At 35.5% G+C, this 72089-nt stretch overlaps 3 protein-coding genes across 3 annotated transcripts in view; all 3 read right to left on the bottom strand.

Annotated features, from left to right (window-relative positions):
• The window catches only part of LOC144432888 (short transient receptor potential channel 4-like), a 12328-nt gene extending 6784 nt beyond the window's left edge, over nt 1-5544 (bottom strand). Inside the window, exons 1-7 of the mRNA XM_078121223.1 lie at nt 5376-5544; nt 4620-4729; nt 4381-4488; nt 3420-3599; nt 2807-3040; nt 2142-2329; nt 1147-1358 (exon numbers count right to left, since the gene is read on the bottom strand). Coding sequence (XP_077977349.1) covers nt 1147-1358; nt 2142-2329; nt 2807-3040; nt 3420-3599; nt 4381-4488; nt 4620-4729; nt 5376-5544 — 1201 coding nt within the window. The remainder of the gene's footprint in view (nt 1-1146; nt 1359-2141; nt 2330-2806; nt 3041-3419; nt 3600-4380; nt 4489-4619; nt 4730-5375) is intronic.
• A 16432-nt stretch (nt 5545-21976) lies between these two features.
• LOC144432793 (short transient receptor potential channel 4-like) lies at nt 21977-32859 on the bottom strand. The gene is made up of 14 exons (XM_078121111.1): nt 32691-32859; nt 32170-32279; nt 31651-31758; nt 30812-30991; nt 29752-29982; nt 29428-29615; nt 28209-28417; nt 27874-28013; nt 26907-27589; nt 26362-26557; nt 25535-25714; nt 23747-23785; nt 23225-23376; nt 21977-22580 (listed from the first exon to the last, which is right to left on the bottom strand). Exons 1-14 carry the CDS (start codon nt 32857-32859, stop codon nt 21977-21979), a joined length of 3189 nt encoding a protein of 1062 aa, XP_077977237.1.
• A 4410-nt stretch (nt 32860-37269) lies between these two features.
• Nucleotides 37270-49480, bottom strand: LOC144432701 (short transient receptor potential channel 4-like). The gene is made up of 14 exons (XM_078121003.1): nt 49312-49480; nt 48532-48641; nt 48291-48398; nt 46474-46653; nt 45634-45864; nt 45126-45313; nt 43231-43427; nt 42862-43001; nt 41659-42314; nt 40440-40635; nt 39921-40100; nt 39381-39419; nt 38587-38711; nt 37270-37816 (listed from the first exon to the last, which is right to left on the bottom strand). The coding sequence occupies exons 1-14, from the start codon at nt 49478-49480 to the stop codon at nt 37270-37272; spliced, it is 3066 nt and encodes a 1021-aa protein (XP_077977129.1).
• Nucleotides 49481-72089: the final 22609 nt, after the last annotated feature.

Raw genomic sequence — 72089 nt, 5'->3', positions numbered from 1 at the left:
TCTGTAGGCCTAATGATTTTCTGACTTAATATTAGTACAATTAGACCGAAAAGGGAAAATTCAAGGTCAAATATAACAAGTCTTAAAAGACACAGGCCCTCAAACACTTCACTTATATGTGATAGAATGGTCTCACTATTTAAAAGAAATTGTTACTGCCGCAACAAATAAATACTCATAACTACAAAGGGTCTATGATATACAAGAAATGGCTGGACTTAATACATAATTTTGATACAAGCTCGTATGTGGGTATATGGAGTAAGGCACTTGAATGAAATATATTGTTTATAGGTTATGCAGTAATATATTGATATGTTACTACAAATATGGTCACCATTAGGGAAAAAGTGTTGACAGCACCAAAAGCAATGCTTGCGAACCTTTCTTTTCTATGGTATTACCTGTAAATAGGATATGCTGTGAAACCAAGTTATGTGCATATGTTCACAAATTTATGACATGTCACTTTTGTGCTGGCTTGAATGAAATCGTATTATTGTATTTCAGAGAAATGACCTATTGCGCACGGACGCACGCACAGACGATGTACAAGATGTATGTCCCTAGTTGTGTATCACCAATTGATACAATTTGTAGGAAATTGATCATGCTAGCTCTCCACACATACAAGATATTGGCGATGCATACAGTATATGGATATTGAAATGACATTATTATGTATACGTAGCTGTACACATACTATCATTGTACAATAAATCCAGTCAACTTGATATTTGGAATCGCACCTTAAAATCAACGCCCCCAAGCATGATCACGATTTCAAACTGTCCCAGTACTACATGTACTACTTGTGGGTTACAAGAGTTGCACTACTCCTTGTCATTGTTAATACACAATTTTGCATTTTTCATAGTTATGATATGTTTTGCTATTAAAAAATAATGTTGAAAAGGATCACGAATCACACTTTTATCAAGCGATGATACAACATCATTGCTATCACTCTAAATCTATTTAGTTGTAAAATTGTGTTCCAATTGTAACATTTGATAATAGCTGCGTCACTGTGTGTTATATGTTGATAACGTGTATGAAGCATGGCCCTGCAATATACAGATATACTACATAACATCATGCACAAATTGTTTATCATTAAATGCAATACAGCTTTGGCAGTTTTACCTAAAATCCAGACCATTATTACGAATTCGAATCCAGATGGAAGAGGTCCACGCTGCTGACTGTGCATTTTGGTAACCATCAAGTTGTATAGTTGAGTGTTATTTGTTTCTACTTGATGCTCGTGGTCACCCGTTACAAAGTCAGATGAAGACAAGAAAAGCATCAACACAAAGAACATATAAGATGACGTATGCAACAGGAACTTGACATATCTGTAATATACAATGGATTTTAAATTCATAAGAATACTCGTTGCATATGAATCTAGTCAGTAGTTTGATTAATCGAATTGTATCTTTGTTTATATGGGATGATAATACATTCATATAGTGAGATATACACATTTATTGTGTCGATATTTGTGGTATATAATAGACAAATACAATGTCATTAGCTTCACACAAAGATAATCTTTGTTAAAAACGTTAGTTAAATTTAGCCAATGTAAATTGTTATCAAGGAGAGTTATCAAAAATTCATTTGTATGATCAAAATCAATTTATGGAACCATAAAATTACCTACCCAATGATTGGGACTAGGTTATGCATACAACCCGCGAAAACACATCGGTGCGTTTGCTTAAGATGTCTTGTGGTAAGGAGGAATGAGACAAGGTTCATGCAAAGACATACAATGTAATTACTGTGAGTAACTCATCAACGTATAATCACCAGAGCACAGATCACACGACTCTGTTTCTGATTGAACACTACACGTTATAACATTGAGTACGACTTTTACTATTACAAAACAAACTGATAACAGCATTGTCTATAAGAAAGGCACCGATGTTGCTTTTGTATCATTTATATTGTTGTTTTTTACCCAATTTTGTCTTTAGTTGAAGCATTTCGTTGGCTCACTTCCGTCATGCCAAGCATTTCGTTGGCTCGCTTCATTCAGGCAAACGCAATGGTTTTTTTTTCACGGGCTGTATCAGTTCGACACGTGTAAGTTGCTTGTTTTTATTTTGCACATTTACACAACTACTTACGGTATTCTCATGAAGCGTCCAAACTTTCCATATGGAAAGATGATATACATTAGTGAAAGAACTGGGAAGAACACAACTATTAGCATTGATATCACAAAATTCCGCAGTGCGCTCGAATCACGCCAATTGGGAAGTCCATGGTACCAACGTACTATCAACTCTTGCTGACAGTAAGGGTGAGTGACGAACTGAGAAAAAATAGGGGAAAGAAACATTCAATTTTCTCAACATGGTAATATAATTATGGAATTTATCTACTAGCAAAGGATAAAAGTGAATTTATACTACGCTTTAAGAATACATCATAATCACAGACAATCTGACTTGTCTATGATAAATTACTTACACCAAACTATATGAACTTTGAAGCTTGCATTCCTGAGGTATTGCCCATTTACCTAAAATCATTAGTTATGTAAATTATCTCAACTGCACGTGTTAATCTGCATACACTGCATTCGTATATGTGTTATCTGCATACATTTGAATACTCCATGATGACGGGCAAGCTAATTCGGCAATTATGCGTAGAGATTTTCAAACTGTATAAATAACTTTTTGCAATTCTAGTTACAAGCTTAGGTATGAGAGAATAAACGGAATATACTGTAAGTGTTGTAAACAGGCTACCATCAATATGGCCACTACTGCATGCGTTGACTTACCTTTTGTTGTTCTGTCTTGACAGCAAACAATACCTTCGATGGTAAATCTTGTTGACGCCGAGTTTTTTTAGTACTGCCTTTTGATTCGTGATTCAGTATGGTTCTCAACTCATCTGTATCGAGGGTCTGTCCCAGCAGGTCGGCACCAAATTGTTCACATTGATCGGCCAGTTCAAGGTATTCTTGTCGGAACTCGTACTCTGACGAACTCAACTCTCTTAATTCAGCAGAGAGCTGCAAATTACGAAGGGTGATAATAGTTTGAGTGATATGAATTTCATTGGTACATTGATTGCACATTGTTACAAGTTAATCACACTGTCAAATATTCAGATTAAATGTTTGTGGGCACTAACGTCATCTTACCAGACGATGTTTACCATGCTAAAGTATATCCCAATACAAGCATTATTGTGTCTGCCATTTTCCTTTTAGGTGATTATGAACAACACACCATTCATGTGTGTATGTATGTATGTATGTATGTATGTATGTATGTATGTATGTATGTATGTATGTATGTATGTATGTGTGTAGTATGACCCTGTAAATTAAAGCAGAGCTATGAAATCTGCGTATACATCCTGACTGTGACAAGTGGAGCATAACTCACCTCAAAAGCCCTTCCGATCGGGTCTGAATTATCTTTTTTCTCGAGTTCGATAAACGAAATGTATGCCTCACTGGCAAGTGCCTTGTAAATATTCAAGGTACCAACAGAACGTTGAACGGTGTGTTTTTCTGTCTGTAAATCTGAAAGCTCGATAGGAGGTGCACCTTTGGCATCAAGCATCTGTCGTACAAATGTACATTAAAAGACTCGAGTCAAATTGATGAGCAAACAGCAAAATACGACATTGTACTGAAAAGTTGCCGACTGATCGCTGCAGATAATTTTAAGACTGAAGATAAATACATAATATACAATCCTTAATTGGCAAATAAATATTTACCAATTCATATAACATTTAAAGCTTGCTATGCCTAATTACCAAAACATCATTAATTATGCAAATTATTCATCAAGACAGTCATATTAAATAGCTTCGTAGGACTCATCCACCTAGTTATTATCAATATTTATACATAATTTGTGACATTTAAAGGTATTGCATAATTAATTGAAATTGATGATTATGCAAATGAGTAATTGGAGTTTAATACTGCATACACCATCAAACAATATCAAACGTGTGCGCTTCATTATCATCAATAGCATCCACTATTAAAATAGTACCCAGTTATTGAAATAGTTATTTATGCAAATACGTCATTAATATGGATGATAACCAAAACCTATTATGTTCTAGCCCTAACCATAACGAAAAGGTTTACCAAATTTCGAAAAGGTTTACCAAATGTCGTTTGACGTCTTTTGAGAAAAAAATGACACAGATAGACACAACCAGACATCTCTAAAATATAACCTTCCCTTTCGGAAGGTAAAATGTACTTGTTACTGATATTATGTAATGAATAATACTTTGTTTCCCATAATACATTATTCAAGATGGTCGATTTGGCAAGTATCACAATGGGGGGAAAAGTGAATACTATGTACAAAGACGTCATACCTTGATGATTTCATAGTCATTTTGATGTGCTGCAAGTATAATTGGTGTTATGTCTGGATGAAAGTCACCACATTCGACATTGGCATGGCAGTTAATTATGTCTTCTTCCTACAGTAAATCAAATAAAAAACATCTTTTAAAAGTAGTATACCTGATATATCATATTAACGAAAAAGTTATAAAACTTTGCACAGAATAAATACAACAAATTAGATAAATATGGAACCCTTTCTTCTTACCCCACAGTTATTCAGCAAAAGTTCCACTGCTTTAGTGAACTTTGTGTCGACAGCATACAACAAAGTGTCTCCGATGTGAACGTTTAGACGTAACAAAATTTTAATTATGTCTGAAAGAGACAAATATACACCTTTCATACTTTGTGATATTGGATTCATGACTATATTGACCTCCTGCATTCAAGATACACCTTTCACTTATATATATACATGTGTGTGTGTGTGTGTGTGTGTGTGTGTGTGTGTGTGTGTGTGTGTGTGTGTGTTTGTGTTTGTGTATGTGTTGGTTTGTGTGTGTGTGTTTGTGTATGTGTTTGTGTATGTGTTTGTGTGTGTGTGTGTGTGTGTGTGTGTGTGTGTGTGTGTGTGTGTGTGTGTTAGGTATACTCTATTTATACTTTACTGCCATCCGGACACACAACACATTAGAAATTCACTTTCCAGGCACTCAAAACCAATGGCTGCAAAGATTTGTCAACAGCTAAATGTGATTAGATAGTGGATTAATTGGTTTACGCTCTCTTAACTAGGAGATATTACGATCTCATACAGTAGATAAATTGATAAAGTCCAAAGTGATAAATTTAATACATCTTGATGTATGTCTATAAATTCATAAAATGTTCAAAAACACAAAGCGCCCAGTATGCAATATTGCAATAATATATCTTGTACTGTTGTACAAAATGTAAAGGCATACAACTATATTTAAAGGGTCACATGACTAATAGTATCAAATACACATATCTTGCATACCTAATCGTCCATTTTCAACTGCTAACTGTAGAGCACTCCTTCCTTTCGTGTCCTTAACATTGATATCAAACTGTGAGGTATCTGTCACTGCTTTTTCTATTTCATGAATATCACCCTTTTCTGCAGCTGATAAGTACAGCTTTTCTAGCTCTAATTTCGTCGTTTCCATTCTCCGATCTGTTTCAGTACTATAAAAACAATGACATAAAGAAAAATACGTTAATGTATTAATTTAAATAGGAATTATTACTGCCTGAAGTAGAGAGGGTCTTAAAAGAAACTTTCAACATACGTCACATTCTTTTCACTAAGATGTCTGAATGACCGTATCCTATATCCCAAGCGATATACGATAACGTTTCAGTAGTTACCAATCAATTGGCGACGGCCGGCTGCACTACTGGATATAGATTTCTGTGATTTTGTCTCTTGTAAAAGCAAACAAGTGGGACGCTTAGATTTGTTATTGCGTCTGTGTCTCCTTAAGTATTGTAACCTCGTTAAAATTGTACATCAATGTATATCATCTTGATGATGTTTGAATAAGGTAGAAAACAAATACCTCAATTAGCGACATATAAGATATAGATTGGGGGTACTAATTACGTTACACAATGTATTAACAACAGTCTTTCAACAGTATGGAAAGCATCAACAACAATTTTCTATGTAGTAATTCCAACATTCTACGAGTACAAGAATTCTAGTCATTTGCCAAACAAATTACCAAGTCAAATTTGCAATTACTTTCCGTTTTATTTAATTGGCTTTCCGTTACTTTAATGCGTCAAATATAATCTTCATCACTTGTCCATAAAGAAATTATCACATTTATATATGAACATGGCGAGGGTTGATTTAACAGTTTAGACCAAGATAAGGTCGACTGCTGTTCAGATCAATTGGTGCAACGACTATTCCTCTGCTCTTTATGTATTTCATATTAATTACACATCGTCCTTGGTATACATATGGAAATCATAAATGTAATAGTTTTGATGACAAACACATTGTTCATGCACTGTAATCAGAGGTAGAAGACGGAGGTCACCATAACAACAGATACAAATTCCAGGTGCCCAGTCCTAACGCTGAACTTCGTTAAAAGAGAGGACACCCAATGAAATGCTCGAGTAAAATACGTTTTAGAAATATGTGACCAACAGATGTTTAAATTAGTTCAGCAAAGTAAACGTACAGGTGCCTGCATCAACATTGCCATATTGAACAGCTTAATAAAATATACAAGTGTAATACATCACATTCCATAATAAAACTATAAAAACAATTGGGGATGGGGAAAATCAATGAGACTTCTTTATCACTAATTTGGAAGATTCTTTCAAGACACTCAGATACCAGAAATCGTGTATATTATGTATGTGATCGCAATTAGTGAAATCCCCCATTGCATATGGAGGGCTGGTCGCGTTACAATTGAACCCTGAAAAAAACGATATCGCATTACGGTTTAATATCACCCATTGCATGCAGTATATACGTAGCGCATATAGCAGCACTAACATGATTGGATTTCAAATGTGCCGACGATATCAATGTCAAAGACATGCGCCTCTCTTTGATAAAATCAATTAAAATAATAAAGTATATAAACAGGATATAATTGCATATCAACATTTGAAACGAGATCTCAATCAATTAAACTTACAAGGTTAGACAAGTGCAGGATCCATACGCTGTTTGGGCAACCTTTGAATTGACACTCGGCTTCCACGACTTTCAACGTCAGGTCAGTGACATCAATTCAAAACAACGAAATAAGCAGAGTAACTAAAACAAACACAGCGTCTATATGTGGGCCTTCATTGTCTCAAACGATATGAACGAATTGAGAGTCATCTCTAAAACTTGCAGCATGCAGACAATATAAAACGGCGATGGTGAATAACATATGCATTTAGCCACATGGAGCCAAGGAACTGTGTTACAAACAAACAAACAAACAAACAAACAAACAAACAAACAAACAAAAAACAAACAAACAAACAAGCAAGCAAGCAAGCAAAAAACAAACAAACAAACAAACAAACAAACAAACAAACAAACAAATAAATAAACAAATGAACAAAGAAACAGATATGCATGGGTAATAATATACTATTTCTCTCTCTATATACACTTATCCATACAAACAATACGTTTGTTTGTTTATTTATTTATTTGTTGTTTCTTTGTTTCTTTGTTTGCTTATTTATCCCTTTGTTTATTTATTTAATTATTTGCTTGTATTTTTACCCATGCATCTTTATTTATTCGTCTATTTATTTATTTGTTTGTTTGCTTGTGAGACGATTTAGCGTGGTCATTCTCACATAGAAGACAAGAGTGATTGAAAAAAAAACTAGCCTCTGTTATTTAACACACGCGCGCGCTCACACACACACACACACACATACATACATACATACATACATACATACATACATACATACATACATACATACATACATACATACATACATACATACATACATACATACATACATGCACACACACACACACACACACACACAAACAAATACACACGTGCACATTTTGTAAACACTTTGACAGATCCTGGGACCTAGAAACTATCATGAAATTATTAGTGACGTTTTATCAACATATCTGACGATCTTCATTGTGAAAACTTGAGCAGTTTATAACTTGACGCAAACAGTATTAAATATTAATAGGGCCACAACTGCGGTGGTTTTGTGAAGGACGGACTCGTAAAATTCAAACAGCTGCAACTTGTTATCGGATAGTGCGAATCGTAAGCTCTGGTACAAATCCAGGGAAGCAACTGCACGTTTATAGACAGAACGGAATGGTCAGGGCTCACTTTGCAATCAGGGCAGCAGATACATGTTATAGTCACTAGACGTAAAGGACAAACTGTAACAATTCATTAGTTATGCAAATTAGTTGGATATATGCAAAACACGTATGTGTCACAATGCCATAACTATAGAGTCTTCTATGTCAGATAATAATCTGAGCTACCATGTTATATCCCTTACTAGTAGTAGTAAATTTAATGTACCTTTTTATAATGACCAGTTTTTCTAAAATTCAAAGGTCTTGAAATCTCTTCACACTTTTTCTCAAGATAATATCTACTTTACAAATATCATTAATTATGCAAATTAAATATAAAAGGAAACACATTGATAGGATTTTGCCTATTTTATTAATTGTACATATTCCTCGTTAGATTTACAAGCTATTATCAACATGCTTTGTTACAGCACCAGTATATGTACCAAAGTATATGAAATATTGAGGTGCAAATATATTTTCATTTATTATGCAAATTACTCATTATGTTTAAAAGCTATAACAAAACACGCGCACTCTTGTACGAAATACATACACTGTATAATACGAAATTTGAAGCAAGCGATTTTAAGACAGACAGACAGACAGACAGACAGACAGACAGACAGACAGACAGACAGACAGACAGAGAGACAGTCAGACAGACAAACTTACAAACACATATATCACCATACTATAAGCAGCTTCCCTTCTACATGTAATAGGTACAAAGAGAAAATTACAAACTGATGTACAGCTGTTAAACTGTTTGAAATATTCTGTATAGTGCACTGGAAACTACTGAAGTGTCTTTAGAATTGGTACCATGTGTTTATATATCTTGTATTCATGAGTATTATATTTGCATATTGCAACCGTAATTAAGAAGAATAGATAATAACTATGCCAGTGCATCTAGTTAGGTTATAAACAACCGCCAAAGATCCAGGTTGATATCTACATGTATATTAGCGTGTGGTAGAATGACCACGCCTCAAGTAATACACAGTTGTTTATCTTTCGAACTTGGAAATGCGGATTAAGTATTTCAGACAAAGACGAGGTTGCACAAATTATTCTGTTACTGCTTTTATCTAACTTTAAAGAAAAAAAGATAGCATGCCTCTCAATGCACTAAATCATAAACTTTTGAAGCAAATTGCATATAAGTACGTGTAAGTGATCTATTAATGTGGCACATACAAAACCTAAGATGATCATAATAACAGTATATTCAAACAGACGTAGGTAGTAAACTAACGTAGAAATAAAGTTTAAGCAACGTATATACAAGATAGATATAAACTAGAATACGTACGACTTTTCCTAGCGGCTCTGGCTCTCGCCATTGACAACAGTATCAATCAAATTTAAAAAGTAAGACGTGTTTGCAATTTTGAAGAAGAAAAGAAAGAAGAAAAACCACATGTGCTGACGCTCTGATGATTGGTTTCGTGAACGTACTTTGAATCAGGCAATAAATTGGGAGTTTAACGACAGACTTCTCTTGACGATAATAATTAGACAATCCGCGCAGCTGAATCATTCGTGTACAGCTGACGAGATTTTGTCACAACTTGATGAAACAAAGGGGATGCCAATATATCTTGTTAGTCGAGCAAATTATGCTGCTTACCAGTCTAATACTCCAGCTTGTTGTGATGCGAAAAATCTTGACAACTTTCGATATGTCCGATTTAGGTGCAAGTCTTCCTTTAAAACGCTGGGAAAAAACAAAATATTCACTAAGAAGAAGTGAAGTTGTAGATAGTCAAGAAGGCAGTGTCCTTGTGAAAGCTGCAGAAGCTGGCTGCATTCCAGATATAGCAAAATAGTTGTGTGTCAAGTTTCAAGACTTGAATGTACATGCGTGCAAGACAAGGCCGAGTCGCAGATGCTGATTGGTCCGCGTGATAGGGAGCCATCAGTAATTACGGGGGGGGGGTGTAAGGGGTCATATTTTCCAAATCGGTATATTTAAGAAATGGAAATTAGAGGAGTGCCACGTTTTACACTGACTCATTCTTATCTAATTTATTTGCATTATTTTGTAATTTCGGCATGATCTGAACGCTGCCACCAGTTACCGGTACTGCTATCACATCCCACCACTCACCATGATAAAGTAATTTCATAACATATCAGTGAATTGCATACAATTTATTATTGTTTGAGAGGGATGATCTCAAAGTAGTGAAGGGTGAACAGCGTAGCAATATATTTGGGATAATGAGGTGGAGTGGAGATGTTGAACTCTGTCCTGAGGTTGTCAGTATTGTGCTCAGCTAGGCTTTGGTAGTTCTAGCCTTAAGCTTAACCAATGACATTCAAGCGCAGACATTGATTTAACACAAACTAACTGTTATGATAATAGCGGGAAACAACAAATCCCTTTAAAACCATCAATGCGGTGGGATCTTCCTACAGAAAGATTACTTTTTCTAGTGGGATTCAAACCCACGACCTCTTGGCTACTAAACCTGGAGCTCTAAAAACTACGCCACAGGGACGCAATGTTAAAAATGTTTTTCACTGAAATATTTGAACAGGGGCAGGGCCATATCATAAAGAAAGGAAATCGGGGAGGGTCGCTTTTTAGCACAACGGACTAGTGGGATCGTCACATTTTATGTGACCATAGACCGGGCTAAATCCCCCCCCCCTTTAATTACTGAAGGCTCCCTTACAGGGCATGATGGCCAGGGTAGCTGGTGATACAGAAGTAGGGCAATACGACATTCATTAATTATAACATCACCGAATTACTCTCAGACTGGTTATGTAATCCCATAACGATACATAAGTGTCAGTGAAGCAAGTGTTGTTTAAGTACGTCAGGAAATTCAGAATTAAAAAAAATCCTATACATAGAAATAATGATCAGGTTACAAGTCAGTTTCAATACTTTTCTTGCAGTGATCACATTTTGAATCTTCTTTTGATATACATGCTCAGTTTTCTTCAGCTAAGAAGAAGTGTCATAATCATGTTCAAAGATTTAGATTACATATGCGAAATTGATACACATACGGTCAAATGTATTATCTCCCAATAGCAAATAGCAGCACACTCATCGTGCTGGGATAACATGGGTCAAAGGTGTACAATGTATGTAATTTACGAAATTTGGTAAGACAGTCATTTTGACTGTGTTTAATGTCATGTACAAAAAGCCGTAGGCAGTAACAGTTAGGGGTGTATTTTTACCGTCGTCTTATAAACATGACTACAGTGAAACAGAAGACACGAACACACACACACACACACACACACACACACACACAAATATATATATATATATATATATATATATATATATAGAAACAAACAAACAAACAAACAAACCTAACTCAACACTCCTGGTAAAACATTACTTAAAAACACATTGCGTTTGTTATAATGCAGAGAGTCATTGAGACTTTAAATTTACAGCAATAGCTAACGACAGTATCACATTTTACAATAGTTATCTGCATGCTAAACATATGTCGAGTTCCTACCATAGTTAACATTTATATTGCTGGTATATATCTATGCATGCAGAAGATAGTTGTTAGTAGTGACCTTTGTTAACATTAAAACCTAGCTCTGTCATCTCCAAAGTCCATCAATGTCATCTGCTTCATGTTCGTGACAATTCGGAGAGAAAGAGGATGTCTTCATAAAATGTCTTGACATATGTTGTATATAACTTTATACTGCGTTCCTAGATCCTGTATACTGTGTATTAATGGGAAGGAAAGCGACTCGTTTTGCGCAAATATGAAGTCAATATATCTCCGATAAGATAAATGTACTCCTTTCGTAGGTACGTTATGCAAACCTATTACATGGATGATGATGACGACGATATGATTTTAGGGATTGTTTAATAGCCTAGTATCAGAATTTACCAGTACATCCTTACCAAAGTAGATGTTTGTTTTGCGATTATACCAACTTCAATGCAATCGTAGACTAGGTTTAAATAGTGCCTGAACAGATCACGTTTAACTCACAGTTGTTTACAGTGACTTACACCTGTTACACCTTACTTTTTGCAAGATTAGGACTTGCACTACATACCCATATCTAGACGCTCCCGGGGGAATCTGGTCGAATTTACGGTTACACAGTTTGATAGAAAGCAGTATGTTATCAGAAATATTTATCTGAACACAATTTCATCGGCTATAAAATATTAATTTATTATTTTGATATTTTCATGTCACATATTTACGCTGTGTAAATCAATAGTAAAGTACTTGAATTAATATACTTCAAGTTCACAAAATTATTCATATGCAACCACTGTCTTCCTGCTTTCTTAATTAAACATACTACGCAATCAGCGCGATTGCACTTACATGCATACCTCATGACATTACCGTTACTAGGTTTATAAAAAAGACTATAAGATAGAATATGACTATTTCAACTATCTATGCCATCATTAGTTTTTGTTAAACAGGACAATTTGACCTTTATTTTGATATAGGCCACATGTTGTTTGATGGACCTATAAAAGTAGGCCAAAGTTGAATTCGCATTTCACGCTGTATTTTAAGCTGTTAGAATGTTTTCATGCTGTGAGCGCCGAATGGCCATTCCCTGTGGGGTTAAATGTAATAACATTGGTATTTTATATCGTCTCATCTGTTCAAATACCTGAGGCTTAAGTTGCCAGCCTCAGCGAAGGGAAAGAACAAAAATGCATCATCAAGTGTGGCTATTATGTTTAAATCAACATTGCGCAAACTTAGATATTGATAATACATGACAGCATATTTGGACCCTGTCATCTAGTACTGCATGATGTTTCTAGTCCCTGTATTCGACCTATACTGAACGTGTTGTTCAGGCTGCCCAACAAATAATTAATTTCCCATTATCGGAGGTGTAGAAATAACGATGTATGTATGTATGTATGTATGTATGTATGTATGTATGTATGTATGTATGTATGTATGTATGTATGTATCAGAAGCAGTCTGAATGCACTATATTCACTATATGAAATTTGAATTTGCATTACAACATTGCCTATTTATCGAAACATGAACAATTTTGTCAATTGATCATTAAGGTTATAAGCTACATCAACAAACTTTATAGAACACGTGTACTTTATTATCATCAAATGCTCACCAAATGATATGAAATTTGAAGTTTGCACACTAATGATATCGCCTAGTTATCAAAATTCATTATTTATGCAAATTGCTAATTACAAGTAAAAATACATCAGCAAAGCAACCCAAACATGTGCACTTTGTTATTGTCAATACGTGTACAAAATGAACTGAAATTTGAAGCTTGTATTCGTAAGATATAGTCTGATTGCCCAAAAATATTACTTATGCAAATGACTCGCTAAAGTAATTACTAAATCAACAAACTTTATTAAGATTTGTTATCATCAATGTATGTCCCAAAGTATAGGTAAGTTGAAGGTGACATTCCTAAGATATATGATATAGCTGTATTACTAAACATTATTAATTTTTAAGTCATCCAGACTATTTCAGGACGTCAGCGACCATGGCTTTCCACTTCTGTCAGCTTTTTTTGTAGCCACCGGTATCTGTTAAACTTGAATGCGTGTCCACCTACTCAGGCTGAGCATGTATCTCATAGCCGGATAATATCACTTTAAAATGTTCTTGCGGGAAGCAAACATCTCACATCTGGTGTACTACTTAGCGGGCTAGCTGCACTGGGGTGATGAGCGGACAGTATATGCTGTCCACATGGAACCCAGTATATTTTAAGTGGAACAGCTTTAACTAGAGAGTGAAAAATGTAACCGCCACCCTCCACAAAAGAAATGAAATAAAATGAAAGAAATAAACAAATGTAAACAACAAATCTAATTATATTTTCGAGACAAAAAGTTATTGACTTGAAAACCTACACTCTGCACAGATGGTTTTCTGTTCCATCAACTAATACTCATTGCTAATTGGAGACGTATATTTTTTTTAGCACAACTGAACTGGCAAAGGTTCCATAGTGCTACAGGCATGGTGCGGTGTCTGTCTATCTGTCTATCTATCTATGTGTGTGTGTGTGTGTGTGTGTGTGTGTGTGTGTGTGTGTGTGTGTGTGTGTGTGTGTGTGTGTGTGTGTGTGTGTGGATGACACTTGAACACCACCAGAACGATTACCTTGGTATTCAGTGGGGACATTACTGTTGGTGTCTAGTGGGGAATTGTTAAAAGCAAAGTTACCACATCAAAGGTGTGTAATTTGGGTCAAAAAGTTCGTTTTTGGTCAAAAAAATTAAACTCAAAAACTACTGGGGCACATGTGTCTACCAAAAAGACCACACCCATAGCAACAGTGAAATGGTGATGTATATTGTAAAAATAAAAACGTGGATGGTAAGGCAAGTGGTTAAACTTTCAAAACATTGACGTAATTGACCCAGCAACAAAGATACTGCCCATACCAACAGTACAATTATGGTGTAGATATAAAAATCCTTTTTTTAAATATAGTCAGAACTTTGGGAAGCCTTTTGAGTTGAGTTTTGTTGGGACCATCTAGTTTTCATTTGTATTCTTTTAAATAAAACTTAAAGAATACAGTTGTGCTACAACGCCATTGGCACCAGTTTATTAAAAAACGCCACACATGGTGAGCTTGTATAGTCACTATATGACCTCGAAAATGATTTACACCGCCATTAGCTTCAATTATGTTGGTTCTTGATACATCGAATAAGTCACGATTCAACTGAAATAAATCCTAACTAATTCATTTCACCCGTATAAAAGTAACTTCATTTAACATTATTCACAATGAATTAGTTTGACAAAGAAACATTGTCAGAACACATTTAGAAGTCACTTCAGTACGTTGTTGTTGTTGTTGTTGTTGTTGTTGTTGTTGTTATTATTATTATTATTATTATTATTATTATTTTTGATGTTGTTGGTTTTGTTGTTGTTGTTGTTGTTGTTGTTGTTGTCGTCGTCGTATACGAGCTAGTGAAAATTAAGAATAACTTGTAAATAATTTCGAGACTATGATTTCATCGTTGACAGGAAATAGTGAGATCTCACTTTTGTCCATATTTTTGTTCGGCTACAATGCAGTAAGAGAGCTCAATCTTGAATAGACATAGTTTAATGGACACTGGTAAGAATTATGACCATGAACAGCATATGCAAATACGTTTAAGATATTTTCCGTCGTCGCCATATATTAATATACAGAACTATAAATATTACATTTTGTAAACACGTGTTTTTGACAACAAGCTGGCACTAACTCACCGTGAAGGAATCAAATGATGGCGTTTACAAAGTGCTTTGGCAAACACCTGAAATAAATGAGCGATACCGATTCAAAACTGATAGATGTGCAATTTCATTTTTCCCTCAAATTATGGAAATCACATAAGTAAATTTTTTTTCAACGAAGTGTTTTATGTTAATACTGATTTGTGCAATTACGATATCAAAGTGGTCAATTAATTCTGTTAGCAATTGTCAGGAACTGAATACACGACTGAGATTGTCGACAAACATCGTACAATATCGTATAATTTACAACTTGAAGAATTGAAGGATGGTCTTTAATAGGGGTCAATAGAGGTTGATATAGACCAGTAACTCCAGCACATGTCTTTTCAATCATTCTACTTGTTTATTGAGTCGATCGATAACTTGTTTGTTTTGGTATAATATCGAAATGAGCACGACTCTGTTTTTTCGTGATCTGAGACATTGAAATTGTCCTAACTTTTCAATATGGTATAAACACTTCAAGTTAGTGTAAACAGGCTAGTATAGTGTGCATTTTCTTATATATGGATTGTATGCTCCCCGGGGAGTTTGAGGAAGACTAAAGGGCCGTTGTGCCGTTCTGATCCGAGCCAGGGGTAATAATTAATTGTAAAGCGCTTTGAGCACGGTGTGGGAAAGCGCTATATAAGAACCGAACATTATTATTATTATACCAATTGATGAATTCCAAAAGAGATTATCAATACGATAACTATCATGTATGATTATTCACTCGTTTTTTTTAGGTGATTTCAAATTAGGCTCTTACTTCTACGTATACTCTATCCACACCATAGCTCGTGTAATGAGTACTTACCTGAGAATTCCGCTGTTAAAATTCCCTATCGGGAAACACCAGGCTAACACCAGGCTTGATAGTCTTCTGGCGTTTATATGACATCTACATGTAGTCTGGGTAATGGAGAGTAAATTATGACGTTGTACACGTGTTTGTGATACGACCTCTGGCATGGCATGCAAGGACTCGTACACACTTGGAGTGTGTGTGTAAAGAATTGTAAGGACTGAGATAAAACGCAAGGCGTGTGATAAATCTGGTGCTTGAATTATCAGTTGGAATCTTATTTAGTTTATTTCGTGGAATACGTTGTCGCTCATAATTTAACCATACCCAACAGACACTGTCTGAGACAGTGAGTGATGCCAACATGCATGTACAAAGACTAATTCACATAAACCTTACATAACAATTAATGTGACACGAAGTGTACATAACGAACAATACACTCTCAATCTATGTTGTGGCTAACCTTGGAATATTTCAGTGCCCATATCAGTATGTCTAGGTAAAATCCTATAAGTTAAGGGGTATTAAGGTATTAGTACTATCAGTCGCAAAATAAACTGCCACATCCTATATGTAATTCTTCTTCATCACATCTGCTGAGTAGCACGGGCTGGAAGTAGTCACTTTTAAGATCATTGCAACGTGAGCAATCTGGATACTCCCCTCCCCTGTGCTTTCACTATCAGATGAATCATCTCCCAGTTCACACAAAATAACACCCTCCAACCCGATTAGTCTAACAACCTTTACAAATGAAACCTTCTTCGGAGTAAGATGATTGTGACATCATGAAAATTTTCATTCTGACATGCGACAGTGCGGCGTTAAAAAAAATAGACCAATATATAATAATGTATTTTTCTTTTTTTTTCTTTCTTTTTTTTTCTTTTCTTTTTTTTTCTAAAAACGCACTACACTACATATGTGCTTTTTCCAATGTTAAACATGTACATGGATAAAATGACAATAACAATTAAAACAATGATAACAAATGAAAAAATGGAACACAATGGCAGACGCTGACTATGATAAAATAAGTAAATATCAGAACTTGGGACACGAAACAGATGATAATTGTCATGACCAAGGTCCTGTTGCTAATTGTGGTGGTGGTGATGGTGATGATGATGATGATGATAATGATGACGATGGTGATGATATGAAGTACCATGATGGTGATGATTCTGTGAAATGGGAGATGACAATGGGAATATGAACATTCAAGTGAATGACAGCTGACGGAAGTATGAGGGGAAAGCATAGAGGACATAAATTTAAATTGATTTTCACACAACAGTTTAGTTGTAACACCATAAAGATATTTCTTTTAAATTATAAATTGTCATTTCTTGAATATGTGATTTTCCGTTTGATTGCCTATCAAGATATCACTGCATATATATCAGTGACTCGCCCCTAAATACATGCGCAAAAACGCTGACCCGTCCTAAACCCTTTCGCGAAAAGCAGGGACCCATTCCGTCAAAACACCGCCAACACCTTCTGTAATTTCTGTCCTTTCTCTTGTTTATGACTTATTCGAGGTTGCATACAAAGTACCTTATAGATTGCTTTGTCTGTTGACTTTGTTGATTGATTTCACAAAAAGAGAACTTGAAACATGCAGTTGAAGTTACTGTATCTGTACTGGATTTCAAATTCAAAACCTTGTTAAGCATTAGCAGCAGGCAGGTGATTCAGATATGATTGATAATTTCACCTATCGATAAACTCTGCTAGATATAAAACTCAGGCCGTGGGTAGAACCATGCATGTTTGAAATACAATGTACCTCACAATCACACTCGCCTATGTGTGATGTGTCATAATTTGATGATGTTGTTGCACCATTTTTATCTTATAAGCACGACTTTGTTTAACGTACATCTACACGTGCTATTTCATTCACAGTTAAAATTCGATATGGTGAAAGCGGTTAGATGTCTATTTACAAAGGACACTAAACGATGGAAATAGAGGTAAATAAAGACATATATGATTGGACAGTATATAATACCGACAGTAAATTTAACTGTTGTTAGGTTAGACCCGCAACATGCCAACGAACAAAGTTGGAACTCAGATGCAATTATGTGATCAAACCGATCTCATTTTATTTATATATGCCAGCAGTTGACATTATGATAAATGTCTCCAAATACTTAATAATAAATAGACATATTACATGTAACATCCCATCTATACCCAAAGATTCTACATGACTACGATCGAATAGATAACAATTTTGAACGTTTACTACTAAAGTGAATACATTGTTATGAAAATCGATGGTCTTGTCATGCCACAGTACAATGTTTTACCTGCGACTATAGAACTCGCTCTGATTTTCTTTCTTCAAAAGTATCTCCTCGAAGTTTAGATAAATAGATACCGGTGTACATGTACTCTCAGGGTGTTTTAAAAATATTTCTCCGGATAGTGGACTTGCAAAAGGTGGGTTTTTGAATACCCATTTTCATTGGTTCAGATATCAATGGTATTTTGTACGAAGAGATAGTCATTTGAATTCATAAATTTTCCAACACACTTGCTTGAAAGAGAATATTCACACCTATTATGACTCCATCAAGGAGATTGATTTTTTCTGAATGAGTATAACAAAATAAATTTACATCATTGGTTATTTTTGTACAAAGTTACTACCCAAACTGGTAATAGCTCCTTGACGTTGAAAAGGTGTTTTATTCAAAGCACGTGTTTATTTTGAAATTGGCAATTTGTTTGATCATTAAGTGTTCCTTTACTACATAATATTCAAATGTAATTTTTAAGCTTACAATGTTTATACATATGGCTTATAGAAGAAGTTATAAAATAGAAAACACCGAAGCATACAAATCTGATAGGTGTGTGGGTACAATATTTTACAATTGCATGTCTTGCTGTTTCTGGTAAGGCTGGTAACTTCCACTGTAATCAGCAAAACACCTTTGATATCACAGGCGTGTGAGTCTGTTTCTAGGCCTCTTTGGTGGCCTTATGGTCCACACAGTGCAATAATATATTTTGCGTTAAAACATTGTCAAAACTTCGACAATCATAAGCAGGTGTGAATATTGTGACAAAGAGTATGGTTTTAGCTCCAACAATATATGTACCTCGATGACTTGTCATGTGCCGACACGTGTTATTCCCTGATGATGTAACGCTGTAATTTCCCATGTTAGCTTGCATTGAAGATTATAGTGCTTTTGACCTTACAACCACTCGTAATACCTACCAATGATACACATGACACCCTCATTACTGAGCCGTTCTGTGTTCCATCTAGAGTAAGCCAGACAGACAGTGAGATACCTGATACACGATACATTTGTGTACCGGTAAAACGGAGCCGTCAATAATTACCGGTGGTGGGCGCAACCTAGCTGAGCAGAGTTTCTCGCGTAAAAACGTACCCCCCCCCCCCCGATTCCGCATTCGAAAATGTGGCCTTTCCTCAATGTCAATTTCTCTAAAACATAACCCTCTGCCCGAGAAAAAAAAAACATTTAAAAAATCCAAAAAACATGGGTTAAAAGGCCGAAAGCATGATGAAAATGAGCACGAGTGTCATAATGAATGGTAACAACCCTATCTCACTGCTGCCCCCATTTTGATAACTTGAATGGCGTTGGTTGTTCCCCAGCACTCCATTGATGAATTAGTGTGTTTGGATCTAATTGGCAGAGCTGAAGGTCAGAATTCCCTAATAATAGACACAAACATTGCTTGGCCATTGACCGAGGTCAACATCTTCACTCCATTACAGCATCCCAAATATTTTATTCTTACCACGCTGTTTTCCTTTCACTCATGTAAGATCCATTCCTCTCTTCACACCACGACTAACAATCAACTCACTGCATGGCTAACGTTATCAGCACCGATTTGGCTGATATGTGATATTGTACGGGGGGGGGGGCTGGGTGGTGGGATGTGTTAGCACTACGTGGGATGTGGTAGCAGTGGGATCACACAATCGCAAAATAATGCAATGTATCAAAAATATTGCGCCAATAGCGTTGTAGCACAACTGAACAGTTTTTAAAAAAAAAGTTTACCCACATGCTGATCCATGCTAGGTATAGATGTTCATTTCCTGAATGACTTATCCAGTTGCCAATCCAACCCTATTGTTATCTTTGCAATATACGTGATGTCTGTTGCTAGGTATATTTGCATACATTTTAAAAATGTTTATTCGTCTGTCTATTAATCCCTGTTATTTTTGCAATATACGAGACAATTTGGCTGTTGTTATGGGCGTACATTATTGAATGTTTATTCACTTGTCTATAATCACTGGTGCTATCTATCTTTGCAATATATGTGATCATTTGGATTTTGCCATGGGCGTGGTATTGTTGCTAGGCATATTTGCATACACTTTTTGAATGTTTATTCACTTGTCTAAGAATCCCTGTTGTTATCTTTGTGAAATGCACCACATTTTGGCTGCTGCTATGGGCGTGGTCATGGTTGCTAGGGTTATTGAATACATTTTTTAGAATGTTTACTCATTTGCTTACTAGATGATGTTGTTATTTGACCAAAATATACTGCCATTTGGTTGTTGCTAAGAGTCATGGTTGCTTGCAACTGGGCCAATTGTGTCAAAATGTTTTGAAGAAAATCTGCGGAAAATAGAAATATCAGTCTCATTCAATGATCAAGTACTTTATGAGATATAAGATTTTCACAAAAATTCACATTTTCACACCTAATTTGCATATCACTGATGGGATCATTATATACTACATATGTTTTCATCTATATACCATTATATGCATCCCCATTAAATTTCAGCCCAATCAACTCAGTAGTTTTGGAATTAAAGATTTTTGACCAAAAATTTAGCCATAATTTGCATATTAATGATTGAATCATCATGTCATGAACAAATCTTCATTTGCACACCCCTAAGAACGTTCCAACCAAATGCCAGACCAATCTGCCCAGTAGTTTTGAGTTTAAATTTTTGGCAGTTTGCCCCAAATCCTATAATGCGATCATTTTGCTTCGAACAATTTCCCAACTAGACACCAAAATTAATGTCCCCACCAATTACCAAGGCAATCGGTCTGGCGTTTCTTGAATTTAAGTCGTCCCCCCCACTCTCTCACACACACACACACACACACACACACACACACACACACACACACATACACACACATAGACAGACAGACAAACACCGCCCTATGCCTATATCACTACTGAACTTTATCAGTTCAGTTGTGTTAATAATACGTGACCCTCTCTTAATTCCATTTACCCCCGAAAGCAATTGTTCTCCCGACACTTCCCTTCTGCAATGACTGAAGGCTCTCTTACTTACTTAACATTCTCTACAAAATCTATAGGCGAAGTTGTCACCCATACTTCTTTCTCTGTGCATAAAATTGTGCATACATAATGTTTCAATAACCACTGAACAGACCAGTCCTAGTCAGGTTCGAAGCAATTCCCACTAGCGATCCAATATATATATATATATATATATATATATATATATATATATATATATATATATATATATATATATATATATATATATATATATATATATATATATATATATATATACAAGCACATTGTAATGAAGGAAACCGAGCCAAATTGACCTAATAATTACATAGGATTTGAATCAGATCGTGGGCAGCTACAGCTCTCTCACACGTCCATCAATGTTCTCCAGATTAATCTTTATGTTCTTCATCTTGTTGCTGTCCTTGGGGCTTTGTGATCTGAGACACTTTCAAAGACTCCACTTCCCTCACAAGGTTAGCAGCCTGCAAACCGAGACTGTCAACTTTCGCAGACAGTTCCTGCATATTCTCCATTATCTCCAACTTACTTGTTTCATTTTCTAACATCTGGCTCTGCACATTGGATATTATATCTAAAAGGTTTAGGAGCATAGCGTTTTCACGCTCGCTTCTAGTTTCAGACTGACTCTGTATTTCCCTGAACATTTCTGCGCTGTCTTCTTTATTTTTAGCGATGTCTTGTTTTAGCTCATTTAAGATGTCACTCATCACACCCTTCGTTCGTTCCTCCTGTTCCGAGTGTTGTTGTTGCATACCAACAATTCGTTGTTCGAGATTTTCCAGCATAACGTGGCCCCGTTCTGTACTTCCTTTCAATTCGTGTCGTGTAACACCAAGTTCTTCGTGGTCAGCATTTCTGTTTTGCTTCACATCGGATTTCAGTAGTAGGATATTTTCCGATAGATCATCACTCTTACCATCGAAGTAATTAACTGCTCCCTTCATACGCTGGTCGATACCATAGATTTCATACCTAGAAGTGATAAATGACTAGTAGTACTTTCATATGTATATGTGTATAAGCTTGAGTTGAACACTGAGTTAATTATCAATCGGATCTATATAGCAAGCCGAGTAGGCCAGAAAGAAAATTTAAATTACAATTTCATTTTCCAAAATTTTTATTTAGACTAATTCTTTACAACAACGATTGTCCATTATCTTTTAGTTGTGAGGTTAGGTATAATGACATTTTCTCAATTAACAAAAAACGTGTTTTTAAAATATCTGATGATAATTCTGAAGAATCTGATGTTAAAATACAAAAATGCGACCGATACTCATACACTACACGTAGTAGACCATACCTATATACAATCGAATTACGCTGTTTGTCTGTCACGGTAAGGAGTGTGAAGTTACTAACTTCTTGTAAGAATTACAAGCTAGCATAAGTACAATAATTAGAAACTTTTAACGCAATATTTCCTTTAAAAATGCATGCACAAGAGTTGACACTCTTTACCAAAGTGCTGATGATACGCAAGCCGAAGGCGAGGGCATCAGCAAAATTTTGGCAAAAAGCCGGCAGCCGGACCGACGCGCAAATGCCAGCCCGACCGCAGAATAGTTGCGCATCGGCTCGAAATAACCCCAGTTGGCAATAGTTCACATTACCTGATTAACGACATGTCCTGTTTTATTGTCATCAGCTCTTCCTTAAAGGCGCCACCTTCTCCAGATTCACGGGCGATGCTTGCTTTCTCGGCAAGGTATCGGAGAACTAATTGTTTGCAAACATCCTGGAAAGTTAAAGAAAAAAAAACGCTCTAGGTCAACTCAAAAAACAATTGACGACCGTCTTAAATATTGCACGATTACTTTTTTAAATTCAACAATGTACATTCATTACCAACAACACTTATTGATTACCTGACAAATCCACATTCCTTAAGAACGTCTGATTAAAGCTTTACAAAACCATATGATATTCAATCATGTACGAGACACAGAGGGCGTAGCGTGTCCAATTTTGGACATAAAGCTTACATTAAGTTTTTTTACTGAGTTTGCTGCTCTACTCAATGACACTATTTTGGGGTTGACACGTGTGTTACAGCTGTATTCAAGAAAATCTTAGGATATATATGAATATGCATACACATACATGTGTGCCCATAATTGAAAATACACACATACCGTGTAATTGTCTTCAACTATCGACTGCTTGCGTGGTGCCTGTAATAATTAAGGAATCAAATTTCAACGCAACGGTAATATCAACCGTGTGTACATTTATAGTAAAGTATCGTTGTACCAATTAAAATATCTGTGATTGCAATCTCAAAATCAAATGTCAAAGGTAAAGGGAAGTTCAACTAAACTTAACTAATTACATTATATTAAACAATTTGAGTCAATAAACTGAATATAAATTTCACCAAATAAATTTTTATGGGATGTTCGTGTTGGACGCTGAGCTATAAAGGGAACTCATACAAATGTACCAAGGGCCTATGGCCACAGCGTCATCAACAGACCTATTAGCACCATTTTCAAATTAAAATAAAGTAGTGAGTGGCGTCGGTGAGAGAAATTAATCTTTCTAACACTTTCATCACTAATGTTTAGGCTAAGGGTATGTTGTCGTTAAGACATAACAGTGACACTTTACTTTTCTTTAATACTAGTACGTTTGTATAATGGTGGATGTTTTGAAACAAGCAGGAACTTAAATTGCATGAAAACCTAAATTTATTACAATTAGGCCTCAGACCCCCCCCCCCAACCCCTCCAACTAAATTGGCCAAAGTTGAAAATTGATAGGTAGCTTTAACCTCACAATAAATTTCAAATCCGTATGTAGTAGTACGTTGTATGTAGTGCAGCTATGAATATAAAGCCAGTATGTAGTGAGTACAAAACAGTTCTTTTGCTGACACTTTTATTTTAGTGCCATGCATTTACTATAGCGAAATTGTTCCCTTTCTTCTCAATTTGACATTTGTAAAGAAATATTTGTATTTAGGGGTACACAACCCCCATCAGAAGTAAAATCGATTTTGTACGATGAGAACTAAACTGGCTGAAACCCCCAAAGTAAAATATTGTTTTATCCTACATTGAACTATTGACCTCGCCCCTTACCCAGCACAGTTTTTGAATGTAGAGGTAAACCATTAGCATGGTCCCCCCCCCCGAAATGGTCACATATGGAAATAACCGAGTGGGTTATTTCCATATGTGACCATTGGGGGGGGGGGGGGGCAGTGTTTGGTTGTTCGTTGGTTTGTTGTCGTTTACTCAATGTATGTATCTACTCATTTGTCAGGTTATTGTGTTTGTTTGTTTACTTGTTATTTGGTTATTTGTTTTTGTTTTTGTTTGTTTGTTTGTTTGTTTGTTTTGTTTTGTTTATATTTGTAAACAGAACTAAATGAGCCTGAGCACCCAGTGGTGTGGGTGGCTTAGACTCAATTTGAAATTTCACTCCAGGATCGGTCCTCATTAAGCTAGACGTAAAGAGAGCTTTTGAGATTCGATGAAAGGATAGCACTATAGATGGACGCTCAATACTTCAAATATTTTGTTTGTCGAATTCGTTTAGTTTATCAGAAAATGTAGGATCGTCATTGTTGGCTACTTCTGACTCTTTCTTGTAGTCTGCTATAAGCCCTTATTTGGAGCCCTTTTAACACAACAAATATATAGACACATTGACCAGTCCCTTATTGATAAATATGAACATTAAGTTGCTCAAAGACTGACCCCTTTAAATAATGTTGCCAAGAATATATTTCAATGATTTTATGAATTCTAGATGATAATGTGGTTTTAACTGTGTACTTATAAATGTTCTGAAAATAATCTTGACCGTACGACAACTTTAAAAGAGAGAGAGATGGAAAGCGCCACCAACGTTAACGGGAACAGTATTTGTATAGATATCCCAACATAATGTATGAATATTTCCAAAATACAGCTTACCCAAGTGAGTTCCTTTCCAAATCGGTGAGCACATGTTTTATTCCAGACATACTGGGCGGAGCTAATGATTGTATGAGGCGTCGGTACCATATTAAATGGTGGTGGCAATGTCGCCCCGTCTTTGAAATAATCCATCCACAATTCCGAACGGGCAAACTTCCATTCCGTGTCTGAGTTTTCCTGGTGAGTGCAACGAAATTAAATTTGTTAAAAAAAGTACTCGAAAAATACATTCTATAATTGTAATCCTGTATATCAGAGATCACATACATGTACGAAATTGCACCATTTGACTCGACGTTGTAGAAATGAGGATCTTTATAAAACTTCATTTACAATTTGAAACAGGATCCCATAGCATAGCATAGTATTGTTTGGTATATGGTCAAGGCTTTCGAATGGTTTCTGATACACAATATAAAATTATAAGTTTTTCGTAGTGATTGTAATTTGAACGGAAAATCGTAACATTGTGCTTAATACTCTGTGTAATTTACGCAACCGTTTGAACACACTGTCCTTAGATTGTGACATTTGTATGGGATGAAAATTTCAATAAATCCCCTGCGGATAGAATGGTCGACTGGAGGGTCAAATTCCCACTATACAACGTTAACACTTTGAAGAGTTGTGTCGCTTTCTATACATGTCAATATCAAATTATCTCGACTTTGAGTCCGAACACCAGTGTCTAAATCTTGACTGTGTGGTAAGAGAGTGTAACACTGTATATTTTTGGGGGTAATGAGTCTGTAGTATGAAGATTATTATCACACTGCTTGAACCACAGATAACTAACACAGTTAGTTGTCTGTGCTTGAACTTACTACAACAGCTTCATATGTAGTACCCATCAAGGCAATTAACAGGTTGAGTAAGATAACTACAGCGGCAACGCCGTATCCAGCAAATAACATTCGACCAAAAAACTCTGTTGATTGATGGTCAGCGTCAACATTTAGTACTTCTAGGTCAATTAAGCCATACAGGGACCAGAAAAGAGACATCAAAGACGAACCAATCCTAAAATAGATTACATAGATTATCAGGGACATAAATCATAAGATAATACTGATTACTGTGAGTCAAATCGAAAGTCATGTTGGTGAGTAGTCTCACGAGAGGATAGACAACCGGGAGAACAATGTTTATAACAATATACGAAAATGCTTGAGTCATACAAACATATAGAAGTGTCTATTTACTGTGGTGTTGGTTGATAGTGATATTAACTGTTGCTGTATAGTGAAATTGCTTGCACATCTTAGCAAAGGAGAAATAAATCGGTATGAGCCAATAAAGGCCTGTGGCTAGAAAGAAAAGTACTGGGTTTAGACAGAACAAATCCTTTTGGACATATCCAACTACCTACCCTGCAAAATACTGTTCGCCACATTCACGTTCAGTCCCACCATCCTGTAAACAGCGTATTTTTTCTTCAGCCGAATAAGCCCAGTACATTTGCGTCATACCCAATGCAAATGCGAACCATATCACTCCAAAGATGAACAGAAACTTTATAATATCAGCTATCATTTTACTGAAGCTGATCTGCAATGGGCCAATGTATTCATTTATTACCACTATGCGCAGGATTCGGATGACGCTGATGACGTTAGCGCATGACATAAGACAGAATGCAATGAGCGTTGGATCAGCGGGAAGCCACTCGATCGTAGTTCCCTTGTTAGAATTAGAATAAGCAACGTCATCGAAAGTGTTGTTCTCGACAATGAATGGCAGAGAAGGTGGGGGTGTAGTCCCAAACATATTGGTGAACTGATCAATCAGCCGAGTAAGACTTTTGGAGATATTTTTGGACAATTCGTCCCCAAATTGATGGGACGTTTTCACAGATTCCATAATATGTGATACATTGCTAAGAAGTTGACCGGCGAAGTTCCCCAATGCTACATCCATAAATACACGTGTGTCTATGTGTTCCTGTGATATGCTATTGGTAATTCTTCGTTCGGCTATACCATTCAACAGATTCTCCGATACATCTCTGGTATATCTTTCAGAATGAGAGTGCGATTCTTTTTCTCCTTGTACCTTTACAAAAAATTAAGAAACGACAAAATGGGAACACAAAGATGAAGGGGAGTGATGGATAAATGACATTTATGGATGACAAAAATGGACTTTAGTTATTTTATTCGACCAATACTATATGCTGTTCTTATTACTTACATGTACATGTATGCAACCGAAGCATGCAAATATTACTCTAAAAGAATCACTAAATCGAACGTTAAGATTCCCTCAATAGTACTCCGCCCGTATATATATAATATATATATATGTAATTGTCTAAGATTATCAACGAGTTAACTTACCAAGAGGTAAGCCGCTATTCGAAGACCAATCCAAGATAAATACAACCCAAGTTGTACACAATCAAACATATTCCAGGTGTCACTTAAGTATTCCATAATTCCTCCATCTGAGACTTCCTTGATTTCCCGCCATACCATTCCTTGAAGATAAAAGAAACATGAAAAGATAACAGTATGGCAAATTGAAGAAGATTATATAGGATATACATCTCTATAACTTAATACAGTTTTACGACTGCGAAAGATAAAAGATGGTTTAAAATAAACAACATTCTAAATCATATAAATGATTACAGAATAATAGTTCATCATCCATCGGAATTGAAACTTCATACCAAAGATCCAAACTATAATAACGATTTCTAGGTTCGAGGGAATAGCTCCACGTTGCTGACTTCTTATTTTTGATACTTCATCAGTTTTGGCGATGTCTTCTTCCGAGTCTGTGCATCCACCCCCATCTCCAGTAAAGCCAGTGGTTGTCAAGAACAGCATAACGACAAAGACCAAATATGATGCCGTATGTAACAAGAATTTTACATATCTGAAATAGTATAGAAAAACAGTCAAAACAAAATATGGATCGACATAACCCGTCCATGTTATCAAATACCAAAAACAACTCGAATATCTCTGATTCTTTGTTTTCTTTCTGTATATGACACAAAGGTACATACACATATACATATACATACACATACCTATGTATGTATGTATGTATGTATGTATGTATGTATGTATGTGTGTGTGTGCGTGCGTGCGTGCGTGCGTGTGCGTGCGTGCGTGCGTGTATGTATGTGTGTGTGTGTATGTATGTATGTATGTATGTATGTATGTATGTATGTATGTATGTGTGTGTATGTATGTATGTATGTGTGTATGTATGTATGTATGTGTGTGTATGTATGTATGTATGTATGTATGTATGTATGTATGTATGTATGTATGTATATGTATATGTATGTATGTACGTACGTACGTACGTACGTGTGTGTATATGTATGTATGTATGTATGTATGTATGTATGTATGTATGTATGTGTGTGTATGTATGTATGTATGTATGTATGTATGTATGTATGTGTGTGTGTGTGTGTATGTATGTATGTACGTACGTACGTACGTACGTACGTACGTACGTGTGTGTATATGTATGTATGTATGTATGTATGTATGTATGTATGTATGTATGTATGTATGTATGTATGGTTTCATGTAAGAGGGTTTACAAGTAGTAAAAATCCGATAATAACTACATGCTTGTGGACAAATTCGTTAATTCCGTATGGATTATTAAACATGTCAATTACAGACATTGATACAAATTTAACTGTTAAATGCATTCAAACTTTCTGTGAAATAATTACTACTAGACTGTCCTTCATGTCGACTAAAATAATCTAGTGACAGATTGTTGGTTGTACGTGACGGGGTTGAAATTGTCATGTAATAATGAGAATTCGAAGAATTTTTCAATTTTCTCCTCACGTTAATAACGCTCATAATGTATAATGCTACAGCGCTAACTAGTTATGTCAAGGTAATATGACTTACGGTATGTTCATGAAACGTCCAAATCGTCCTGTAGGTACAATAATATACACCATTGACAGGACTGGAAACAGAAGAACTATAAGTACCGATAAAAAAAATGTGTAAATTGTGCTCGAGTCCCTCAAATCAGGAAGTCCGCGATACCAACGTTCTATCAACTCTTGCTGACAGTAAGGGTGAGTAACAAACTGAAAGAAAAAGGGCAGACCATAAAACGAAAGAATTTCCAAATCTGGCCGTCAGTGTTAAGTCTTTCTGAACTGATTGATACATGTAATTTCTCTAAGGATTTACATTGCAGAGAGGTTATTTACAGCTACAAACCTTTTTCTGTTCTGTTTTGACAGCATAGAGCACCTTTGATGGAAGATACGTTTGTCTGTCACTTTGTGCATGCCCCTTAGATTCATGGTTCAGTACAGTCCTCAATTCATCTGTATCACGGGTTTGACCAAGGAGTTCGGCGGCATACGTTTCACACTGATCGGCTAGATCTAGGTATTCCTGTCGAAACTCATATTCTAATGAGCTCATTCGTTTGAGTTCAGCAGACAACTAATATTTTGTGAAACGTGACAAAAATTGTAAGTTGTGAGCTTTCACAGAAATTCAGGAAAATATCATTGAAAAGTCAGACTAGCACAATCATTAACTAATTACATATAACTAACATTGATTGATTGAATGGTGCGCTTGAACAACAATAAAACACTTATTAGTTATATTATGGGCATGTTATATACACACGTCGTGCACAATGGTTGAGTATTAAAATGGCCAGTTGCTATGGATATTGGGTATTTATTTAGGATTTTTAATTTATAAAACAATTTGATCAAGGCGTCCTACTTGAAGAATCAATGTGAAACAACATTGTCTAAGCCTGTGTTTGTCACTTATTACATTGCAAAAAGCCAAAAACTGTTATTATGTGTAAGAATGTTTGTTATTGTACGTACAATAACAAACAGTTTATACATTTAGTATGCTTTTGCAATTCATTGAACTACAAACAAGGACTTGGCATATGTTGTGTCACGTTGATTTTTCAAGTAGGAAGCGATGATTAGATTGTTTTGTAAATAAAAATAAATAAATACCCAATCCTCATCCATATGGCCACTTTAACGGGAAACGCCACTGTAGAATATGAAGGCATTTCATTGTAATAATATCATCTAATTATAAATACACGTGATTTCACAGCAAAAAACAAGTTGAAGTAGTCCCACATTTGGAGATCTTTGCTGTGGGCTACGTTACCGCATGTAAGTCAACAGAAATGCTAACGCAATAGGTGAACAAACTGCCCCATACATTATCCATAATCAATTCATTGTCATATAATGTCAAATTTCGAGAAATTGAATCTCTTGAATCTTACCTCAAACGCTCTACCGAATGGATCAGAATGTTCTTTCTTTTCATTTTCCATAAAGGATATATAAGCCTCACTTGCGAGTGCCTTGTATATATTTAAGGTTCCCACAGAGCGCTGAACGGTGTGTTTCTCAGTATGTAAGTCAGAGAGTTCGATTGGTGGGGCTCCTTTATCAACAAGCATCTAAGTAATGTAACAAGCAGGTGAAAAAAAATTGAATTTATATAAACATGAAAAATAGTATAGAATGCCCACAAATTCAACTTTATTGAAGGATTTTTATCCCCTTGTGGATATTTGATATCACAAATATCGGGAAATCATGTGAATCGGGCCTGCAAGATGTGCTTTCAAGTTGGAAATATAATTAATATATAAACAATAATATTCAATCGGCATATAATTGACTATTATACAGGACATGGAAAATTATAGTTAGCCTAAATACCACGCCATAAAAATAGAAACCTAATAAACTATGTCGTCTTTTACGGAATCTGCGGAATTTTCTTATTAACGTGTTTGTCATTTGTGCAATATTACCTTGATATTTTTGAAATCGAATATATAACATCAGCACACCTGTCAATGTAAAAACTAAACTATCACCAAAATACAACGGTTACCGTCGATAGGTATACAATATCATGGCTAACACCTAACCACAATTCCAGGCCTTGAGTTGGCTATACTCTTTACAATTTGATATTGAATTGAGCTAACATTAAATACAATATGTATTTTAAGAACATCAGGAGAATGATATTGTAACGAATGATTCACTACAGTGTTGTATAATTACAAGTAAATAACCTAGCGCCTAACGCCTCGAGCTCCCACACCTTGATTACATGGTAGTCATTGTGCTGTGCTGCCAAAATAATCGGTGATATATCTGGATGGAAATCTTCATTATTTTCACTTGCGTGGGAGTTTAAGATGTCTTCATCCTGTGGTATAGAAGGATAACCTTTGATAAACGTATACTTCAATCTACTGTTTAACATATTTGCGGAAGCCACGACATTGTGGAAAGATTGTTTAACACAAAGTGCTGTCGACGTTCAATATTGCCAGACTTACAAAATCTACATCAGAAACAAGAACACCATAAGGTCAATCTAAATGCCCACTACTATTCTCGTGAGGACCTTTCAGTTCAATTTATAGTCTCTGCTGGACCACTTTTGAAAGTGAGGACCACAAGGTATGAGGTACAATCACATAATATTGTTTTATTTTAAAAAGGTTGGAATGTTATATCTATATATTGCATACACATTAATTAACCTTTGAACATGATGTATACGTGACATCAACATACTGTAACAGTTACTGACAATAGTGAAACTGACACCTACCCCAGCATTATTCAACAGAAGTTCTACTGCTTTTCCGAATTTTGCGTCAACAGCGTGTAATAGTGAATCTTCTATATATACGCTATGGCTTAACAAAATCTTAACAACCTCTGAAAAAGAAGAAACGTATACCCGTAATGCCACGATCAAGTTTGAATAAATCAATATGAAAGCGATGTTGTATTCAGTATTGACAAATAATTGCTTGTCATGATATCTCCTTTTTAAAATACATCTGGTGTAAAGTAACAGTCACGTGATGATTACATAAGGTGTATAACCTTTTTAATAAACATTACTTTCAGTGGCACGATCAACAATTACTCCACTCTATACCAAATATAGATAAAATAGATAAATAAATAAATAAATAAAAATAATGTTAAAAAAAATAAAAAAATAAGGAATAGTTCGGTATTTCATCTTATCGTTCTGAAACACCTTCAAATTTTGAAATACTTTTGTGAGTAAGTTTTCTAACAAAAATGTTGATAAATATAATTATTAAGTATTCGGCTTACCAAGTCTTCCATTTTCTACAGCCAATTGCAATGCACTTCTTCCTTTGTTGTCTTTGACATTAATATCAAATTTGGAACTGGATTTCAGAGCCTTGTTGAGTTCGTGAATGTCACCCTTTTCAGCTGCTGATAGGTAAAGCTCAGCAATACATTCATTTGCATTTTCCATCTTATGTTCTTTCTTTCAGTATACATACACTAACAAAGAAACGAGCGAAATTTTAACGTGGAATTTGACGTTTTTCCTACGCGTGTGTTTTTTCCCGACAGACTGAGCGTGCACTGTTATTCGATTTCTCTTCACATAGGCTGCTAGGGAGTCATTGACGTAAGTGAATACCTAGGCAGGTAGTTTATCAAGTGTTAATATTAGGAGTGGTAATATCAAATATATTTTAAACTGTTTTAGTTAGGTTCACAAAATTTCAATCATTCGGAAATAAGAACATTGTGTGTGTGTGTGTGTTTGTTTGTTTGTTTGTTTGTTCGTTTGTTTGTTTGTTTGTTTGTGTGTGTGTCTGTCTGTCTCTCTCTCTTTATGTCTACCTGTCTGTGTGTGTGTGTGTGTGTGTATGTATATATATATGTATGTATGTATGTATGTATGTATGTATGTATGTATGTATGTATGTATGTATGTATGGATGGATGGACGGACGAACGGGTGTGTGTATGTATGTATGTATGTATGTATGTATGTATGTATGTATGTATGTATGTATGTATGTATGTATGTATGTATGTATGTATGTGTGCATGTGTGTATGTATGTATGTATGTATGTATGTATGTATGTATGTATGTATGTATGTATGTATGTATGTATGTATGTATGTATGTATGCAGAATTGCATTTGCAATAGACGATGATTACAATATATCAAGGAAGGGACGATAATGAAGGTCTAGGAAAGTAAAGCTGATGTACAAGTTGACTAAATCAATATCCATACTGTGTCTAGTTGCCTTGGTATATTTTATATAAATGGACAACACATATGTTCAAAAGGCACTGAATACATAAATACCATATTGCTGATAAAAGTAATTCCGAATCGTATCTAAATTTAGATGGCATACATCTCGAAAGTAATTAGCATATCATCTTTAAAGCTACGAATTAATTGTACATACTTTCAACTATTGATAGATGTGTTCACCAGTTTGCCAACAAGGTTATTGCATGTCATTGAAGTTGATAGGGCGAGATAAATTGCCGATTCTTTAAAGTAACTAAAGGACACCACAGTGAATTAGAATCATTAAGCTACATGTAAGTATTCATCGGTGACTAATTCTGTATTTAAGCATTGCTCTTTGACGCTGATGTTAGCAAATCTTTGAAGCAATAATAATGAGCTATTATATCTGTTTCATCGACATAATTAGCATATATTGAACAATTGAAAGCAGAAACAGGTGTTCATCAATGGATTAACAATTCCACATTATAGCCAAATGCATATTTTTAATACTAAATTATGTAGTTTTATACGTCAAATAAATTGTGTTTTCTTCATTTGGTGGATTATTACAATGTAATATGTATATCACTCAATTAAGCTACACAGTACTGTTGTGCTATTGTTTAACTGACGTATAACAGGTTAGCAAATTCAGAATGTTTGATATACATTAACATTCCTGTTCGAAAAGTGAATTTGAGAACTCACATGCACAACTCAGTTACTATAGCCTGAGGGTGCTAAGAATACTGACTCGTCGTCAGCAAACACACGACAATGAATTAATCTACTTATCTATGTTAGCTTGGTTAAAATATGTATGTATTAAGCGACGGGAATATTCAATCATGTTTTTATACAATGCGTAACAAGGGTCTGTTAAAGACAGATACAGACAGAGAAAGGGACTATGAAGGACTGAGAGTGTGGCAGAGAGAGAACAAAACAGAGGTATAGAAGAAAACAAAGGTAAAGAGACACAGATACGGGAGGAGAGACAGTAGAGGATAGTGCAAGAAAAATGCAGAGTCACGATTTAGAACGAGAGATAAAGGCGTGTAGATGACAAAATTAACAGTTAACACTTACCAAAGTTGTTTTTTAAATGTTCAAACATCCCTGACATTGATTTGAGATGCCTTTACGTATTCGTAGTTGATTTATCCAAGTATTATTTATCGCTGCCAACCACATTCATACTCTTTGCAGGGGAAAGTCCGGACTACTCTAATACAGAGAGTTTTTTCAGCCTTATGTAACAATTACAAGGATACCATCGCCAATCATCATAACAACATAATTAAGCCTATTGTGACAATAAAATATTCTGGGTGGTCAGAAGGATAAGCGGATCATCAGCAGGCATCATCACAAGCGAGGATTATAATACATGCTAGATGTATTCTGTAGACCGATAATTCTGGTAATAGATGATCTGACAACGACACTTGTTTTCCCTTACGTATTTTCACATAGTTAATTTAGTCAATGTATCTGGTTGGGTCTCACAATCACAAATTGCCATTAGCCATGTTCCTAGTTCCATCCCGTATGTTTTGCCTTATACGTCCCATCACTGCAACATTATACATGGACATCAGCGTTAAAAGGACAACATACATGCAAACACATAATATGTTTGAAGAATGCACGAAATAACTAACGGATCTTGGACATAATTCGACGAGTTCACTGTTCGTTTCACCCAATTTACCTTTACATTTTAGGAGTGTTGATGGAATATGTAAACTCTGGGGTAATCTATGATATGAGTGGGCAATCAATTACTATAATGGGCATATTGGGAAATGTATATTTATTGTAATCAAGAAACGAAATGGCACAATGCACACAAAATAAAAATGCGATCAATGTAAAAACATACAATGGTTATGTTTTTCATGAGTCAGTCGTATCACTCAACGAAATAGGCGAATGATAATCAAAGACTGTATTCAACTTAACCTTGTTAGTATGTACACATGTATAAATAGTCGATTATATATATATGAAATATAGTAGATTGATTGGTTGATTGATTTTTTGGCAAAAGAATATTCGGAAAACCACAAACTAAAACGGATATGCAATATGGCAGCTATCACATTCGGATCAAAGACAAAACAGATACGCACGCAAATCCCCCACCCCCGTGATTACGTTAGTGGTACACACTTCAGTGTACAACCATGGTGGCTGTCAGTGGTACTATTAGCCCACCAGTGGCCGTACACTAGTATACTTCACCATTGGTGTAACACTGCATAATCCCACTGCTGTTACATTGTATGTAATACAGCATACCTTATGCAGATAGTACCACTAAAAATAACGCCAACTGTAGAACAGCTGTCTTCATCAACATGCCAATCTATCCATGTTACAAGTGCAATTTGCACTATGTCCTTTTAGTGTTGACGTTTGCGGTTTTTTTAGTTGATGGGGGACTTTGTCAATTTTTGAATATTTATCTACTTGCCTAAGTATAATTACGATTTGTTGTCATAATAAGTGTTACTCACTCAAATGACTAAAGTGTATATCAAACTTAACAACAATATTAATATTAAACAAATTTAAGGAAATGAGAATTAGCCTTGTAACAGGGTACCCCACTTCAAAATCGTGTTGTACCATAAACGGCATTAAAAAATAGCGCCAATGACATTGTAGCACAACTGTATTTAGCTGTTGCTATGGACATGGTCCTGTTGCTAGGGATATTTGTATACATGTTTTGAATCTTAAACTTGCCTAACCATTCCCCTTTAAAAACGTTGCAACCAAATTTCAGATCGATCGGCTGAGTAGTTTGGAGTTTTAAGTTTTTTGACCAAAATCACATTATTTGACCCAAATCACACACCGGTGGTACGATCATTTTGATTTGAACAATTTCTCAACTAGACACGCAAGGTAATATACCCACCAAATATCATGGCAATCGGTCCAGTGGTTTTTGACTTTACGTTGTTTATACAGTCACTCACTCACTCACTCACTCACTCACTCACTCACACACACACACACAGACATATACATTGTCATGCCTATAGCACTACTGAACCTTATCAGTTCAGTTGTGCTAAAAAAAAACTAATATCTCATCAAAATATATTGATTATATTAGAAAGTATATTGATTATATTGATTATAATAGAAATCGTAATAGAGATACTGTAGGTTTCTGACAGAACATCGCAGTTTCCATTTGCTTTAACTAAATTAAGCGAAAGAGGAATTCCTTTTCAGCGGTTAATGTTATGTTAAATTTCCATATTTTAGGACAACATTTGCTCAACAATCTAAGTATATAGTGCTCAATCTGGGGTTGAATTGTTTATATTTTTCGCCTTCGCTACGTAGGGGATGGTAGCGAATGTAGCAAAGTGAAATGATTGTCAAAGAAATAAAACACGGGTAACACGATGTACACCTTTTACTTTGTGCAAAAAAACTCGACTGTAATACAGTCTGATATTTAATATATATTCGTAAAATGTGTCTGAATGTAAAAGAGTAAGTTTTGAATCTCGCTACCTTCGCTACCCTTCGCTACGTAGCGGAGAGCTAAAATAAAACGGATTCAACCCCATATCTTGCACTAGATGAATCTAAGGCTCGTCATCATCTAAAGCGAGGCTAGTGGCCTGGAAACTGAGAGTTTCAACCTTTTCTGTGAGTTTCTGTATATCTCCGATCATAGCAACTTTGCTCTTCTCCTGCTCTACCAACTCACGCTGCATGCTGGACAATCTTTGTTGAAGATCTCTCAACACAACACTCTCACGCTCACGGTTGCTGTCAATATGTTCTTGCATATCTTTAAGCATTTCTCCACCCGCTTCTTTGTTTCGAGATATATCTGTCTTAAGTTCTTTCAAGATATTATTCATCGCCTTCTGTGCTTCCTCTTCTTTCTCCAAGTGTTGTTGATGCATACGTGACAGCTTTTCGTCAAGATCAACCAACATGTCATGACCACGTCCAGTTAGACCTATTAATTCGGATTGTGCTTCAGAAAGTTCTTCGTGGTCTGCGCTTCTGTTTTGCTTCACGTGAGACTTGAGTTGTGTTATTTTTTCCGTTACAATATCACTCCTACCATCGAAGTGTTCAACGGTTTCCTTGAGATGTCTTTGGATACCATATACTTCATACCTGTAGTGAAAACAATATTGTCTGATTAGCACTCTTAAGAAAAGTCCTTTTATTTGCCATACACGTATAGTTGGTAGGATGGGTCGTTGGTGTATTTAAATTTGTTCCGGTACTATCACTCAAGGTGTCGGCAGTAAAACGTTTCAGTGCTTATAGAATTTGTAACAGTATAAGCACAGGGGTCAGCAGGCATGTAATTGAATGATCGAGCGATCGACCGATTTATTTGATTATTTTTGATTGAATGATTAGTCTTTGTGATTAGATAAAAGTTATTTTTTGTGCGATATTGATAAATTGACTGATTTTTATAGTGATTTTAAACAGTTTTTCATTCTTTCCCTGGCTAGTTTTCTCTCTTTCGGTTGTATACAATTTTCACTTTATTTATTGATTAAATAATGACATTCTCCTCTTATCTAAATTAAAACACCCCTAATATTACAATTACCAAGGCATCGGTTAAAGGAACAATTTGCTTTATGTCCCATCATCTGGAAGATTGTATTACACCAAACAAACACTCAGTCATGTACAAACTATTATTCTCTTTTATACTAGTTTGTACATAGCTGAGTGTTAGTTTGGTGTTCATATGCTAATGAGATATTTTGGAGTGTCCTTACACATAATTCAGAGGGGGTATGGCATATCAAAACTGGTCACATAATATTCAAACTGTTTTTGAAGGTCGCAATAATAATCTTGGCTGAAGTCCTTAAAATAACTATTAACACATACATTATAATCTAATTATAGTCATTTACTACCTTATTGACGATATGTCTTGTTTAACGGTCAGTAGTTCTTCTTTGAAAACACCGCTATCTCCAGAATCACGGGCAATGCTTGCCTTCTCAGCAAAGTAACGAAGCACTAACTGTCTACATACATCCTGCAATTACAATCAGTAATATAAAGTATAAATCCCAGCTTGCATCAATATATAAATATAAGGCTTCTTTGTGGAGGGAATGGCTGAGGTTGACAAGTAATATGTATCCGTTTACAATTACTTTAATTTAACACAAAGTATCACTACTTTTTTATCATATATATTTGTTTTTGACTTTAGGTTTGTTTAATTGCTTGTTTGCTTTTTTTCAAGAATTCTTCAAGCTATTATCAAATGACATTTAAAGAAATTCAGAGGTATCAATGCACGTTTTAGAAGAAGAGGTCACAAAGATATATCAGAATCAACCAGTTTAAAGTTTAGAATAAATCGTGCCGCCGATTACTGAATTAACAGGTTTATGGAAAATGAAAGATTGATGATTTCCTTGAAACTTGGATGATGAACCCTAAAATACCATTACTTTTTTCAAGTAGTATTTCAAAAGGACCAATATCCCGAATTCTCACATACTGTGTATGTTCATAATTCTCATGAAAAACAAAGCACTCTCTATTTTAACGCTGTGTAATTGAAAATGTTTCTGCATACAATTATCTATATGTCACTATGTCGAATATGGAAGTAACATGTGGAGTAAAGCCATAAACTTCAAATTATTTCTTCTACTAATGACAGTTTTGAAGTATTCATTTAAGTTAGTCGTACCTTATAGTTGTCTTCTACCACTTTTGGCTTGCGTGATGCCTATGACAAATAAATATAATATGTTGTTGGCAATCCTTAAAACCTCAGTATATTGATCATTATTGGCAAAAACAAACCACACCAGATATTGCTATTTGTTGTACCGTAAGCAGTTTGTATCCTGTATTATCCATGTAGGGAAAGAGAAATGCCCGAGAGTACATAATGCTGTGAACGCTTATTCCTGATAAATTATGTGTTTTGAGATAGCTGAGGGGTCTTCTTTCCAGTCATATGGGGTGTTGTTTTATCTCGTTAACAAAGGATCATATGCCTTGAAATGTATGTTGCATATATCAAATTGGCCATGGTATTGATCTTAATGCAGTGAGTATAAATGTATAAAACAGATTGAGCTATCACTCACATACATTAAAATTGTCAAATTTTCAAAATATATCATTAGAGTATAAAGTATCAACTGTAAAGACTGAAGGATTTGGACTTTGTTTATTGGTAAAATCAAAGTAAATTCTCAGGCACATTTAGAGTAACTCTTACCCATGTAATTTCGCGACCACATCGACGTGCACATGTATTGTTCCACACAAACTGGACTAATCGCATGATTGCTTTTGGCGTTGGTATCATATTAAATGGTGGGGGTACTGTGGCCCCGCTTCTGAAATAATCCAACCACATTTCTGAACGTGCATATTTCCATTCTGTGTCGGAGTTTTCCTGATAAGTACAACACAATACATCATGAAAAGTAAGTTAAAGGTCCCATGCAATAATCGATAGCATATGATCATAGCTGTGACAAATTGTCGTTTAATATCTGGTACTGTCAAGACGTTTTATATAGGAGTACAGTCACACAGTCTCTCTCTCTCTCTCTCTCTCTCTCTCTCTCTCTCTCTCTCTCTCTCTCTCTCTCTCTCTCTCTCTCTCTCTCTCTCTCTCTCTCTCTCTCTCTCTTGAAATAGGATAGTAAATGTATTAACAAAATGAAAATCTACCATACAAATGCATATATTACTTTATCAATTGGTGCACTATTATACAGGTTTTACTTACCACGACTGCTTCGTACGTTGTTCCCATCAAAGCAATCAGTAGATTCATCAATATAACAATTGCAGCAATGCTATATCCAGCAAACAGCATCTCACCAATAAACTCTGTTGATTGATGGTCAGCATTGACATGCAACACCTCGAGGTCAATTAAGCCATATAGGGACCAGAAGAGAGACATCAACGATGTCCCGATTCTACAAAAGAATACACGAAAAAACTGCAAATGGTAAATTTACAAAACAGTATTTTATCTCACAGTCGGCAGTGTTATTTTATAATAATAATAATAATAATAATATACAAAACACACACACACACACACACACACACACACACACACACACACACACAGACTAGTTTGCACTACGCAGTTAAAAACAATCCAAAAACATATTCCAAATTTTACTGTTAAAGATCTCAAAATATGAGAACAGTACATGGACGAAACAATATGCTTGAAATAACACTTATGTTTTGACTTCTCCAAATGTTCTCCTAATTCATGGGAAATTCAGCTGAACTTATGCGAAATGCGGAAAAAACAACTTTATATGTTTGTTTGTATGTATGTATGTATGTATGTATGTATGTATGTATGTATGTATGTATGTATGTATGTATGTATGTATGTATGTATGTATGTATGTATGTATGTATGCGTGTGTGTGTATGTGTGTGTATGTATGTATGTATGTATGTATGTATGTATGTATGTATGCATGTATGCATGTATGAATGTATGCATGTATGTATGTATGTATGTATGTATGTATGTATGTATGTATGTACATTGTATGTATGTATGTATGTATGTATGTATGTATGTATGCATGCATGTATGCATGTATGTATGTATGTATGTATGTATGTATGTATGTATGTATGTAATATGTATGTATGTACATTGTATGTATGTATGTATGTATGTATGTATGTATGTATGTATGTATGTATGTATGTATGTATGCATTCATGTATGTATGTACGTACGTACGTACGTACGTACGTGTCTCGGAATAGACACGTGAAATGAGCATGAGAGAAACAGCTGTAATCTCCATGCCTGCGCGCGCGCGCACACACACACACACAGATATATATATATGTATATATATATATATATATATATATATATATATATATATATATATATATATATATATATATATATATATATATATATATATTGTTGTTTTTACTTGGCTTAATCGTCTCACCCTGAAAAGTATTGTTCTCCACATTCGTGTTCTGAGTTACCATTGTTCAAACAATCAAGCTTTTCTTCAGCAGCATATGACCAGTATATTTCTGTCATACCCAAAGCAAACGCAAACCAAATTACCCAAAAGATGAAAAGAAATTTGATGATATCGGCCATCATTTTACTAAAACTGATCTGAAGAGGACCAACATATTCATTTATGACCATTATGCGGAGGATCCTTAGGACGGCGATGACGTTTGCCAGTGACATCACACAATCTGCAATTAGTGTAGGTTCTGCTTGGTGCCAGTCACTGCGACGCAGCGAGTAAGATACGTCGTCAAAAGTGCCGTTATCAACATCTACTACCGTCGTTGGGGGAGCTCCAGTCGGTAAGATACTTATGATCTGTTGAATCATGCGACTCAGAGTTGTTGTCATATTTATTGACAGTTCTTCGTATTGGTGTGAAGTTTTCCCATATTCTACTAGTTGTGTTATATTTTCGATAAGTTGAGCTGTCACATTATCCAACAAGCTATGCATGTACAAGCGTGTATCAACATGTTCCCGGGACAGGTGATGGATCGTTACTTCACTAGTGATATTAGTGAATGGATTTGCTTCTCTTTTATTCAAACTGGAGGTTGACATCCTTTCGTCATGTACCTAAATACAAATAATACGGAAGCTGTATCGTAATCGTCGATTTAATACCTTATTGGATTAATCTGTTACACAACATTGAAGCCTGTGGAGAAAAATGCATAGAATGGCCGGCCGGGGGGGGGGGGGGGCACTTCGAAGAAAAATGACGAATAAAATGTACAGAATGATCACTTACCCATTACTTTTAGTATACATAAGCTTAAGTAAAATAGATAAATTAGACAGAAAACAAGTGGGAATACAATAAATAACCTACGATGCTGTCAGCATCCTAATATACACCACAAGATACGTCGTGTTAGTTGTCAAGCCTTAACCAGGCTTCTATTAAAATCATAATGTTGTGACTCGACACGTCATGTTGTACAGATAAAATCATAAGTGCCTACTAAATAAACTGTAGTATGGATAGGTTGATGTGGGTGTGTCAAAAGCTTATGGTACATAGCCAAGTCATCAAACGCTAGTCAAATACAATTAATTGCTGGAGATCATATCATCCATTCTATCAATTAAAAGTAAGTCTTCTCAAACTCTAGTAACTTACCAATACGTAAGCCGCTATTCTAAGACCTATCCATGATAAGTACATCCCAAGTTGTACGAAATCAAACAAATTCCAAGCGCCATTAAAATAGCTTTTCATTCCTTCTCCCCAGAGTTCCTTGATTTCACGCCATACCATTCCTTATAACCAATAAATACATATACTATGTTACCTATGGTCCAAATGAAATAAACAGCAGCGAATTAAGGAATTACTCTGTGAAAGTTGACCACAGCCCGAGCGGTGAGTACAATTGAGTGATTTCGAATATCGACATTGTAGTTACACAGTTTATTCAGATAAGAAACAATATATTTCTGCCAGATACACTTTGAAAAATAATCAGGGTATTAAATATGAACATTTTACCGAAAATCCAGACCATTATAATGCATTCCAATTCCGTCGGCATAGCACCACGCTGCTGGCTGAGCATTTGCATCATCAATAAGGAGCCCTCGCCATCCGGGTCTCCATTCGAACTGTCATCGTAATGAAATGTCGACAAGAATAGCATCAGGATAAAGAGCAGTTCCGATGCTGTATGCAACAGAAATTTTACATACCTGAAAAAGTACAACATTTTGTTTAATAAAAATGTCAAATTCGGTCAGAAGTGTATTTCTGTTTGCAATGTTGTCTTCTAGAATACACTGTAGTATATGCTTCATTTACTATGATCGCGTTCGCGCAATAGTCTAATCTAGTCAGATCATTTCAGAAAATGTGCTAGAAAATGGTCCTCATACTGTAGGCATTTTTGTGTAGAATTTTGAAAACAATTGGTGTTGGATCCAGAAAAATTGTCTTCGAAGCCCGATTTTCAGATTGTACCAAATTTACATACAATTTACATAAATTGGACTTGGTGCAATAAATAGATAATTTTTTGTAAAGATCTTTCATCGTCGCAAACCACGACCTGTTTTACATCACCGTTGTTAAGGAGCCGTCCGACTGGGACGAAGTGTAGCTGAAGAAATAACAGCTCTGGTTTGCGTGAATGAGATCTTTTAACTGAGAAACTCCAAGGATGCTTTTTCCAAACAACCATTAGACTCAATTTAACGAGGAACTGCGTGTGTTTTGGAATTCAATCACCAACATCTTTGTCTGAAGAGATTTTAAATAATGAACGACCTTAGATAACCGTATACAATTATTGTATTACTATGAACGTAACATAATTAGTCTGCAGAACATAAAGGAAAAACTCAGATACAAAGCAAAAACGAAGCAAATATCTCCACATAAATTTCTCTTCTGTATCTCGAGATATCATATTTTGATCATAGGTTTTTATTCTCAGACACTTAGATAAATGCGTCATCAACACCTTTAGACCACGTGCGATTTGTTATAATTGATGTATGTACCAAGTTATATGAAATTTAAAGAGTAAATTCTACTTATTGAAAACCATTAATTATGCAAATTATACATATTAGTATTGAAAGCTTTATAGGAAACATTCATTCTGTTAAATATCAAGGTATATATAAAATTACATAAATTTTAACGCACGCATTTTAAGATGCCAAATTTCCAGAAATGGTTATTTATGAAAATACCTCATTAATATCTATAGTATTTTTGCCAAATTTTAAACAGTTCTAGCCAATACACTAATACAGCTAAGTGATGTTGCCGTGGTGTTTCACTCATGTGACATGACATATAATACACAGACAACTTCTGATGCAAACATAACAATTATATAGGTGTTGTGCACATTGGGGATGTAGAATAGTCAAGTTGATAAGTTGCTTATCATGTTAGAAGATAAACATTTATTGCAACCATTAAAATCATGAAATTCATGATTTGTGTAATGTTTTCATGAGAAGTCTGTTTTTACTACACTGTGAGAGAATACCAATGCTTATCAGTGTTGAATGTGATTGGACGAAGGATTTTGCTATGTTAATTGTTTCTCTGTTATTGTAAATCTCGAGTTGAAATTTCTCTAGTTCTGTGTCAAAAACGTAATGCCCCATAAGTGAAACAACAAGCCTACATCATGTTTTAGCTCTTAATGTGTGCACCGAATTCCGTTTGAATTGAGCCATCCGTCTGTGAGAAAATGCCGAGACAGACATACTTATACACATGCAAGCATACACACACATACATACACACAGTCACACACACACACACACATACAAACAAACAAACAAACAAACAAACAAATACACACACGCATACGCACACACACACATAGACATCACTAAAACATGACCTTCCATTATGGAATGTAAACTTACGGTACTCGCATAAACCGTCCAATTTTTCCAAAAGGAGCAAAGACATATAACAATGAAAGTATAGGGAAGAACACCATTATCAGCAACGATATCAACAAGTTGCGCAGTTTGCTCGAGTCACGCCAATCGGGAAGTCCGCGATACCAACGTTCTATTAATTCTTGCTGACAGTAGGGATGGGTCACGAACTGAAACCAATAAACCCATGCATCTTTATTATTCATTACATAGCCAAAATCAACTCTACATTCGCATGTTCTCTCTCCGTCTTGATAGTGCGTCTTGGACGGTGCTGTAAAATAGGCTGTGTTGTACTATGTATGTAATATATGCATGCATGTATGTATGTATGTATGTATGTATGTATGTATGTATGTATGTATGTATGTATGTGTGTGTGTGTAATATGTAGGGGATAGGTGTGTGATTTGTTGTTGTTGTTGTTGTTGTTGCTGTGTGTACATGAATGCGATTACTGTAACACAACGACTACGTCGCTCTCACGTACCTTTTTTTGCTCTTTCTTTACAGCATACACCACCTTGGATGGCAAATCCTTCTGACGAACAGTTTTAGTACTGCCTTTGGATTCATGGTTCAGTACAGTCCGTAATTCATCTGTATCACGGGTTTGACCAATGAGTTCGGCGGCAAACAATTCACACTGGTCGGCAAGATCTAGATATTCCTTTCGGAACTCATATTCCAATGAGCTCATACGTCTCAGTTCAGCAGATAGCTGAATAGACAAACGAGAAATAAAATACAAATTTTTTTTTCTTCAAAATATGAATTTTCCAATCCTGTGGTGCCCTTGGGAGTAGGGAAGGGTATGGCTTTATAACTAACAGCATAACTAACACGACGTTTTACAGCAAATGCGAACGTACGCTTATAGTATGAAGAGGAACGACATAATATCACTAAACTATATGCAATATTTACGTCTTTGACAAAAGTAGGAAATTGTGTCTCTGTCAAGTAAATAAACTGCGTTTTCTCATCATACTGATTTCATTTATATGTTACTTGTACACATAGGCTACTTTACAGATGTTTGGGGGCGACATCAATTTTGTTTAGTTTTGACGTCGACCTGACCCCCTACCCCATGGCTTCTAACTTGATTGATAATTGTTTCAGCCAGCACCAATCAATTTGAAATCAGTGTGTGTAATATATAAAGAATATAAAACCAGCATATAGTAACACAAGAGCTCTTTTACTGACACTTTAATGTATTTTAGTGCCTCGCACTTAGTGCCTCTATAGAATCATAAGTTAGTTTTCAAGTTCGATCAGTGACTTTACAAGTACTTTTAAGAAAGAAAATTGCATTGAAACACACCTCAAATGCCCTGCCAAATGGGTCAGACTTTTCTTTCTTCTCGAGTTCAATAAAGGAAATATAAGCCTCGCTAGCAAGAGCCTTGTATATATTCAAGGTCCCAACCGATCGTTGCACTGTGTGTTTTTCGGTGTGCAAATCTGAAAGAGTGATTTGGGGTGCACCTTTCTCCTGTAACACCTGTTGGATATACAGAGAAACATGCACATAAAACAACCAAGTTAAAAATAGCGCCAATGTAGCCCAATTGTATTTAGCTGTTGCTATGTGCGTGGCCTTGTCGCTAGGCATATTTGAATATATTTTTTGAATCTTTATATCCTTACCTGCCCTTTCCACTTTTCGTTTTTGCAATATAAACCATCATTTAGCTGTTGATATGGTCGTGGTCCTATTGCTAGGCATATTTGCAAAGATATATTGAATCTGTATTCACTTATACCTGCCCATCCCTGTTGTTATCTTTGTAATATGCCTCATTTTGTTGCTAAGGGCGTCATAATATTTTAACAATGACTACAGAATAACACTATTTACCATATTCACCATGCAGTTTCAAGATATAAGTTTTTTTTTACCAAAATTGACATTTTAAGACCTAGTTTGCACATCGCTTGTGTTATCATCACGTTGAGAATAACCTAATTTGCATAGCACACATGGGATCGTCATATTATGTACAATTCTTAATAGAAACGCCCCGAAGAACGTTTTGGAATTAAAGGTTTTGACCAAAAATACACATTTTTCATACTTAATTTGTATATCACTGACGGGATGTTCATGTTATGAACAATTCTTACCACTACAAAGAACGTTCCCATCAAATTTCAGACTGACCTGCTGGGTATTTTTTTTTTAATTTGGCCTTGGCAGTAGATTTTAACTTTTTAAAATCAAGTTTTCTGACCGAATGTCACATTTTTAAAACACAATTCACAATCACACACCAATGATAAGATCATTTTGATTTGAACAATTTCCCAACTGGACACCCAAGGTAATATACCCACAAAATATCATGGCAATTGCTCCAGTGGTTTTTGACTTTAGGTTGTTTACACATACCCCCCCCCCCCACACACACACACACACATCCACACATACATACACACACATACATACATACATACATACATACATACATACATACATACATACATACATACATACATACATACATACAAACAAACAGACAGACACTTTGCCATGCCTATAACACTACTGAACCTGTAGGTTCAGTTGTGCTAAAACATGACAAACAGAGTATACATGTAAATGCCCCTGGCCCAGATTTCCCGATATTGTCATTCACGGTCACGTGTTATAGTCATGGAAGCTTATAGATTTGCATGGTTCTTTCTGCTCAGAAACAATACACACTTAAGACGATACAAAGAAGGAACATGTTACATTTCAACTCACTGCAATGTAATAAATTACGTAACACAAACCAAGCGATCGAGTGGACTGGAACTTGACGGCAGACAGTCACTAATACGTCGACAGAATGAAAAGCGTGACTGAAGCTAGTATCGGCAGCTTCTTCTTCGAAAAATCCACACAACTCGTTCGTTACAAAACAAAAGATGAAGTTCGTCTCTCTATTTACACGTTGTCCCCATATCTGAAATCCTACATGTATTTCCCCCTTGCCATACATGAAATCACGATGATGTCACGTCCACGATACAGAATCGACAGAACATTATAACAATGATATCAATTTAACGTAGTGGGTACATTTTGTGATTTCGTGGCAGTGTGGGAATTGTTTTATCGTCAAAATTAATGTGAAGTTGAATTAAAGTACCTACCTTAATAATGTCGTAATCATTTTGTTGTGCTGCTAATATGATCGGTGTTATATCTGGGTGGAAGTCATCGTTATCCTCGCTGGCATGGGAATTTATGATATCTTGGTCCTGAAACAGTTGGAATCATTTAATTAATAACAACCATGTGTGTGAGGTTACCACCAAAAGTTTTTTTAGGCGCACAGGCTAGGTACATTGTATAGATGGATGGATGGAAGCTAATTAGTAGATTTGTACTTACTCCGGAATTGTTTAAAAGAAGCTCAACAGCTTTTTTGAATTTAGCATCCACAGCATGCAATAAAGTGTCTCCAATTTGAACACCGTTCTTTATTAGAATAGCGATGACCTCTGAAAGAAACAAAATACTGACATCTTGCTGTCAACGATTGTGTAAACGTCAACAACAGTTACTGTGTAAAGCTGTAAATGAAATCAAGTATTATACCAAATACTTGATATATTGTGGTAACACGTCATATTAATAAAGAGTTGTTTTGGCGGCCATTTTGGATTTATGCAAATTATATACTGTTCTACCACTTAGATTGAGGAGGTCTTTTGAAATTTCTTTATGAGGACCAATCTGAAGATCATGGTGAAAAACTAAATTCTGTTGGTGATGGGTCATTCTATATTTTGACTGGATTATAAGGCTCGTGATATGACATGCATGACGAAACATTCGCAAATACACGTGAATGCTTCTTAATTAAACGTAACGAAATCAAATGATACAAACATTTAGTGTTCTTATTTTTGAAATATTTAAATGTTTTAAATATTTTTTTTGGCCATCGCCTTCAAAGATGTGTATCACGTTTCATTAGAAATTATATAGTAGCTGTTGAGATATAACCACATGGTACAGATATACAGACAAACAGACAGGCACACAGAGAGACAGACAGACAAACACACACACACCCACAGACACTTAAGCCTCCTTCAGGGACATAGAAATGAAGGTGTCGTTCTCGGTTTACTTGCTTCAATTAGTGTACAGGTACCAAGTGCCTACCCAATCGTCCATTTTCTACGGCCAATTGCAGCGCACTTCTTCCTTTGAGATCTTTAACATTTATATCAAAGTTGATATCATCTTTCAAAGCCTCTTCAAGTGCATGTATGTCTCCCTTTTCTGCTGCCGTTAGGTACATTTGCTCTAAGCCGTTATTATTTAGTTTCATCGTTCTGTGTTTTCAGGTACTGACTCTGGGATCTAAATCTAAAAAAAGAACAATAAGCATCACAAATATGTATGACTATTCGATTTTTTCTCCACACGAATTCGACAACCCGGCTTACATGTTTGACATATACACGACATCGACTCTGACTGCACATTAAAATTTATACATAGCCATTTTATACACCATAGACTATTGACAATTAGTCTGAAAGGTTCATCATTAGTTTGTCTGCTTTTAACCACTCGCTAACCATTCGTTGGGGGAGCTATTGCATTAGCGAAAATAACGACTGGGTCTATACTTTTAATTAATGTGTTATAATTATGATTTCTAATCTATATCAGAAATCCACGTTTGCCTTTGGGGTCTGATAATTCATGTTTTTTTCTTGCGACATGTGGCTAGTTATATCATACAAGTACTAACTTAAATACGCTATTATTCGACTCTTCTCTTACCATTTTACTTTATTCAATTTTTATTTTATTAATTAACTGACTGTTTACCACTACTCTAACCCCCCCCCCCCCCACAAACCTTGTTACTGTATAAACTATTAACTATTTACCACTCGACAAAGTCTTATGTAACTATGCGTATTTTTTGTTATCCTTGAGAAGGTACATCTGGCTGATGATACTGATGCCAGATTTGTTGATACAACTGGGAACGAGTAGTTTTAACCTCAGCCCAAGGATATTATTTGCACTCAGTAAACAGTTCTGGGTTAGTATATAGACACAAGTAGAAGCATTCACTTAGTACTTAGACGTATACATAGGCTGACTAATGAAGTGTGACAATAAGCCTATGTATTTTTATTTTTCTGCAAGACAAGACCAATAGAATAACTTAAACCTAATCAAAAACCTATATAGAACGCCGCTATTGCCATATCAAGAAAGAGGTAAAGTCACTGATTGCAGGATGGTATCACCAAAGTAGTCGGTGAAAATAATCGTTCATAACTTAACTTCACATGCCGATGACAATAACAGCGAGGTTGCAGTCACAATAATTAAACGTTAAGTCGAAAGACTAAAGCTGTTCTATCGTCATAATTACTTGCATCATTGGTTGATATACTTCCATGTTTGAATACTTCACCCACTGGGACCGGAGACTGTGACGTTTCGATTGACTCTAGGGTTAAAGTTACTCTAGCTTACCTAAGTTTTGTAAAAGTATTGTTTGGTTCTAGGATTATACTTTTGTTTTTTCTGTCTGTCTGTCTGTCTGTCTGTCTGTCTGTCTGTCTGTCTGTCTGTCTGTCTGTCTGTCTGTCTGTCTGTCTGTCTGTCTGTCTGTGTGTATGTGTGTGTGTATGTATGTATGTATGTATGCATGTATGTATGTATGTACATGTATGTATGTATGTATGTATGTATGTATGTATGTATGTATGTATGTATATGTATGTATGTATGTATGTATGTATGTATGTATGTCGGATATGATATGGTTTGATTGACAGGTCAAGATACTGGTTGTTTGATTAACAATAGACATGGACGGATTGTCTGTTACATCATGTACAGACATCAACAACTTAGTGTTAACACCATATTACCCGAGGCAGAGTTCGTCTAGACCTCAGACCACTACGGTGGTCTTAGTCTAGAGTTACGTGGAGCACTGCCATGGTGGTTATACAGGGGTAGACCGTGTCATAGTACTGTAGCGCAGGTGTGCCTCACCCCGAGGTTCGCCAACTGTACTTTCCAAACCCCTGTGAAGTTCTTCAATCTGCTGTCTACTTGCCTGTACAACACTTGATTCTGTTATTCTCAGCTATGCTCGTTTTTTTTTTTAAGTCACCGTGCGAAGTGACATATTTAACAACTGGTCAGCCTGATAGTCAACGTACACTTTGGAAAATTAGGCTGTAATCAGAATTGCCGGTAGGAGGGTCTGGGGAGAAAATATTTTGGTATCTGTCTCTATTTCAGTCATACCCAAACACATTCATATGAATATAAATTCTGGCCTTCAATTGATGACGTCGACGGATTGATATTTTGGCATATGTTTCAATGCATGTTTGATGACTTACATGTACTATCCATCATTATAGTGCTTACACCCCCTTTAAATTACAACGAATGTTTAAAAGTGTATTTCCATAATTTACAACGTGTATGTGCATTCCATTAATCAACAACAATACGGTTACACTTTGTTGCCTAATTCACACGTTAGACTAGCTATCAACTCTATCGAGTTTAATTGGTTCTCCAAAACAGTATGTCTAGACAGATATCACGTTTATACTGGTCATGCACATACTGAATAATCAATTTGTACCAATAAAGGATCATTGACTTGACGACAGGGTGATCAGGTCGACACTGGTTCCTACACCCATATAGATCTCACTATTGTCACCGTTCTACAATAATTGCACTATGTTCGATTAATACAAGTTAAACGCTTACAAATGTACAGTATCCAATAACTGTGTTACATGTCTTGTTTTGTATGGGGAGTTGCCTCTTGATCCAAAATGACCCTAACACATCAGGTGCACGAAGAACTAACATAGTGTGTGTGTGTGTGTGTGTGTGTGTGTGTGTGTGTGTGTGTGTGTGTGTGTGTGTGTGTGTGTGTCTTTATTGAGAAAGTTCGATCGGAACTAATCTAAACCATATCCAACACAAGAGAACAAGTACATTACCTGTATGGGGTATTTTCACTGCCAAAGTTAACGTACTCCAAATGTTTAGCTTTTAACGCTAAATCTATTTAAAGACAACACTATGCGACGAGAACAACTACGATGTATGAGCATATAACTCTGACCAAAATTGTCATGACTAGGAATGTTGCAGCACAGTACACTGAATATCCCACAATTCATTCTCATGTGTACGCGCAGAGCAAGTATGCAAATCACACAAGTGTATAGGTGTATGTGAAAACATTTTCAAAGAGTTGATGTCTGAGCATACAAATCAGAGAGAATCATGGGCTATTGAGCGTATTGTGTGCCGTTATATGCATGAGTAGACTACAAAGACTGTACTGATAGTTGTCAATGTGTTGTTTCAGAGATTGGTCTGGTGGGATGAAATAGATTACGTAATGCACACATTCAACAGACTCAAAAACAAGGCTGCGTATCTCTTCAGAGAGTCATCATCTTCAAGTGTATGTCCTAGTATCACTTCATGGACTTATCATCATCCACCTACCAGGTTTCGACAAACTTCAAGGGAGGGGCCAGTGTCTATATGTGTACGTCCTGGCGAGGACCTGGATTCTCCATAGACCCTCAGGGTCTATGGATTTTCCAATCAATACGAGAACCCCGGGGGCGGTCCAGTAGCCAGCTCTGTTAGGGATGCGTAGCCAGTGCTGGAAACTCCAAGCCCCATTTTAGACCCATTTTGACCAAAAATCCGTACTCCATTTTAGACCACTACAGGTTTCTAAACGATGAAAGTTTTACATTTTCCTTAGGAGGCAACACTTTGGAAGAATTATTATTTGGTGAAAGAAGTTGGAACACATTTTAGACCAAGCCAAATAATAAAAAAAAGTGGACCCCGCTTTAGACTCTTCAGCTCGAAAAAAACAGACCCCATTTTAGACCTAAGGGCTAGAAAACACACCCCAAAGGGCGGCACATATACATATACTCAAATAAGGGGAGTAGCCCCCCCCCCCGGGACGAGAACATGCCTCTGCCCCCCCCCCCCGACAAACATATATGACACCCACACTGTAGCTTAGAGACTCGTCGCGGGCTTTCTAATCTGAGATGCGGGTTGATTAGAAAACCAAGGACGAGTCTCTAGGAGTGATGGCATGCTTCCTATTGCACAGACACATGTATACATACCGTCCGACTTCACATTTATTAAAAATAACCTTGTGACATGTGTCCTAGAAAGCAGACAATAGAATTGTCTTTACATCTCGTCTTACAGTTACAGTATTAACAAAACAGCACCATCTCATAAAAACCCAAATCATTGTGACCGACAAAAATATAATTTTTTTAGTAGCGAATTAAGCTCTTGTTCCAAACACAAACTTAGATATGGGAATGTGAACAAAATCCTTTTGACTATTGCGAGTTGTTTATTATGTTGGTCGATCATAATAATGACATGTCATTTCAAAGTCAAACCATCCAGAAAAAACATTTTAAATTCATAGGTGCAAGAGTTGTCGTCATTGTATATAGTGTAAATGCCATGTCTAAAAATTAATTTAGTATATTAAATCAATTAAAGTAATTCAATGTATTCACTATGTAGCCGACCTTGTTCAAATTCCTTTGAAATAAATTATCAAAACCTTCCCTTACCTATCGTGTGTTGTCGGATACAAATTACCCTGGCCAATTGTTTAGCTTACCTTTATAATGTAAGTATGACTTTTGAATGTTTCATTTCCCTCTACATCCTACGTAGATGTCCGTTGTATAAAGTTGTTGGCTTCTGCACTATTTATACAAGAAGTGGTACAACTTACGCCGAGCTCTCTTCGCTTTCTTATTTCTTGTCTTTTAGGGAGCCATCAGTAATTGTAAAGGAGGGGGAATCAGACCCGAGTCGTTGATTGAAATATGCCCCTCACCCGATTTCATCATGCTAAAAAGTAATAACGTTACCTTCCTCTAATTTCTTTTCTCTAAAACACGACCATCGAGCCTCCTGTTAGTTAGTTAGTTAGACAATAGAATGAGTCAAAGTAAAATGCATACCCCCTAATAATCTAATCACTAAAATGTATCACATAAGGTATTTATATATCCTACACAATCCTGACAGTAATATCTCCACAAGATTCATCGTTATCAAGCACGTTCCTTCGATTATTCAGTTTGCCAGTAAAACTAAGGAATTATAACTTGCAGTGCGCAATTTAACTTAATGTGAAATTCCATAAAACAACCAGTCTACTTAAAAGTATCATTTGTCGTACTTTAAGACGGAAATATATATTTAAAAAAAAAATAGTGGCATGCTCATATAAAAAGGTGGAAAATGATGCACAATGTGCTGTATGAAAAACAGAATTATCATGTCTGAAAGTAAAACGATGTTATAGTATGAATTCTATATATGCATATGAAAATTTAAGTTTACAAATGAAACAACTGTCGTGTTTATGGCACAATTTGTATCAAGATGCTAATTTGACATCAATTGATATTGGAAACTCTAATCACACTGGCTTTAATCTTAATCTCTCGTAATTTCGAGTCATCATAATCATTAATTGATAACAATTGTCCCATAAACATGGCACAACACTGACAATCCCCGTACACCAAATTCTAAATTTTCATTACTACTTTCAACATATCATAATTATACTTTGAAATAGACTATACGAAGGTACATGTACTCTTAGTTTATATAACTTATTAGTATACTGAATGATAATTCCTAAAGAGACGGGTCTCTGTTCACCAATTAAAGTCGTTAAAAATTTCCTTCACTTTGGAAAATCTAGAGCTTTGGCGTCTAGGCTTGAAATGACCACCATCTTCAAGGTCACTTGGTCCTTGATCCGGGCTATCTTTCTCATCATTATCTTCTGTTGTCATACTTTGAATTGCAACATCCGTTTCGCTATGAATTCCTCTCACGACAATCCTACTCTGTTCAAGAATTTTCTTCCCAGGTGCGTTCGTCGTGTCTCTCTCCTTTGGTTGTTCCTCCTGTGGCATCATCTCTTCCTCGTGGACTATTTCTTTCGGAAATGTCAGGCTGGTGTCAGGAATATTTTCGAAATTGGTATCACTGTCCTCTACATTTGCCATTGGTTGACTTTCCTTTATGCCCACCATTGATTTCAGTTTACCAAATAAATCATCCTCCCTTGCACTCTTAGTTTTCTGTAATCCATCCTTCGGAGTTGCAGAATCTGTCTCCGTTAAGTTATCACCATCTAAATGTTCATCACTCTTCCCAAACCTAGTATAACATAACACACTCTTCATTACAAATCGATTCATGCTCGTGTTCAATATATCTGTTTGATACAGGAGTGTACGTCACATGCTATACTAAGGTATTAGCAAGATTGAATGAATAACTCCTTGTGATATTTTGTCTAAATGAAATGAACTAAAAAGTGCCATCATGCAGACATCACATTTAAACATCAAAACATTGACTCTGTGTCCTTGTGTCTATTTGCAATACGTTTAAACTGTTTTTTAAAAAAAACAAACGATGTCCGACATTGCGATCTTAAAGAGTAGCATGTTAATTAAGTTTCGTATTGGTTTCTGTGTAGTTCTATGAAACAGCCAGTGAACACTAATATGACATGGCTTTAGTAGAATATTTATACGATAATTTGAGCCCGTAGCTAGACAAAAATAATGACGCTAAATACGCTGTGAAATAGACAAAGCTGACGACATTATTATTTGCATTTAAAATGACAAAACTGGAAAAGAATGTATAAAGAAAAAGAAGGTTTGGTTACTAGTCAGGGTATGGCAAGCCGTTCAGGCCAAAAGTATTGTTTTATTTTAGCTATAATATTTTATGTTTTTCGTAGTTGCAAACTAATCTTAACCGTTTAGGTGTAGTTTTTCGATGGAATCCACACTTTCATGGTACCTTTGCCCAGTTCATGAAATAGTCAATCGTGTTGCCCAGGTTATGAAGTTGGTATGGTAAGATGTGCCTAGCACATGAAATGAACATCTTTTATAGGACACACACAAAATAGAATACGAATCAAACAACTTTATTATGTATATACAAACTCATCACTTCACAATTTTTATTTTGTTATAATTCAGTGTAGCTTGTGTTTTTAATACAGTTCGATAATTAACACCCCAGTTCAAAATTCTTGCCCCCCAAATTTAATTTGACCCCTTTTAGATCGTAATCTATACTCTCCTTTGCATAAGGTTGACCATTCCATGAACTGGCCAAAGTTACATGCGCGCACATATCATAGCTGGACAGTTTCACAGATTGGGTGACATATATATATATATAGAGAGAGAGAGAACATCACGTACACCAGCACCCCGACGCAGAAAAACAAGAAAAACAGAAATAGAAACACCATCTGGTTTAACCCACCATACAGCAAAAACGTAGCCACCAATGTAGGCAAACGATTCCTCAACCTAATCGCAAAACATTTCCCAGCAGACGCGAAGTTACATAAAATATTCAACAGAAACAATGTCAAAGTCAGTTATAGCTGCATGCCAAACATGGCTACCATAATCAAAGCGCACAACGCCACCATCTCCAACAGCGAAACTAAACCCACTCAAAAACCTTGTAATTGCAGACAGAAAGACACCTGTCCTTTGAACGGCGAATACCAAACGGAAAACATCGTATACCAAGCCAAAGTATATATCGGTTTAACAGAGAACAACTTCAAACAGAGATACGCCAACCACAAACAGTCATTCAAACATGAAAAACACGAAAACAGCACAGAACTATCAAAACACATTTGGAAACTGAAAAGAAACAACGAGTCTTTTTCCATATCCTGGTCCATCAGCAAGACAGCCCAAGCATACACCAATAAAACAAAACGATGCAACCTGTGTTTAACCGAAAAACTAACCATTATTAAAGCAGACAAAAACTCCACACTAAAAAAAAGAACTGAGTTGATATCCAAATGCCCACACGAGAATAAGTTTTATTTGTCCAACTTCAATAGAGCATCTATCACCTAAACTAAACCCGTTAACTAACGGAACATCAAAGCCCAACATGTAAGAACCCGCCAACACCTACTTGTCCGCACCCAATAACTCACACAATAACAACCAACACCTCCACACACACAACACCAACCCACCAACACAGACAATAGTGATGATATTTCTATTGTCTGCACACTATATAAACAGCACACCCAGAGAGTAGAAACCAGAGTTGTCTGATGATCGCACAATACGTGAAACTCCGAGTTAGAGAAAGAAAGAGTTCCAGTACTACCAAAATTATTACGCTCTGCCACTGCGGTATAGAGCACTGTCTTAGCAGATTGATACTCACCGAATTATATATATATATATATATATATATATATATATATATATATATATATATATATATATATATATATATATATATATATATATATATATATATATATATATATATATATATAACTCGGTGAGTATCAATCTGCTAAGACAGTGCTCTATACCGCAGTGGCAGAGCGTAATAGTTTTGGTAGTACTGGAACTCTTTCTTGGGTGTAACTCGGAGTTTCACGCATATTGCGATCATCAGACACTCAGTGTGTCTGATGTGTCTGATGATCGCAATATGCGTGAAACTCCGAGTTACACCCAAGAAAGAGTTCCAGTACTACCAAAACTATATATATATATATATATATATATATATATATATATATATATATATATATATATATATATATATATATATATATATATATATATATATATATATATATATATATATATATATATATATATATATATATATATATATAATCACAGAGTACATACCCAATTGCTTTTTCCATCATGTTCTTCAATTCATCTATTTTGCCAGATTTCTCATTTTCAACATCCAGTTTTGAGTGTACGGTCTGCAACTTTTCCTTGATATTTGATAACATAGCATCTCCTTCCTCTTTCATGGCTGGAATTTCACTTCGAAGATGTTCGATACCTCGTAAAACGTTTGTTTCCTGCTCCTTCGTTGCTTGCCATTGATCTTCAATTGCTTTCAGAGCATCGTGATGTTTGGTTGAATTTCTTCCCATATCTGATCGCAGATTCCCCATCTCTGACTGTAAGTTCAAGCTCGACCTTTTCTCCTGTTCGATTTGTTCCTGCTGGATGTTTTCGACCTTATCGTCGAGAACTGACATCCGGTTATTGCCAGTATTAATTCTGCTTAAAAGTTTGGCCTTTGTCCGTTTAATTGCAGTGTCAAGTTCCGTCTTATTCTTTTCCACGTCTGATGCGAGGACATCGATGTTTCGTGACAATGTGTGGTGTTTTGTTGACAAATCGTTCAGAGACATTTGTAATTTTTGTTCAGTACGACGGTTTTCATATCTAGTGATAGGGATAAAAAGGAATATTTGTGTCAAAATTCGACATCGTTTACAGACATTAAATGCCGCCCTTTTCTCAGTCAACCATGGGCATCATGGAGCGATATAGGTAAGATTGTGGATATTTATAATCGAATAACAAAAAAAATTGATAAAGAAAATGAAAAAAAAATATTACTATACTGTGTGTGATACAAATCGAAGTGTGCGATGTATTATTACGTATGCGTAAACAGCAACATATGTGTGGGAAACACTGAAAGGTGTGAAGTGAACAGACGGTTATAGTGTGTGGAGAAGGTGACATGAGTGAGCGCGTCCGCGCCCTTAGCAACCAATTGCAACAATGTATCACCCGACACTTGATTACTAGTATAAACCACCAGCGCAGCGTTTCTATTGTCTTTATAGCACGATATATTCCTCGAACTCAAATATCACATGCATTACACATAAATCTACCTCTACAAAAAGAAGAGACTGGTTTTTGCTAGACAGGCAAACAGACAGAAAGACAGACAAATCATTACACAGACGGAGAGACTGGCAGACGGACGAACAGACAGACGGACGGACACACATCATTAGACATACATACATACATACATACATACATACATACATACATACATACATACATATATACATACATACATACATACATACATACATACATACATACATACATACATACATACATACATACATACAGAGAGACTGAGAGACTGAGAGATAAATATATTTTTAAAAAGTACAAGCAATATTACGGAAAAGAGAGACACCTTGTTCACGTGGCAAGTATGTTTCACAGCTTATTACACCGCGTATGACATTATTATTTTCAATCTATCATATTTTTTAAAACAATTTATATCATATAGCCTAAACATTACCTAATCGTACTGACATCTTGTTTGATCGACATTAGCATTTCCTTCATCGCATCTCCGTCACCTGCATCACGTGCTTCGCTAGCCTTCTCTGTGAAGTACCGATAGACCAGCTTCTTACAAAGATTCTATCATTGACATACACAAATAAGTATCGTCAATGTAGTCATATAGAGATATATGTTTTAGTTTTAGAATAATTTGACATTGCATAGTTTTGTGTTAATGGATTAACATTGCATTCTTTGTCGAATGGTGACCACTGATGAAAAGATTATATATATATATATATATATATATATATATATATATATATATGTATATATATATATATATATATATATATATATATATATATATATATATATATATATATATATTATGTAAACACCAAACCAGAAAGGCTATAACGTTTCGATGAAAAACATGAAAAACTACATTTTATGTCACTGTAAAGACAGATAAAGTTTATTGATTGAATCTTCTACGGCAGTGATATTAAGTTGACAAGAATGAATCAATTTATATCATTGCTTGTTTGCTATCAGTGTCTATATTTTGCTTAATGTCATTGATATAAAGAAAACCGTCGTGTGACGTGAGACGTAAAAAAAGTATCGTTCTGCCTAAAACATGAAACTCTGTAGTCATTTTGTTTATTAATATCTAGTATAAAATAACAAGTAAAACTCTGACAAATTTTTAATTTTTAATATCCTCACCAGTCATTTTTGATTAATGACACTTTTTCAATATTACTATTCCTTCGTAAGCAAACGAAGCAAAGTCAATAAACAGTTGGGTTCACATAAACTGGTAAACACCTTGGAAAAGTGTGGGAAAAACGTACTCACCTTGTATTTATTACATACTGTTTTATCCTGCAATAGAAATTACAATAGATATTTTGTCAGGCTATACCACTGCATGATAATTTTCGTTTGTTTGCATACTTTCTATTTCCAAATTAATTTCTAATTCGTATCAGTCGTGTGTCATTCTTGCATTAGTACATATTGCAGAATAAAGATGTTTAGTGGCAATGGAATGGGGAACATTATGTACTCAATGATGTTTAGCTTTGGGCTGGATAGTTCTTTTCCAAGTGTATGTTCGGACTCAGTATATGTTAATCAGTTACCACTATAGCGACTCATTCAAGTGTCTACCCCTACGTTATTAGGTGCAAGCTAAGTTCTTTCTAGACCTTGGTCTTTGACTTTGACCATCAGTATGTAATTATCGTAATCAATTCACTTCTTACATATGACAGATACTTTGTTGTGCTTTTCGGCTGCCACAGAATTCTGTTTAAATCATGTCAACATGCTCACATATAAGTATTTGACGTGGTTGTCTAAGAACTTCAAGACTTGTTTCATTACTCAAGGGAAACAATGTGTAATGAAAGGATATTTCACAAGTGACCTTACCTTTTGTTGTTTCTCAATGCAACATACACACAGTTTTCTATAGATGAATTGTACAAAGCGCCAAATTAATTTTAGCGTTGGAACGATATTGAACGGTGTTGGTAACGTAGACCCGTGTCTGAAATAGTCCATCCACATCTCGGACCGAGCAAATTTCCATTCCGTGTCCGCATTTCCCTGTGAATAGAGTAAATAATTTTAATGTAACTGAAAAATAGATTTCACAAAGTTGAATCTTCATTCGTCTTTGTCCCGAAAGCGACTGCCCCACCCCACCCAATCGGCTAGCTTGCATGCTGCGCTTGGTACTGTCGTTGCTAGTCTTTTGGTCAGATCGAATTCTTTGTCAACGTCTCCTTTTCATTAAAAAAAACTAACACAAATGTAGTTCTGAGTAGTATCTGATGTACTGATCGTGTTCCCTGATATCTCCATTACTAACACAATATTGGAATGCATTACCAGCATAGAACCTGACTGGCCGAATACATAATATATTCATTAAAATCACATTAGGTCTTGGATGTGTAGTGATATGATTGGTCAAAACATAACTCGAGATGTTGAAGAACTTAAACTTCAACGGGCTCTGAAGATTACACGATGACTAACATGTAGTTTGCCTTGTACCAGCTAAATATCAAAATCTTCCTAAGACTTGGTCACGTGTTCCTTCATATTACCTTTCAAATATAACAATTACTTTACAACATCATCAACGACATAAGCTTCACTCTATTTGATAAGTACGTGTAGTATGCTGCTTGAGAGACCAACAAATTTAGAGACAAACATTTGAATTTGAAAAGAATTTGTAATTTACTGACCGATCAGTTCGGATAAATTTGAAGAACGCTAATTAATTCACAAAGAAGAGTTACTTTCACGGGAACTGTGTACTATATCAATATTCACCATCTGTCTAGAAGCCATGTGTGCCAAGGTCTGTGTCACGGTGTATTGTCAACACTAAGTTTGATGTCTGGAATTAGGCGGGATGTTGTATAAGTTATGATCATTGTAAACAACGAATTACATTCGGATATAGTAACTGCATAGGACGTAAAAACTGGCATTATTCATTTGAATGGTTTCATATAATTTATATATATATATATATATATATATATATATATATATATATATATATATATATATATATTATATATATATATGTATGTATGTATATATATATATATATATATATATATATATATATATATATATATATATATATATATATATATATATATATATATGTGTGTGTGTGTGTGTGTGTGTTACGAATCACAGATCTAAAATATATCCATTCAGGACATTTTCGTAAATTTTCATTATGAACTCTAAATTGAAGTCAAAAGCATTTAAACTTTGTACAAACAGTGACATTCCGTTGCGTAACAACATAGGTCTTTGACATCTCTACATGGGGTGTTTCTGAATTGTTTGTACCAGGTACGATTGAACTGTCAACAAGTTTTATTATGACATGACTATTTTATGGTCTTTGAGATATGAACTTGTATTACTAATCTAGGGAAGGTGATTGGATATTAGATCTCGGATGATGTCTTTCATCATAAGACTTAAGAATACGTCATACTCTAAGAATAGAGATTTTGTGTAAACTTTGAAATGTATTTAAGTTGGGTTTTTAGCCCATCTCGAGAGGAGAGGCGGAGACGGAGAGTGGTCATGTAATAAAATCAACCAAGTGGTTAGCTTGGCGTTCGTTGAACCAGATACGTATGTTTCGTTGTGAGTTCTACTCAACACAATCCAAGTCGGTACGGTACCTCGTAGAAGAGATGGTTTGAGAAGAAACTAGTTGGTCGGCTAATTCAACGTTATAGTCTAAAATAGAACAGACTGACGATAGGAACAACAGTGCGAGTGAGTACTTCCCCGTTTGAACATTAAATATCGATAAACTGCACAGTAAGCCGATCAGCAGCGTTTCATATATATATATATGTTGAGGGTAGAAGAAAATCAAGTCGGGTTTATATATATATATATATATATATATATATATATATATATATATATATATATATATATATATATATATATATATATATATATATATATATATATATATATAGTTCAAGGTGAATTATAGAAGTACAACTTTCAGGGATGATAGTCGTATAGACGGGGGATTCTCGTCAGAGAAGGCATATATACACGTATCTCCTGCTCACCGATTCTTTCAACTAGACTTTCCGGGCCTATGATGGTGTTCTCAATAACTACGTGGATGCACATATTCGAACATCATTCTACATGAATTACATTTGTGCAAAAGCTACAAAGCACTTACCACTATACTCTCGTACGTTGTTCCCATTAAGGCGATGAGCAGATTCAATAGGATTATAATAGCCACTATACTGTATGCTCCGAATATCAGCGTACCGACGGTTTGAACAGACGAATGGTAACCTGTATCTCTGCCTTCATGAATATCCAAAGTTTCTAAATCAACCATTCCATACAAAGACCAAAACAGTGTAGCCATAGAGCGTCCTATCCTAAGATAATAATAGAATGACAGGAAAAATGAGCAAAACATATCATAAACCACGCACTACATACGAAAGGCAGTGCAGCACGACTCACATCTAGCGGGGAAAAGGTAAAATGATGAATAAGGCCTAGCAGATGTAAACTGTGCACTTCTGTAAATGTAACAATGAAATCCACGAGATTGCTGTTCCTCCACTCATTGTCAGTAGAATGCAAACGTCTGAGCTATTGTACACGATATCCCGAATTTGATCAGTAATTATGCACATAACACAATTTAAATCGAACACTATATATCAAGAAGTGTTGTTGGAGACACCACATGGTAAAGGACAAATAATCAATTTTGTACTCGCGATTTTCCGGATTTCTAATATTATTTTCTGTATATTTCAAATAAAGTTTCTATTTCCTACCTGATATCAATGTCTTATCTGAGTTTATCAGCTTTGCATTAATAAGTAGCTTGCTAGAACAAATTCACTATTTGCCCACATTAACGCATTATAATGCCGTGAGTGTAAACATCTACTGATCCGACTAATGGTAATTCACGGACGTTGTCTAAAGAACTTGACATGGACCCAATACGTAATATACAGAAACCCCGTACCATTGTACGAAAACGTACACTGGGATAGTTTAAAACAAGATGTTTCATCATTCAAGTCAACTTTTGGGCAAATGGCTACACAGAGACACAGTGTGAACAAAATGTGGAATGCATTTAAAACATTCTTAGTTTCCCATGGATTACACAGGAGCTGAGACGGTTAATGCGGAAAAGAGACAAACTATGCAAACGAATGAAGAAATCTGCTTTTCCAAAGCATATCGCATATGCTAGCAGACTTACTAAATCCTCACAAAACCGCTGGTCCCTATTAATCCATCTTTCAGATGTCCTATGATAGCAGCGAAATCCCAGATGATTGGGGCAAAACTGTACTGACACAAATATAAAAAAAAGGTCAGAAGTACAAAGCTGAAAATTAGATATCAATCTCGCTTATATGTGTATGCTGTAAACTTCTGAAACACATAGTAACGAAATACATCATGAACCATGCAGAATCAAATAATATCCTTTACCCATTACAACATGGGTTCAGACAGCCTCGATCCTGTGAGACTCGACTACTTGAGCTCATAGATGACCTACACTCAACATGGAAAATGGTATAAAACAGACATGTTCTAGTCATGGACTTTTCCAAGACCTTCGACAGAGTCAGTCACAATCTTGTTATACATAAGTTACATCACTTTGGTATGAGAGGTAAAACCCTAGAGTGGATACAATATTTCCTACTCCATCGTACCCAAATAGTTGTCACAGATGGTGAAACATCGAACACTATAGTAAATGAATCAAGGGTCCCACAAAGGTCTGTATTTGGACCGTCACCGTTCCTATTCTACATTAATGATGTACACGTAGGCTTGAACTCTACTGTACGCCTGTTCGCAGATGACACAATAACATACCTTACTATTAAATCAGAAGCTGGTGAACACATCTTACAATGTGATCTTGACAAATTAGTTGCCTGGGCATAAGTGTTCTGTCTTGTCAATAACAAGGAAACAGTCACCGATAATCATTGACAATAAAACACAGAACAATAAAACACATTTCCGAAAAGTACCTGGGATACACTTTGACAACTGACATTGACTAGTACTGGCACCAACACACCAACTTGATATGTAACAAGGCAAACACAACCCTGGATTTTCTACGCAGAAACCTCAACATAGGATCCACTACAATTGAGGAAAGGGCATCCAAAACACTTGTTAGACCTATGATTGAATATGCCACCACTGTTTGGGACCAATATAGACAATCTGATATTATCAACCCTGAAAGAGTACAAAGGTGTTCTACTCAGTATGTTACTAGCAGATCCAGAAACCACTCCAGTGTTAACAACATGATACAAAATCTTAATTGGAAATCACTAGAACAACGACGGAAAGAAGCTAGACTAACAATGCTCGATAACATCTCGGTGGGAACAGTTGCTATAAACAAAGACCGACATCTTTAACCTCCAACAAGATATACCAGACACATGCACAGTAAAAGTTACCAAATACCAACATTCAAAACAGACTACAGAACATATTCATTTTCCCTAGAACTGTCACAAAATGGAACAGTCTACCACCAGACATTGCAACTGTAGGATCACTTGATGCTCTCAAATCTCAAGTGGCATCACACTTGGACAACTACATAAAATAGCTTTTATATTTATTTACTTTTTCGTTTTCTTTTATTTATTTTCTTTGAATCAGTACTGCTTTAATTCACCATCCAAGAAAAGAAGAAGAAGAAGAAGAAGAGTATGTAATCAAGCTGTACTCTAATAATAAATGTTAAGTCTTGAGATACTGCATAACCATCGAACTCATTCATTTATGCAAATGACTCATTCAAACTAATATTTGCACCGACAATGTTTATAGGACATGTGCTTTTTAATATCAACTGTGCCTTTACCAAATTGTATTACATTAGCGTATTACAAAATGCATTCTTTAGACACTAATGTTACGTAATATCCGATATCATTTATTATGCAAATGACTTGTTATATCCTAAAAGCTACATCAACTTTTGAGGGACACGCTTAGACCGTGTATGTACCAGGTGAATTTTGGAATTTGGATATGGAATTTAAAGTGACCATGTGGATGAGGATTCAGTAGTTATTTATTTTATATAATGGCTTCCTTCTAGAAAATTCAATATGAAATAACATTTATGTACAAAGTCTGTCTTTGTAACTCAATACATTGCAAAAAACTACAATATAACATTTCAAATAAAAAACATTTTACACATTTCTTAAACTTTTGCAATTTTTTAACTGACCAACAAGAACTTAGCAATTAGCAATTTGAAGAAGGAGGCCATGATATAATTGTTTTATACAAAATAAATACATTTCATCCATATTGAAACTTTAAAGCTTGTATTGTAGTCCAATTACTGAAAGCCCTATCTGTAGAAAAGAGTCTTTAATTTTTACAGGATGATTTACCAAAATCTGACCACTTCTTTCCATAATCGTAAGAAAGAAGTGTAGATTTTTATTAAAATTTATGCAGCAGTTTTCACAGACAGACAAACTGACAGACCAGCGGAAGGTAAAAACTAATCAGATAATGAGATACTCACCCTCCGTATGGTTTGTTATAACATTCTCTTTCGGATCCACCCGCTTCCAAACATTCAAATATGTCGCTGTCAGTATATGGCGAATACACCTGAGTTATGCCAAGAGCAAATGCAAGTAGAATCACCCCAAACAGAACGACGAATCTTGCTATATCGGCAAACATCTTACCGAAGCTTATTTGCAAAGGCCCGACGTATTCACTAGCAACCATCACACGCATGAATTTCAGCACACTTGCGATATTACCGAGTGCAAAAACTAAGCTTGCTATTACGGTTGGATCAGTCGCGGACCATGAACTACGAAAAGTAATGAAACTCTCTAATTGATGTAATTCAATGTCATGATCACGATAAGGACTTGGGGTTGCTCGTAATGCTGTAACATCTTGTGACATGCTTGCAAGTATCTGCGTGGCGTTAGATAGCATATTTTCCAACTTTGGATGACTGTTGATAGCATCTAACATGAGTGATATATTCTTCATCATTTGACTAGTGACCTCTCCCAGCAGTTCGCTCATTTCAGATACGGTGTTAGCATGCTCATCTGTAAGCCGGTCGATGATAACATTGGAGTCGTTACTTATACCAACATCTCTTCTGTTGACATTGACAAGTTCTTTTGTTTCATTTCTAACCTAATGGGGTTGCAGAAAACAAAATCAAGATCTATAAATGTAGATAGGTGTAGATATATCAAAAACTCAACAGTCCAAACAAGACCGGGATATACAAGTATATATAATATGGAAGCATAATGTCACACACACACACACACACACACACACACACACACACACACACACACACACACACACACACATATATATATATATATATATATATATATATATATATATATATATATATATATATATATATATATATATATATATATAGGAAGTCAGTGGTAAGATTTGTCCGTAGTACAGTGCTCGATACGTCTGTACGCAGAGCGGATATATATATATATATATATATATATATATATATATATATATATATATATATATATATATATATATATATATATATATATATATATATATACACATACACACATGCCTGCCTGCCTGCCTACCTACTTACCTACGTACACACACACACAAACACACATACGTGTAGTCTCGACCCATAACGAAACTATTTGGATAGTGGATTTCGTATTAAACAAATAAAAATATAAGTGTATACAAATATTTCACATTGACAACGAACAAAACCAAATAACTAACAAAGGTATAATGCAAAACAATATAAGCAAAAACATCTTTACTGGACTAGTCAGTCAATCAACAGCGGAAAATATTATCAAAGACATTAAAGATTTTCCTAGTTTAAGTGGATTAGTCAGTCAATCAACAGCGGAAGATATTATCAAAGACATTAAAAATCTTACTAGTTTAAATTCAGAATATGTTAAACCAGATATGTCTGTTTTTGATAAACCTGCTGAAAACGAAACATTAAAATGGCGAGATGTACCAATGAATAAAATATTATTGTTAACTTCAGTTCAAAATTTAAATTCAAACCATGGACCTGCTGCTATTGGTGATTTTCAGGGACCCGATGGCAAATTTAAAAGCTAGCTTCCAGCGAGAATGATAAAAGAACTTCCTCAAAAACTTTTACCAATTTATGTTGTTTCTTACGGATTAGTCCCATCTCGTACAAATCCAAGCAGAATGTATTTTAAATATGCAATGGTAGCCCCAGAACTACAAGCAACCGATGATCTTATTCCTATTCCAAGAAAGACGTAAAAATAAAGAATAAAAAAAAATACAAACACCTAATTTTTTGCCCCGATTTAAATGGTTGACTTAAAAGTCAATACACAGCTGAACCGCTGAGTCTATTGTTATGTAAATGTATTGACCTTTGTATGTATGTTTCACCTATTTCAACAATGGACGGGAGTAGTAATAACCTAAGGTGGTTGTCCTCTAAGGGCTGTTTTTTGGCGCGTCAATGCCTTAATTTATAATTCTAAAAATCACGACATATGATAAGTGGTCCAGCTTACCTATTTTACATACTACTTACGTACATACGTACATACACAAACATATGTGAGCGCGCGCGCGCACACACACACACACACATATTTTCACATACGCACATATGCAAAATACACTTTACACAAAATAAAGAAGCAAGCAAACAAACAAACAAACAAACAAACAAACAAACAAAATAAACATATATATTGAAAACAAATGAACATGTGAACTCATACACATACAATCGCATTAAAGATTCTGGTATTCATTGCGCAAATAACAGTCATTCGCATGTATATGTACTTGCATACTACTACACAATTAAATATACATTTAATATCGTCGGACTACAAGGCTACGATCACAGGGATTGGAAGTATTTATACACACCATTACAAAGGCAACCACTTTCAGTGTAATCCAGCTGATATATAAGAGAAGTTGAAAATTAGTAATTAAATTCCAAGGATCGCTTAGATAGGCTTGATAACCTTGAGACCAAATTGCCTTCAACTCACGCCATACCATACCTAATAATAAGAAGAGCAAACATGGAAGCAATTACTACGCCTAATTGCAATTCTAGGATAACTCTTATTTGGTAGTAATATGATTAATGCTCAATGGCGACTATTCATCATATTTCCGAATTTATTTGGACACATATAGATGCCTGCCTTGATGCCTGTCATGTCTGTCATGAGGACTATTGACTGCAACTATACACCTTTCTCTTTGAAATAGACAAATATTTTCAGGCCACATATAATTGTGTCTGAGAAGAATTCTGCTACAGACGACAGTATTTGAATACGTTACACGACCATAAACAATATAAAGTTTGCTCTAAATGTATTTCTTCATCATAACGTGTACATTTTAAATTTTGTAGAACTGTGTAATAACTAGAAAGAGAAAAAAACTAATATAAATGTATTACCTCAGACTATTATTATAGAAAATAGTGGTGAGGTTTTGCGTATTTACATACCTGCCACCCATATACTGATAAGGATTTCTACTACGTTTGGGGCCATCCCACGTTCCACACCGAGAAGTCGGGCAATCAATGCATTCGTTTCTCCGCCAAAGTCATAGTTAACTGACGTATTAGCATTACCACTTCCCAGGGGATTTATACTCAGAAATAGTAAAACGATAAAGTATAAATACGACCCTGTGTGCATCAGGAATTTTATATACCTGTTAATTTAAAAGGAAAAGGAACTTTTCATAGAATAAAACAAAATGTAGTACAAAATTAGCAACGTCGTTCATACTCGTGGCAGCCGCATGGTGTCTAATGTGTGGTATTTGTCTTATATGTGATTGTGGAGTCATGATGGGTGAATGGTTAGCGTGACTGGCCTGGAATCTAAAGGTTGCATGTTTGAGCCGTGTCGCTGCCTGCTGTCTGTTTCTGAGTGGCTAAGGTCCTTGGGCAAGATTTGAACCACGACTGTGCCCCAGTCAACCCAGCTGTATAATTGGGGACCTGGTAGGATGTAGGTTACAATGTGAAAGCTTTAATCCTATGCGCTGAAATGGCTACAATGGATTGTATGCTCCCAGGGGAGTTGCGTGGGAAAGCGCTATACAAGAACCCAACATTATCATTATTAATATTATAATAATGATATGCGATTGCAAAGTGCAATGAGAACATGCTAACTAAAAGAGAAATTCATTTACGTGACATTTTAGCATTGAAATTCTCTATGTTTGTTTTTACCATGTCAGACTGGTTTGTTTGTGAAAATCATGCAGGACAAACAAAGTAATTAATTGAGAATGCCTTATATCGAATTTCTATGTTGTTAACATGTTATCTCTATATCTATTACTTTTTGATTAAGTTCCGTGCATATAAATTGCGCTTGTTTACATAGCAGACGACTGGCTCAAATACCTTGTACACATAGTCCTCAATTACACAATGACTACACAATGATTAGCAATACGTTTTCATCGCGGTAAACTGTTTTTATAGTTCACATAAGAATGCTAAATGAGTAAAACATTGTGTGATACACTTTGACACGAATACTTGCGTAGCCTAATTAGTAGCTAATAAGTATATTTAAATTGTTTTGTTAACTAAGCTAGTTCAGCCAGTTCATATCAGGCTTGATTGTGCTTTTGCTTCTTTTGAAAACTGTTTAACTTTGTTTGTGTTGTGTTGTTGTTGCTGTTTTTGTTATTGTTGTTGTTGTTGTTGTTGTTGTTGTAACATTACTTAAATGTTTATAACAGTTTTTTTTCACTTATGCGTAAATGCTTTTATAATTTTGCTAAGAGTGTTGTAAATAATGGAAATGCTTGAGTTAAATGTAATAGTTTATACATGTCTGTTAACGCGATCCAATGGAAATGATAATCGCAAGATGTTTTATATGTTTGGTCTATGACAGTTTTTGTATTTGTATTTTTTTAAATTCCTCTGACGATATGAGGCTCACCCTTCAGTCAAAGTCAAATAATAAACAATGATATAAATAAACAGAACTGAGATTGTAGATCATCCAAAGTCAAGGATTCTAATACTTACGGTACTCGCAAAAATGTCTTGAGTCTGCCAAAAGGAAATAAGATATAGACGATGCTCAAAACAGGAAATATCGCCATAATCAATAAGGACACGATCAGATTACGCAGAGTTCCGGCATCACGCCAGTGTTTTAGGCCTAAAAACCAACGTCGTATCAGTTCTTGCTGACAGTGAGGGTGTGCCACAAACTGAATGAAAATACAAAATAGAACCATTTAGATATTTAAGGTAAATTCCAATTAATACATGCAAGAAAAGTTTGTATCTCTTAGACTTGTCAAGGGAAATATACAAACCATATAATAACTAGATAAAAACTGAACTCCTCATTAAGGGATGGTTTTCAATTGTCGTACAGGATTAACAAATGAATATTGTTTGATTTGACTTCGGAGATATGGAGGACAAGTCCAAAGGGAATAAAATCAAATAGGGTGAAAATTATTTATAGATATTGGGCATTACTTGTCATTAATCTATGTGTTACGTAATGTGTAATTTCAAGCCTTAATTTTCGAGATGATCAAAACTTGTTATGTATGCAAATGACGCATGTCTTTTGCACTAAACAATCTAATCAGTTTCACAAGATATAGAGTAGTAGCTTTTGAGTAATCGTGTTCACAGACAGACAGACAGACAGACAGACAGACAGACAGACAGACAGACAGACAAAAACATAACTTTACCTCCCCTTACGGAGGTAAATATGAAGCTGTCCAAGGTAAGGTGTGATGTGTCCGCTGAACTCAAGTCAGTATGCTCTAGTCAGTTGAGCTAAAGCATCCACTGGTATCGAGTCCGTGCATTGTTCTTATCTGTACCGTTAGGTAGTTATTTATTTATTTAGTTAGTTAGTTAGGTAGGTAGGTAGGTAGGTTTAGGTAGGTAGAAAACTTACTATTTTCACTACCTCTATCTCTAAAGTATGTCATTCAAACAGACAAGTGGGAAATCAA

The sequence above is a fragment of the Glandiceps talaboti genome, chromosome 1 (assembly GCF_964340395.1).
Source record: "Glandiceps talaboti chromosome 1, keGlaTala1.1, whole genome shotgun sequence".
NCBI lineage: Eukaryota > Metazoa > Hemichordata > Enteropneusta > Spengelidae > Glandiceps > Glandiceps talaboti.
This window is presented reverse-complemented; position numbering and strand designations above follow the sequence as displayed.

Bases quoted from the DNA above. Each gene is read 5' to 3' on its own strand.
- LOC144432793 (XM_078121111.1), bottom strand. From the start codon at position 32,859: ATGGAAAATGCAAATGAATGTATTGCTGAGCTTTACCTATCAGCAGCT. The intron at 30,992-31,650 runs GTGTGGGAGCTC...TACATTACTTAG, and splicing joins ATGACTACCATGTAATCAAG to ATGCTTGTTGATAAAGGAGC. The intron at 28,014-28,208 runs GTATGAAGTTTC...TTTATCTTCAAG, and splicing joins TATTATAGTTTGGATCTTTG to GAATGGTATGGCGGGAAATC.
- LOC144432701 (XM_078121003.1), bottom strand. From the start codon at position 49,480: ATGAAACTAAATAATAACGGCTTAGAGCAAATGTACCTAACGGCAGCA. The intron at 40,636-41,658 runs GTGAGACGATTA...ATTCTTTTGTAG, and splicing joins GGAGAACAATACTTTTCAGG to AATCGGGACATCGTTGATGT. The intron at 40,101-40,439 runs GTAAGTAAAACC...TGTACTTATCAG, and splicing joins CAACGTACGAAGCAGTCGTG to GAAAACTCCGACACAGAATG.